Below are 69,388 nucleotides of genomic sequence, written 5' to 3' on the forward strand. Positions count from 1 at the left end.
ATTGAATCCATAGAATACATTAAAGCCAGGTATGTAGGTCTGTTTCCAATATGGAAATGCAATTCTGTAGTGGATATGGTAAATTGTGCACTGTCAGGCGTTATTACGTTATACATGCATTTCACACGTGAAATTGCTCTCACGTTTGTCATTGGGAGATTAGATTGCCATGTCAATATATAGATTTACCTAGGCTCTGCACTAAAGAGCTTGGTAGACAGCCTTCTAATTTTGAACTCCAGTTTTTAAGATGGCTGACACGTGTTTGCTTTACCACTTGAGGGCGCCACTGGAGCACTTAGATGGACCTGTCATTCATAAATTTCCATCCCAGAGGATTGTTGTCCCCCCACTCCCAACTGCGTGCCCGCGTGAACAGACCCGACGACCAATCGCCCGCTCCCCTCTTCCCACGCACCTACCTTCCCCATATTACCACACCGCTGCGCTCTCTGTGCTCAGTCCGAATGGTATAGTCACGCCAACGTGTGGAGCGCAGCCGCGCAGCTGGGTGGCCAACATTCCTGAGAAGCACAAATCCGCTCAACTCTGGGGTGAACCCACACTGGCAACTAGTAACTTCAAGGATGCCCAATGAATGGGTTTAGCTGAAAATATACATAGAAAAATCAAAATGATAATGTGGTTGGAGTATTTTTAGGATTTGAATGGGTGCAGTCAACATTTGATAGCAGCACATGCCCTCAGCGCAAGAATAGAATGCATACTTTCCTCCTATTTCTTTCACCATCAAGATGGATTTACAAACCCTGAACGAGACCTCTACGTTGTTGGAGTGTGTGGGACCGCAAGGCGTTGAACCTAATGGAACGGGGAACGCCAGTCTGGAATTCAGAAACATCACCACCTGTGGAAACGCGTCCATGGTCAAACCGCAACGTGTCAAAGAGAAAGGTGAGGCTTCGGGCCACGTATAATTCTAAAACCTAAATTACATGACTAAATATAACCAAAACTCCACAAATTCCAGCCAGTGTTCGACAAAATCACACAAACCTTGTTCACCACAGCCTAATTTACATAATAGGCACAGAATTTTCGTTCATTCAATAGCATATTCAGGTAGCCTATCGAAATTAGAGCTGGAGACAAAAAAACATTGTTGTACCCACAAATTAATCTCAAATGTTAAAAGTGAAAATGCAAAGAAATAAGCAGTTATTTGGTTTTATTCGTTAATTACGTAATAAATCTAATTATTTGCTAAATAGCTCATTCTTCTCAATATATTCGATTTTGACGGTCTGGAACGTCTTTTCATTGCCCTAATCGATGTCTCCTATTTGGTACAGTCGGACAACCGAGTAAACCTCAGAGTTGTATAGACGTTTCAGTAAATTCATTACAGTACCTCTAGTTTTTATTGAGTGTGTGTCTGTGTGTCTGTGTGTGTCTGTGTGTATGTCTGTGTGTATGTCTGTGTGTATGTGTGCGCGCGAGGGCGCGCGTGCGTCGGTGCGTGTGCACAGTTTTATAGCTAATTAATATGGTAATAAGCAGAGGAACCAAAAGTGCAATTGCCACTCACGTATCCAACCTTCAGTAGCCACAATCAAACCAATTCCTGAGACCAAAACAGCTCACACTCATTCAAACATTCTCAGGAATGGAAAAACCCTTGACTCAAAACCAAGACCACTACCACCCATCAATTATACAAATAGATTAGCTATCCAAAACTTGCTGTCATCTTTTCCAGAAATGAAGCCTTTCTCCAGAGATTCAAGAGTAAACAATTGAGACTCAGGGTCTCAGGGTCAGTGCAGCAATTTATCAATATACAATGACTCTGTGTTTCTGTTGTATTTGTTCACAAACAAGGTGTCTCCTTTCCTCTCTCATTTTAATTTATTTTCAGCTAGAGGTGTGTGTGTACCTGAGTGCTTGTGTGTGTGTGTGTGTGTGTGAGTGTCTATCTGTGACGTCTCTCAGATTATTTGTCTTTGGAGTGACATTAGAGTTCCATATACATTTGCCCAATAGAGCCGGTCCTCCACACTCCCCTCCATCGGTGATTGATGTTGACGTGTTCGTGTACTGTAATGAAATTAAACTCTGAATGTCACTGAGGCACCCCGGCGTTAGGTGTCAGAAACGTTAGTAAGAGAAATTATTTTAACGTGAACATGGTGAGGGTCGATTCAAACCCATTATCATTACAAGCTAATTATCATCGGAACGTGGTTGAGGTTTCTTGTCGACCAGGAGCGGGACCGGATTGAACGTAATGTCAACCTTTATGGAACACAACCGCAACCTGAGGGGACGTATATGAACATCAGCCAGGAATTAGTCCAGGGTAGCAGGAGGTTAATTGATTTTCCTTTGTCTCTCAGTAGGCTGTACCAGGCTTGAAACCAGCCTGTACGCTGCTGGCTCGTTCCACACTGCCAGTTTCTTTCCCCAGGAGCCTCGTGTTTGTGTGTTCTGCGTATTACCCACTCTGAAGGCAACAGCATTTGGGTTCAAATTGATGCAGCTTGGGGGAAAGTTGTGAGCCTGACGAGGTTCTTCACTGCCCTGAACGTAACACAACCTATATTTAGCGTACCCCATCTGAACTGGCTGCCGTACCTTCCAAGCTGGCCGCACACACACACACACACACACACACACAGACGAGAGACATTTAAGGCTGCAGCGTCCACCATCGTCTTTAATCGCTCAGTCACCCTGACACTTGTTCACTTTCTCACTCACACACACTTCCACTGCCCTACTGTTTGGCTCGCTCTCTCATCATCCCTGTGTGTTTTGGGCCATCCGTGTTGTATTTATAGAGCGGCAGACTGAAGCAGACAGACTTACAGTGCTGCTGGTTGAATCACAGTGTTGAGTGACTTCAGGCACGGCGCCAGGATTTGTTCTCTCCCAGGGGTAAGGGGGAGCGTGACCAATACATGGGGGTGCTAAGAAAATAGCTGGTTATTAACTTTGACATATATCTTTATTTAATAATTACAGTATTTTCTGATGGCTTAGGCACATTTTTTGTAACTATTGGCTATTTTTGCAAAACTCTACACATAAATAAGAAAACCTTTCTCCAAATCAGCAAAATATTGTAGTTCTCTTGCAAAAGCTAATAAACCTTGGTTAACTCTTCAAACCTTCATAAAAAGTGTTTTTTTCCAAGTCAAAACACCAAATAGTAATTTCACTGAGAGGTAAAATGATCAGTCCACATCGTGTCGTCTCTCTGGGTCCGGCCACAAAATGTCGTCTACATCACATGCAATGTCCTCTAGTTCAAGGCACCGGGGAACATATCTTCTGGAATGCCGTATCCAGCCCTGACATGATGCCTGGTCAATACCTCCACATGCCTCCTCCACTGCCTGTAAAAGGGCTATGCATTAATGGGGATGACGGTCATAGACCTTCCAGCGCCATGGCAGAGAAGAACTCTTCAATTGGATTCAAGAATGGAGAGTATGCGGGGAGGTTGAGTACAGTGAAGAGTGGGTGATCTGTAAACCAGTTGCGGACCAAAGCAGCCCTGTGGAAACTAACATTGTCCCATATGATGACGTATCTGGTCTGCTCTGGTCTCTGAACATTAGTGAGCCTGTCATGTCAGGTGTCCAGGAATGTAATGATGTGTGCAATGTTATATGGGCCTAGGGTTGCATGATGGTGAACAGCACCATTTTGACTTATAGCTGCACATATAGTTATGTTACCACCACATTGTCCTGGGACATTGATTATGGCACAGTGTCCAGTAATGTTCCTGCCACGTCTTGTTGTTTTAGTGAGGTTAAAACCTGCCTCATCCACAAAAAGCAGATTTGTTTCATTCGGATTCTGTTGCGGGCAAGTACACGACATAATACAGAAATGCTCACATTATGTGTGTTTTGGAAGGTGGTGTCATCCTCAATTATGAGCTGCTGTATTTCTCGTAGCCTTATGGAATTATTTGCAATCACCATATTGATTATATGGGTCTCTTGTTCTGCAGTGAACATTCTTCCTCTGCACCCAGCATCTGGATGTCTAGCATTTCTGTAAAGTAACAATTTCAGTATTTTTACATATTTTACATACGTATGGTATTGTTGTGTTTCTCATTAGAGTATGGCAGTGCTACAAAAACCTAGTGCAAAGTGACTGTACTAACTGATTCTCATTCTGAAATGTCCTTATGATGCTTGCTACAGTGCAGCGGCTCAAGTTAGGCTGAACACTTTGGCCTGCTTCCCTCAGGGTCATTCCATGGTTGATGACATGGTCCACTATTGTAGCTCTGATGTCATCTCCCTCTCGCTTCTTCACCTCCGCGTCCTCTTCCTCCTCCTCGTCCTCCTACTTCTTCACCTCAACGTACTCTTCCGCGACCTCCTCTAATTCTCACTCTTCTCACTCTTCCTGCTCCCTCCATTGTACTCCACACGGACAGCTCACCTGTGGCTTATTTATAGTGCTTAGGCTGATTGCAAAGTGAACTAATTATCTAAAACAGTTTTCACATGTGACAGTGTGCCAGACAGTTGGCTAAATAGTGTAAATAATAGCCATACATGTGTATAGTTTTGCTAGGAGTGTGTTGATCATTTGGAAAATGGGTGTAAAGCAGTGAGTTGTGTTTCCAGTTCCGCAGAAAGAGTGCTGTGCAGTGGATTGTACCTACAGTTTTGCAAAGTGTGTGTTAAAAATTGCAAACTGAGTGCAACGCAGTGTTTGTGCTTTTAGTTTTGCAAACTCAGTGAGTGGTTTTGCTGTAAGTATTAATAGTTTTAGAAATTGTGCTGTGACAATCACGGTTAGGGTTTAGGCATTCAGAGAAAACTGTAAAAAAATGACTGAAATGCTTGAGGGGGCTTAACTGGGTCTACGCAGATTTGTGACATGGCTATAACAGCCCCTAGCCCTGGTGTAGTGCTGTGACTTTGAGTTCAGCTCTAATAGACTCAGATTGCTCCCTCGCTCTTCGCTCTCAGCCCTCGGCTCATTGTAAAATCAAAGTTCATAAAACCGATTTAAACCATTTTTTACCGGGCTGAGATCGATTCCTTTTCAGGCTAGTCGCTTCGGGTGACAAATTGAAATTCTGTTCGATTGCAGAACCCCCTTGTTTATCAGATCAGACTTTAAATTAAATAAATGTAATGAATGTTAATTTTGTGAACGATGGAGTTTTAATGTAGTTGACCCGGGTTAGTGTTAATGTGAAGCCTGCCATTGTGAGTGACATGGTCCTTATCACACACACAGACTCTTGGGACTGCATCTGGGCCCCTCTCTACCAGCCGCAGTGCTGCAATACATATAACAGTGTAGTAGCTGGTCACACAGGCTATAATCACTCATGGATGTTGACACCTGTTATATAATGATGATGAACATTGAAAATTTGGCTGGAAGATTGACAATATCTGGGGTACATCTTCTTATTACATTCATAAAATGTCCCAGTGTGTAGTGTCTGATATGACCGGGCCCTCAAATGAATATTAAATATGAATATAGAAAATATGAATAAAATATCATAGACATTATAGCTATTATAGCTAAGTACACGTTTTCATAACCCTCCAAAAATGACCATGTTTTGTTAATTATCGTTATTCTTTTATTGTTATTTTAAATGTGCCCCCTTTAAGTCCCTTTCCCAGTTTTGTCTTATCCAGTTGTATCTACGTCTGTTTCACTTTGCAACAACTCTTAATGGATTTCTGGAGAGTTGAAGATTACAAGTCTTCCCTTTAACAATCTGCATCAAGCCATTCATCTTTTTTCCCCTTCTTGTCCAACCAGGAAGTCAGGTGGATCGATGTGTGTGATGTAGTGAATTGGGCAACATTTGGGACTCAATCTGATGGAGCAGTCTTTTCAACTGCTCCATCAGTGCTTGCTATTCATGACTAATAATAACAATTTTGGCACGACACATCTTGCTTTCTCTCTCAGTATTTTTCTCTTGCACCATCGTTCTTTGTCACATGTTCTTGCTATTATTCACCCTCTGTCCCGTTCTCACAGATTTTTCCTTCTCTATGCATAAGAAGTCTCTCTCTCTCTTGCTCTTTTTCTCACTCTTATTTACTCTCTTTCTCACACCATGCTCACGTTCTGTTGTATTTTCCTAATGGAGGTGCTCAATCACATTCCTGTGCGACACTACAAGCTACTGTCTCCCTCCCTAAAAGTGAGATGTTGTGTTTATAATCAGCAGTGGGAGGTGTGCAACACTCCATCTTCCTCACAGTCAGAAATATCCTTTAAGTAAAAGAAGAGAAAGATATGACATTTACTGTGGTAGATTAGCCAAATATAAACTGGGTGGTTTTGAATCCTCACTGCCGAATGGGTGAAAGCATTGATATATCAAACGATATACTGTTCTAATTGCATTGTGTAGGAGCTATATAAAGCTATAGGCCCCAATAGACCAAGCCAGGGGAGCTATATACAGCTGTGAGTAGAGGGATATATGTGTATATTTATAGCAGGCTGGGGAAGAGGCTGCCTAAACTACGACCGCACCCATTCCACCCAAACTTCCACCAGCAGTCCATCCCAGGGATTATGTGGCCCCCCCAGCAGAGCAGGGTCTTTTGTTTCTTATATACCTCGATGTCCCTCCTCTGTTTGCTTTCACAAAACACCCGCCAGTGCCCTGAACACTTGAAATATGTCCGTTCCCTGTCTCTTCCTTTTACATTTGGTGAACGGTTTAAAATGGCAATAAGCACATCAAACTGTGTAAGCATGCACGCACACAAACGCACGCACACACACGCACACACACAAACTATCTAATTCAGTGCGCAGATCCTTTGTTGGTCTTGCTTGCGTGCATGGTGTGATGAGTGTGAAGGGGGGTTTGTGGTATATTGTCAATGTACCACAGCTTTATGCTGTGTCCAGGCAATCCACGGTGTGTCGTGCCTAAGAACAGGTTTTTGGTCATATACCAACACACCCATGCCTTATTGCTTTATTAGCTTTGACATGAACTTCAACTTGCCTACTGAGGAAAAGGTGCGCTATATCAACTGTGATGTGGACACTGACAGACTGACAGAGTGTGTGTCCATGTGCATGAGCACTTATTTCTGGTGTTTGTATGCATGTGCACGCGTGTGTGTGTGCGTGTTCGTGCAATCTACACAGTGCAATGTGAGTTAAAATACCATGTTGGGAACTGGTCAAAGTAACTCATGGCCATATAGTAGTATTGCCAGGAGTTCATGCAAAATAGATGTTCAACACAGCTGACATCAAAACACGGACTGACATTAAACACAAATGTCTGACATAAAAATATTATTTACATTAAAACACAGACTGATATTAAAACAGCTATCTGATTATAAACAGCAGGCAACTGATATAAAACAGGTATCTAAAGGATATCCACACAGATTTAAAATGTAACACACCTATCTGATATTAAACACAGAATTCTCATAAATGCTCACTGGTTGTCACCTGTAGTGACTCAATTGAAAAGGAATTGATGTCAGCCCTGTGAAAAACAGTTTATATCTGGTATATACAACATAGTTTTTTCGATGAGTAGAGGGCTGACAGTGAAACATAGCCAGCTCACATGAATCCAAAAAGTTGCAGGAGGACCAGGATTTATGTTAGGAGAGAAACAGCGACTAAAATATTGATGATGTGCCGTTAATATTCACAATTTATTCCACCCCACATTTCACTATAATGCTAAAGATTACTTAAGCCATGCAGATGTTCCAGTATTTCATTTAGAAACTGCTTTATGCAACTCTTTCTTCTCAAGACACTCCAAAACAAGTACTAAGAGGACTTAATTGGCTGATGAAATATTAAGCAGCCTATGTGTGTATCTAAGTGTGTGTGTATGTATGTATGTATGTATGTATGTATCCCTGTATATGTTTGTTCTTTATGTATGTGTGTGTGTGTGTGTTAGTAGGTCCTTCCGTGTGCATGTGTGCTTGTGTGTCTGTGTGTTTGTGTGTGCGTGTGTGTGCGTGTGTGTGTGTGTGTGTGGAGGTTGGTGTGATTCTAAAGAAGAAAAAGCTCAAGGGGCATCATGTTTCCACCATCGTGAACCACAATTCAAAGGGATTCAGGGGTTTACTGAACAGTCTACATGACAAGCTCCGCATATTCAGACTCTGGTACACAACTCTCTGCTGAATACGTGAGCTAAGCACACTTTGATGGAGAGCATTACAATAGGGACACTCATTCCACTAAGGATTGTGTGTGTGTGTGTGTGGACTTGTGTGTGTGCTTAGGTATGTGTGTGTCTGTGTGCATGTCGATGAAAAGTGGTGGCAGGGTACCCTAGTGGTTAGAGCATCTGACCAGTAACTGAATAAATCCCTGAGCGAGGCAAAAATCGATTGTTCTGTCCCTGAGCGAGGCAGTTAACTCTAATCACTCAGGTGTTTCCTGAGAATGAGAATGTGTCGTCAGTCATACCTGGTAAAATGAACAGAAAAATAAAAAGGGGGGGGGGGGGGGGGTTGGAGCTTTGCTTAAGCCAAAGCTCGTTCAGGCTATACGAACTTTCCCCAAAAAGCCATTCCCAGTTCAGTGAAAACCATTTTGATGACAGCTGCAACCCGAAGGCTTCTGCACTGACCAATCAACATGCTGCTGAGTCAACAAAATCACAGGTCCTTCTATGCCAAGAAAACAGATCATTCCATCTACTGTCTGTCTTAGTAATGGAGGAATATGTTTTGTGCCCTGTTGAAGGCTGCACCTGGGTCTAGTTTCTGACCCAAGGGATGAAAATAAACTATTATTTATTCTGTAATGTTTTATACATTTTTCTTGCTCTCTCTCTCTTGCTCTCTGCTACCTTTTGCTTTACTTTAACCTCTCTCATCTCTCTCTTTCTCTAAGAAGGAATGATTTGTGTGTGTGTGTGTGTTTGTGTGTGGTGGTCCACATTGATTGGGACTAGCATGCTGTAGCAGGTTGTATCCCAGGGGTAATTCTCTGCTCTCTTGGCCCAAATCAGCCATATTAAACGGCGGCAGGGTGACTGTGGTAAGCATTGGCAGGATGAAAGGATGACAGTAGTAAACAATGGCAGGATGACAGTAGTAAACAATGGCAGGATGACAGTAGTAAAAAATGGCAGGATGACAGTAGTAAACAATGGCAGGATAACAGTAGTAAATGATGGCAGGATGATGGTATTTAACAATGGCAGGATGACGGTATTTAACAATGGCAGGATGACGGTATTTAACAATGGCAGGATGACAGTAGTAAACAATGGCAGGATGACAGTAGTAAACAATGGCAGGATGACAGTAGTAAACAATGGCAAGATGACAGTAGTAAAAAATGGCAGGATGACAGTAGTAAACAATGGCAGGATAACAGTAGTAAATGATGGCAGGATGACGGTATTTAACAATGGCAGGATGACGGTATTTAACAATGGCCGGATGACAGTATTTAACAATGGCAGGATGACAGTAGTAAACAATGGCAGGATGACAGTAGTAAACAATGGCAGGATGACAGTAGTAAACAATGGCAGGATGACAGTAGTAAAAAATGGCAGGATGACAGTAGTAAACAATGGCAGGATAACAGTAGTAAAAAATGGCAGGATGACAGTAGTTAACAATGGCAGGATGACTGTAGTAAACGCCAGTAGGATGATAGCAGAATGACAGGGGCTGGTGATAAAAAATAAGGGTGACAGTAAATGCGCTCAAGGAGTCATATCTGTTAACCTGTAGAGCCACTGAACATGCAAAGAAACTAATTGCTGTCAGGTAGTATGAAGATGGCAGGACATTTCATTAGGTTGAGAGAAAGAATGAGGTAAAGTGAGATTGGGAGGAGAGGAAGTGCAAGAAAGTGGAAGGATAGGCACATTTAAAAAGAGTGGAAGGATAGGCACATTTAAAAAGAGTGGAAGGATTGGCACATTTAAAAAGAGTGGGAGGAGAGGCACATTTAAAAAGATTGGGAGGAGAGGCACATTTAAAACGAGTGGAAGGATTGGCACATTTAAAAAGAGTGGGAGGAGAGGCACATTTAAAAAGAGTGGAAGGATAGGCACATTTAAAAAGAGTGGAAGGATAGGCACATTTAAAAAGAGTGGGAGGAGAGGCACATTTAAAAGGAGTGGGAGGATAGGCACATTTAAAAAGAGTGGGAGGATAGGCACATTTAAAAAGAGTGGGAGGATTGGCACATTTAAAAAGAGTGGGAGGAGAGGCACATTTTAAAAGAGTGGGAGGAGAGGCACATTTTAAAAGAGTGGGAGGAGAGGCACATTTAAAAAGAGTGGAAGGATAGGCACATTTAAAAAGAGTGGAAGGATAGGCACATTTAAAAAAATTGGAAGGAGAGGCACATTTAAAAAGAGTGGAAGGAGAAGCACATTTAAAAAGAGTGGGAGGAGAGGCAGTGTGTAATTTAGTTATTTCCAGACAGTTCCATAGTTCAACTTGCTAATGAGAATGTGTTTAATTGTGGGTGCCTTCAAATCACTGAGGTGGTTACAACTAAAGACAGCCAGGGAGAGGTGTGTGAGTGTAAGTGTGTGTGTGTTTGTGTGCCTGAATGACTGAGTGATAAATCAGCGCGTGCATCTTTTACCTGTGATTGAATGAAACATGTTCTAGAGAAGAGGGACTTTCGAAACACTGTGGGTGGATTCCAACCAGCTCCAGAACCCCATAAGATCACTGAAATTGCTTTCACTGTCACTTTCAGAGGGCACGATGGAGGAAGAATTCCCCTTAAAACCTCAAAGTGTGATATCAGGAGCACACTCCCCTTCAGGTGAAACCAAAAGATGACAAATCCTCCTCCGGAAGTACCAGTAAAAGATAGACGTTTTCAGCTTTAGAGCACTGAACTCAGAAATGTCTTGATATTAACTGATCAACGCAGCTCAGACTAACTGAACAAGACAGTTACGGGAAAAGGAGGTAGGGAGGGAGACCAAATCAAACATTTAGAAACTCCCATATTTGTTAGGGGAAATATCCTTTGTTGCCGTGTGGAAAGGAAAACCAGTGTAACACAAACTATAAGCCCACAACCAATATCCATGCCTTTATTTTTTCCTTGTCATTCTCACTTGTAACTATTTGCACACTTTTTAATTGCTGTTCGTAATGTATACAGCTCCAGAAAAAATTAAGAGACCACTGCACCTTTTTCTTCCCTTTCCAAAAAAAAGGAACATTTTGAGTGAGGAACAGAAGCGCTCAATTTGCAGTGGTCTCTTAATTTTAACCCTTCTGTTCCTCACTCTAAACCTTCCTTTTCAACTTTTTTGGAAAGGAAAGAAAAAGGTGCAGTGGTCTCTTAATTTTTTCTAGGAGCTCTATGTTATTTTATTCAAGATGTCTTTATCCTTTCAAACCCTTTATGTAATGTCTGCCTGAAACTGTATACTTGTTTGTTTTATTTTGACTTTAGTTACTTTTATTGGATTTTTATTTCTTTGTTAACAAAGGTTTCCCTTGCTAATAAAGCCGTTTGATTTAATTTCAAAGAGAGCAGAGAGCCAGAGAGAGAGAGAGAGAGAGAGAGAGAGGGACAGAGAGAGACAGAGAGACAGAGAGAGACAGAGGGGAGAGAGAGAGAGAGAGAGAGAGAGAGAGAGACAGACACGCACACACTCACACACCCACAGCTCCCCCTCAACCATACCAACAATCCAGCCCCTACGCACATCCACAAAAACCCATGCCCCCAGACACACACACACACGCCCGCACACACAGACCCACCACCACACAAACAATAAAACAAAAATAAAAAATACAAAAAAATTTACAAACTCTAGTGGTTTCTATTCCAGGCCAACATTATTTTGGGGGTAAATTGAGTTGTCTAATGTGCTGTAGTTGTAATAACGGATGCCGTGACTGTTGGTGAAGAGATTGAATTATTGTGTACTTTAATCATAATCATTTTGCAGGAAATGTCTCTCTTTTAAAAATCAGACAGTTTAATATACAGCAAATCAGTTTTTGTCACCATGAATGGTGAACTGAAGGCTTTCCAGCCTGGTTTGTCCTCTTCATGTGTCCAAGTTAATAAAGAAACCCCCTACACTGTAATTACATGCAGAGTTAAAGTTAATGAGATAGGTAGTGACAGATAGTGGTACGTTGAGGACAGGTGGAATGATGGAGTGGTATAATGATACAGTGATAAATAGGGTGGTGGAGAGGAGAGGAAGAATAACACTGGTAGAGGTGAAGTGATAGAATGATGGATAGAGGAGTGATTGAGAGATAGATAGAGGAGTGATAGAGGGATAGATAGAGGAGTGATAGAGGGATAGATAGAGGAGTGATAGAGGGATAGATGGAGGAGTGATTGAGGGATAGATAGAGGAGTGATAGAGGGATAGATAGAGGAGTGATAGAGGGATGGATAGAGGAGTGATTGAGGGATAGATGGAGGAGTGATAGAGGGATGGATAGAGGAGTGATAGAGGGATAGATGGAGGAGTGATTGAGGGATAGATGGAGGAGTGATTGAGGGATAGATGTAGGAGTGATAGAGGGATGGATAGAGGAGTGATAGAGGGATAGATAGAGGAGTGATAGAGGGATAGATAGAGGAGTGATAGAGGGATAGATAGAGGAGTGATAGAGGGATAGATAGAGGAGTGATAGAGGGATGGATAGAGGAGTGATTGAGGGATAGATGGAGGAGTGATAGAGGGATAGATAGAGGAGTGATAGAGGGATAGATAGAGGAGTGATAGAGGGATGGATAGAGGAGTGATTGAGGGATAGATGGAGGAGTGATAGAGGGATAGATAGAGGAGTGATAGAGGGATAGATGGAGGAGTGATAGAGGGATAGATGGAGGAGTGATAGAGGGATAGATAGAGGAGTGATAGAGGGATAGATAGAGAAGAGGAACAGAGAAGCAGAGACAGTTTCAGGGTACTGGTTCAGTCTGGGATGAGGACTCAATCTAAAGTCACAACCAACACATAAAAATACACACGTACTCAAGTGACCCACATACACAACTGACACACGTACACAACCGACACATGTACACAACCGACATACATACACAACCGACACATGTACACAACCGACACACAGACCCATCGCCACACAAACAATAAAACAAAATATCTGCTTTGGCACTACGATACTGACAGATGGGGGTATTCTAAACAAAAAATGCTCATACTATCTACCGGCTGATTTGTAAGTCTGCAGTGCAGGTGTGTGAATTCACATGCAAACCTCAGACCATGTATTTGTACAAACTCTAGTGGTTTCTATTGCAGGCCAACATTATTCTGGGGGTAAATTGAGTTGTCTGATGTGCTGTAGTTGTAATAACGGATGCCATGACTGTTGGTGAAGAGATTGAATTATTGTGTACTTCAATCATAATCATTTTGCAGGAAATGTTTCTCCCTAAAATTACTGGTTTATTCCCACTACATAACAACAAACATCACCATTAAAATCCATTGCTCATTCAGCCAACCATGATCAAATAAATATGTTTTATTGTTTTTTTTTGCTGTGAAACCTGCACTTGAGTTATATAAGCCAAATATCCACTTTAAGCTCTGTCTATTCCAAGGCAAGAGATTGAAATACTTTCATGAACCAATAAACCAAAGAATGAGGAGCAGTTCCACCTTTCCATAGAAGTGTGTGGGTTAATTTCTTTACAAACTTATTGAATTGAATGTCATTCTTACAAAATGGGTTTGACACATAAGAGCTGCGCGAATGTTTCACTTGAAAACTCAGAGAAAAGATTAAAACATTACACCCACACCGCTACAGAGAATTTGCCATTGGTCTCTCCTTTAGAAATCAGACAGTTTAATATACAGCAAATCAGTTTTTGTCACCATTGAATGGTGACCTGAAGGCTTTCCAGCCTGGTTTGTCCTCTTCATGTGTCCAAGTTAATAAAGAAACCCCCTACACTGTAATTACATGCAGAGTTAAAGTTAATGAGATAGGTAGTGACAGATAGTGGTACGTTGAGGACAGGTGGAATGATGGAGTGGTATAATGATACAGTGATAAATAGGGTGGTATTCAGAGGAGAGGAAGAATAACACTGGTAGAGGTGAAGTGATAGAATGATGGATAGAGGAGTGATTGAGGGATAGATAGAGGAGTGATAGAGGGATAGATAGAGGAGTGATAGAGGGATAGATAGAGGAGTGATAGAGGGATGGATAGAGGAGTGATAGAGGGATAGATAGAGGAGTGATAGAGGGATAGATAGAGGAGTGATAGATAGAGGAGTGATAGATAGAGGAGGGATAGATAGAGGAGTGATAGAGGTTTAGATAGAGGAGTGATTGAGGGATAGATAGAGGAGTGAGAGAGGGATGGATAGAGGAGTGATAGAGGGATAGATAGAGGAGATATAGAGGGATAGATAGAGGAGTGATAGATAGAGGAGGGATAGAGGTTTAGATAGAGAGAATAAACAAATGTGTGCATCTGCACTTGTCTACGTTGTGTGTCCTTTAGGTGTCTCTGTGAAGAGGCTCCTGGGCAGCTCTAATCCCCTAGGAATGGTCGCTACGGGCAACTTCCTTCGGGAACGTGCTCGGACGGTCTGGAACTGGTGGGCTGGCAGGCTGAGGCTTGGGTCACAGTCAGAGAGACAGGATTTCAACAGGATATGATCCACTGGAGCCCGAAATCCCCCAGGGCTACGATGAATCTCCCTGCCCCTTCTCTCTTAAGCCGAAGCTGCATTTCATTACGAGTAGTCGCCTCCTCCGTTCCAACCATTTGTTCAGGTGATTCGTCAACACCGGTCTGATAAGATTAAGGAGATGGAGGCGACGTGGTGGTGAGGTGTCGGGTACCGACAGGTAACAGGACCCCTGACAGGATACGATCTGCTGGGGCCATTAATCCTTCAGGCCTCAATCTCCTGAAACTTCACCACCCAAATTCAAATAGGGGCGCGCACGGACACATAGCCTGATTCAGTGCAGGACAGGGAGATGTCATTTTGAGAGGAATTACAGAAAGGTAGAGAAAGCATTCAGAGGATACAGAGGAGTATGCGTGAATAAGAATGGGATATTTGCTGGTTTGCCCGCATTGCTCCAATTAACATTATTTAACCCTTTAATCAATGGTATTGCAATACATTCTTCAATTATGTTTCTCATCACACAGTTGAAAATGTAATCGCTATGCTGTAATTCACAGTTTGTATTAGTCCTTGGTAAGTTAATTGTGTTACATGGAAAAAATAATGGAACGCTTTGAGAATTATCAATATGGTTTCCAATTGCTTTTCAGACCCATTAGAACCTTTTAGACAGTCAATAGGAACTATAATAATCTTTTTTTTTATTGACCATCCTTACTTTATTCTGCTTTCTATTATTCTTTATGAGCCACAAATACACACACAATACATTCTCTCTCACACGCTCACACATGCAAACACACAGCTTCCTATCCATCACGTCAACTTGGTACTCCCAGAGGCCAGTTGGCTTCAGGCAGCGCAGTTCGAGATCAATAGAAACACAGTGAGACAGGGAGATTGTATTGACCTGCTGTATGTTAAACAGTGCTGATTAGTCTGTTAAACGGAACTAGGGACAAATCCTCCTGTCCTCAAACATTACATATTAACCTCTTACTAAACATTCTTTCTCCATTATTATTATTTTCATTATATTGCATTATTTTCATTGGTCGTCTGTTGTGTTGGATGTTGCTGGGGTAAGTTGTGATGATTTTGGTTTGTTGTCCCGCTTTTGTATTAATTCGTCTGTGAAAATAATGCAAATCAGCTTGTTCCTGACAATGCTCCTTCACACAGTAATCCAGAAACATTTGAACCAGTGCATTTTCACGAGAACACCAGGCTAGACAGGGACAGTAGAACACGGTCACCATCCATCTTAGCTTAGTAACACAACAGGACCTGAGTACTTTCAACTGGCTCTAAATCTAATCTGTGATGTTGTCTCCATCTAACCCGTCCTCCACCTGTCTCTTTCTCAACCCCCACCCTCCCTGTCTCCAGAGGTGGATTCTCTACGTATCCTGCTGTACTCCGTCATCTTCCTTCTCAGCGTGTTTGGCAACCTACTAATCATCGTGGTCCTGACGGTCAACAAGCGCATGAGGACGGTCACCAACTCGTTCCTGCTGTCCCTGGCGGTCAGCGACCTGATGATGGCCATCTTCTGCATGCCCTTCACCCTCATTCCCAACCTCATGGAGGACTTCATCTTCGGAGCTGCCATGTGCAAGATACTGTCCTACCTCATGGGTGAGACAGTGGGGGGGAAGGGGAAATGTGTTGAGCTGTAAGGGAGGGCGGGTGTCGAGTTTTGAGGAAGGCAGAAGTTTTAGTTATGAGGGAGGTTGGAGGGTTGTGGCAGGTTGGAACGTTGAATTTTGAGGAAGGCAGAGGTTTTGGGAGCTTTAAGTTAGATAAAAAGATTAGTCCATCAGCAACTGCAACTAGTTACAAACACAATTTGTTTGTAACTAGTTGGGACTTCACTTCTAATGGAGTACCTCAGAAGTGAAGTCCCAACCTGTTGTCTTAGCATTCAGAAAAATAACCTCAGTGACACCTTCTGCCAAGACCTATTCTTCCTTTGAGAGAGTCATTATTTTTCCAGTCACTAACACATTAGAATTGGTTCAATGAACAACACATACAAATGATTTTGCTGAATCCAGAAGGAAAATAATTTAGCCAAATCCAATAAGCATTATTCACCAGCTTTCACACACACATCCATGTTTAATTTAAAAAAAATGTATACACTCAACTCTTTTTGCAAAGCACAATTGTCACCATGTCCTGGAAAATACTACCTTTCAACACACAGCTGTCAAGGTTTAAACACTAATAAGAATAATTAATCAAATAAACAAACAACAAACAAACAAGATCTTGTAATGAATAAAATGGGCCACAGGTAAGCTAATCTGTGTGTGTTTTGGAACAATGGATGACAACATCAAGAGAGGTAGAGAAAGAATAAGAATGAAAGATGGATGAGGGAGAATATAAAAAGATAAGATGAACAATGATTTATAATGAGATTAATGACACTGTATTTGACCATATGATCCTGCACATGGTATGACAGTGAAGGAAGCTGGGCTCAGAGTACAGCCAAACCTGAATTGTTTCACTTTTGAATCAATTGTTCAAATTTTCTGTTTGCATTAGCACACACTAAAATGCACTTTTTCTTGCCTGTCTATGCCTGATTTCTGAGGCCCCAAAACTAGCCATTATGAAAACAACCATATACCTTTAGAGACATTCAGTCACTAAGAATAATTCAAGCCAATGGCTTTTTTCAAGGTATACAAACTGTCAGAAAACAAACTGTGAGTAGTTGAAAACCTCAGGCCCAGGGTCGATACAGAACACTGAGGCTATTACAATACAAACCTTCATGACTAAAAATGTATACCTGTCAAGTATTGGTGAATTACATTGCAAAACTGCCCTCAAAATTAACAAATATGGTATTTATGTGGTGCCTGCACCTGTCAGCATCTTCTCCAGACATAATGTAAAATATCATCCTGAGTGCAAAACTGATAGGGGGAATTCTGGAGCACATTAAAGCTATCGATTCATTGTTAACTTTTTATGATAGTCTTTTCAATTCCACTCACCGACATGCGGTGGGTTTTCACTGGACCCTATGTGTAATAGTCAAAAGCTAAAATATTTAAGAAATTACTATTCTCAGCCAACTTGTGCTTCATTTTCATTGATTTATCAAAAGCATTTGATTTATTTTATAATTTTCTTGTATGTTATGAGGAAAATGTAAAAACAATGGTTTTCATAATACTTGTAAATGGATAGTAATTGATAGTAAAAAAACAAAAAAATAACCTGTAGGTGGTTGGAAAAGTATGCACTCTGATTTTTGCTGAGGGAGACAGATAGGTTTTATGCAGGAGAAATAACCTTAGTGATAATTTAATATCTATAATCTAAATCCATTTGTTTTTAATATTATGATGTCATATGGGACCATAACATGTCTGATTTGATCTAGTCCAGATAGCAACTCTGACATGATTTGTAAATTGTAATGATAAATGGTCTGGGCCTACAAGGAATAATGAATAGTAAAATTAACAGCTGATGCTAGCAATATCTAAGAGTTAAATTATTCTGTGATCACCAGATACAAGGATGCCAAGTTTAATCGTTTCAACATCAGCATATGTGCAATTATCTGTAAATATAAGATCAAGCCTTGCACATACTTTTGCTTTTAATTTAAATTTTATCTTATACTTTCATCCAAAAACCAACAGATTGTTCATAAGATCACTTCCCCTTGGCCCAAACAAAGAACTGTCTCTCACATATTTATGTGAGCGCAATTTATATATATATATATATATATATATATATATATATATATGTATATATATGGTCTTTTGTCTTTTTAAGTAGTCTTAGAAAATAATACATGGTACAAACAATATGTACAATTAAATGAAACATGAGAGAATTCATCACTTTATGTGGGACACAATAAAAGTCCAAAGAACAATCTAATTAACCCAATAACTTTAATTATATTATCAATCAATCAATTTAATTTTTAAAGCCCTTTTTACAACAGCAGTTGTCACAAAATGCTTTTACAGAGATACCCGGCCTTAAACCCCAAGGAGCAAACAACAGTAGTGTTGAATTTTATGTTTGTAGAAGATTTGGCTTCTCACTGTTATAGTCTGAGGTGTGCATTGTAAAACAATAAGGTTTTTTCCAGTTATTTTAATGTTATTTTTAGAATTTCAGAATGAAGATGCAACTGAAATTACAAAGATAAAGCTACATTTAATATTTGTCCTGTACAAATTAGAGGAAAAATCTGTAATGAGAAAACTAAATAATTGTCTGTTTTTTCACAGACTTCGACCCTTTTAGTTATAGGGTTAACCCAGTATGCTTTGCCACATTTAATTCTGTTATTGTCAGTGTTTGTTGCGACTGTTTAGAATTATACCAGTGAGTTGTACTTAAATCATTAAGACGCCATGGAGGAGAATAGCGAAGGTATTTTCAGTGATTTTTCTTACGTCGATTCCAATATTACAGACATAAACTGGAAACCTCTCAAAACCAGTCAGAGAAGATTTTACCTGGGAATGCCATTCTTTGCTGTAAGATTTTAAGAATAATATGCCTTATTTTTAGGAAAGTTAACATTAAAGATTAGTCATGTTGTTTTTTCTTGCAATACTTCTCTTTTGCTTGACAGTGTTTTTCTAGGCACTGGTGCTGTCGGACGTTTACAGTAAATATATAAGATTTTTTAAAAACAATTTAGCTACTTTGACCACTGACCTTGTATGTCAGCTCAGCCGAAGATATGGCAAATGATCGGATTGTGTTTGTGACTGTAATGCCCATTACTTCACCGGTTCGAGGTGCCAGACATCAGTTCAAACTCACAGTCTTCCTCACACTTTCATTCCACTGTACTATGCCCTTTGAGGAAGGACTCCCCCATTATCACGGATGAAGACATTTGGTGTATTTTTAATTCTCAACCCATATGGAAAAATATGACAAAGGCAGCTTTGATTTGATTGGCTGTTATGTCGAGTTTCAGTTTGATTCGTTTCAAGTATCAGCAAAGCTGCTTGAAATGATGTCACTTGCAGTTGCAGTTAAAATTCTCTGAGAATTTTGCAATGTAATTCCAGCCTCAGCCAGTGCTGCTCATCAATCAGAGTCTTCTCCAACCACATTAGCATAAACCATCCCAGTTAGCATAAAAACGAAATGTCAAAGAAAGAAACCAACAGTACGGTTTCCATGGTCTCTGGTTTTTATGAATTTTGGGTCTCATGAATGATTTTCAAGCTTCCCTGCACTTTCTAATGAAAGGGTACGCATAGCGAACAATAGAACATTCAAGGGGTCCGGACGAATACACATTTTCATAAGAGAGAGAGAAAGAACTCAAAAATAAAAAATTTAATAATATATTATAAGGCTGAAATGAAGTTGATGGGAGAAAGAGATGGAGAGCCAGGTGACCACGACATAGGGTGATAGAGCAGCAACCAAACTGTCATGTAGTTATGGAGGTGTTAGAGACTTGAGCACTGTGGCCTGGGGCACAGAGTGTCATGGAAGCAATTGTCAGAAAGATCAGTGGGATGCATTGAGAGAGGAAGATGGGAAAATCTGACTCTGGAAATCTGCTGTTTGCTTCCTCTGACCGTGCTCTCCAGGTGCCCCCAGGGGTCCCTGAAATGCAAAGCTCAGGGTCCCACACAGACTCACACACATTGCATATCGCACACAGACACACCAGCACATACACACGCCAGCACATACACACGGCAGCACATACACACGGCAGCACATACACACGCCAGCACATACACCCACCCACAGGCACGCAGGCTCCAGGCATGCAGACACTCACTCTCACACACACACACACACACACACACACACACACACAAACCCACACACACGCACACACCCACAATGAGTGACTTGAGCAGGAGCTCAGTGCCAGCAAGTCATCTGTTGCCTAATCTCTTTTTCCTTATATGGAATACTAGCTTAAAGTGTTGTGAATCTTAATGTTCATCCTAAAATGAACCTCAATATCCTACATTTTAAGCCTAACCCTAACCTAGCCCGTAAGCCTGGTCCAAATCCTAAAACAAATCACATTTTCCCTAGTCGGCATCGACACCCAAAAACCTGCGTGGACCCTTTTGGGGGTTTACCATCTTTCTGGGGACATTAGGTCCCCCCCAATGTACACATGGACGAGAGTCAAACACATACACACAAACGCCCATGCCATGTATATGTTATTGCTTGCAGGAGGACATGGATTACGAATGGAGCAAACAGTAATTTCCCTTCCAATGTATGGGAGCCAAAGGACCTGATCAGAGCAGGTGATAAGGCCACTGTGATTTCCTCAAACGCCAGATAGCAGTCTTTCTTCGGTCATCCCCTTCCAGACAACATCTCACTCTTATGGTTTACTGATAAGGGGGTGTACACTAAGATTTGACCATGATTTCCTTTCCCAGACACATTTCAATGATCTGGCTGAAATGCTAAGAACTTGAGTTAGGACTTGAGCTGGACTCACGTAGTGTGAGCGGATCAATGACACACTGTTACTGGCTATTCCATTCTCCTAACCCTTATCTGATGTGGAGATTATTTTGTGGCGCTGATGATTGATGATTGGTAGTCGCTCGTGTAGTTTTAAGTAATGCGTAGGGCGATTTGATAATTGTTGTCCATAGCCAACATGTAGTCACTATGACCTCCCAACAGTGATGTTGAAGAGGAAAGCAATAGCAATCTACAACTGACAAACACAGGGAACCATCCGCGTGGGTAACACTGTGTACTGTGAAAACCAACATCCTGTGGTTGGGATGGACATTATGAGAGATCTGGGACAGGGAAATTAGAGATTTGGGACAGGGAACTGAGATATTTGGGACAGGGACATTTGAGATTTGGGACAGGGAAATTTAAGATTTTGGATAGGGAAATGAGAGATTAGGGAACTGAGAGATTTGGGACAAGGAAATGAGAGATTAGGGAACTGAGAGATTTGGAACAAGGAAATGAGAGATTAGGGACAGGAAAATTTGAGATTAGGCAACTGAGAGATTTGGGACAGGGAACTGAGATATTTGGAACAAGGAAATAAGAGATTAGGGAACTGAGATATTTGGGACAAGGAAATGAGAGATTATGGATTTGAGAGATTTGGGATAGGGAAATTAGAGATTTGGGAGAGGGAATTTAGAGATTTGGGACAAGGAAATTAGACATTAGGGAACTGGGAGATTTGGGACAGGGAACTGAGAGATTTGGAACAAGGAAATTAGAGATTATGGAATTGAGAGATTTGGGACAGGGAAATTAGAGATTTGGGATCAGTACAAACAAGTTGTATACTGTATAACAAAATGTTACCAACATCATTAAAACAAGTCTTTAGATGTCCACATTTGGGCTCCCAATTGATGTCTGGATCAAGACCCTCATGATCTCTTACAGATGTTATGGATCTCATACAGATGTTATGTTTTGGGGTAAACATGCAGATGAAAATGTCTTAATTTTACTATATCGATTGACATTTCTTAATTTTTACCATATAGATAAAATGTCTTCACTTTTACTATATAGATTAAAATTTCTTAATTTTTACCATATAGATACAAATTTCTTTATTTTTACCATATAGATGAATATTTCATCATTTTAACCATGTAGATGAACATTTCTTAATTCTAACTATGCAGATGAAAATGTCTTCATTTTAACCATGCAGATTAAAATGTCTTCATGCTAACCGTGTAGATGGAAATGTCTTCATTTTAACCATGCAGATTAAAAGGTCTTCATGCTAACCGTGTAGATGGAAATGTCTTCATTTTAACCATGCAGATTAAAATGTCTTCATTTTGGAACAGGTGTATCCGTGAGCATCTCCACCTTCAGCCTTGTTGCCATAGCGATTGAGCGCTATAGCGCCATCTGTAACCCGCTGAAGTCGCGGGCGTGGCAGACCCGTTCCCATGCCTACCGGGTGATTGCGGCCACATGGCTGCTATCCTTCATGATCATGAGTCCATACCCCGTGTTCACCCACCTGGTCCACATCCCCCTGAAAGACAACACCACGATTGCACGCAAGTGTCGTCACATCTGGCCCCAGAGGGAAGTGGAGCAGACCTGGTGAGTGTGTGTGTGTGTATGTGTATGTGTGTGTGTAGTGAGAGGTGTTGCGGTCTGGTTGAAACAAGAGTACCTCTACATTTAACCGTTTCAGCAACTAACTGTGACTGGTTAAGTTTAGGGATATGCTGTGAGAAAGGCTGGGGGGGGGGGGCAGTTATAATTCTCTAGTTATCAATTTGATTGATGACACTTTTATGTTCTGTTTGCATGTTCGTAGAATATAAACACATCACTAAATGGGCTGCAACAGCAATACAAAGGTTAAACTTACCACAAAAAACAAGCTTCAAATTCGAGATAAACATGTTCCGAGGCAGACTTTTTTCCACCAAAGCGATGTCATGAATCTCTTTGCGTAATAGCAGTGATTCCCTGGCCACCAGGTGGATTGTGACTGGCTGTTTGGGCGTTTTTCTGATGCAGAGAGATCCTCCAGGGAAGGAATGAGAGTAGGAAAACACTTTGTAGATGCTGTGCTGTTCAATGTATTCTGCTGCTCTCATTATAATTTCATGTTGGTACAGACATGATCTTGTTCTTGGATTGCAGCCCTGTTGGAAAAACTCACAAACTAACTTGACTTTAGGATAATGTGCACACAGCACTTGTGAGCCTGACACAACCAACTCTCAACTGAGCTGGTCTTCATGGGATGGACTGTATCATTCTATGGGAGTGACCATACTGAGTAAAGCACAAGACATGGGGAAAGGTGTTCTGGGACATGTGGACTAAGCCAACTAAGCCTATCATGCTGGGAATTTCTCACAACGTTCTTATTGGCTGATGAAGAAAAGGTTTGGCAAGACCTTCCAAAAACAAAATTGTGGAGATGTTTGGGAATTTGTCAAATTTTTGTCTCCTGTCTGTCTTTCTGTCTCTCTGTCTCTCCTTCCCTCTTCCCTCTCCAGAACAATCTCTCTGAGGACATCAGGAATAAAACAACTCTACCTGTAAATGTCAGCTTGTTCAGTGTTTTCTCTGTTTCTGCATGTGTTAACATTCAATGCTGTCATTCAGAGAGCAAATATGGTGTTCCTCTCCAGTCCCTCTGTTCTCAGATGTCCTTCAAAATCACTTCTGAGATGATGATAATAAACCTCTTCAACCTCTCTTCTTCTTTCCAAAGACTTTCATTGGATGATACAAAGGCCGCGTAAAGACCCCCGAAACCAAAAAAGAAGAAAAATGGTAGCAATGGAAAATTCCTACGTACCAAATTATTCTGAATTGCTACTGGCTCTCTTATGATTGGAGGATATTGTTTTAACTGCCGTGGTTCATCTGCAGAGGAAAACCTACATTTATTTCAATGGGATATTAAGGCTATCATTCATGTGACTCTTTCCAGACTGGTAGATTAATTCCAACAATTGCCATCCCTAATTCATCAGCTCTAGGAATATCCAGCCGTGGCCTCGATATGGTTTCTTATCTTCTGAAATTATATTTAGTCACTCATATTTACTGTACTCCTCTACATGTTTTTTCTGAAGCCCATAATTATTCCTGAAAGGTACCCTTTTGAAGGAGCTTTAATTTTGTGTACTTGGCAACAGCTAATATAAGACCAAGTGCCTTACTTGTTTTATGCTATTTCACTGGAAGTGCCACAATTATTTCAGAGGAGAAATACGGTATAATATTCCCAATCAGCAAACACGGTCTCTATATGTCTCTATGTTACTCTGGATGTCCATTCTGCTAACTTTATGTTGACTTTTATGATGACTGAATGGATAGTGTCAGATACCGTGTTAAAATATCACGACGCCTCACTCTGGTTTGCTCCTTCCAACCCAATGCCTGATAGACTTACTCTGACTCATTTCAGGAAGTCTCCTGTGAGCAGTACTTCTTCTCCTCGCTGGCTCCAGGAACAGATCTGTGATAAGAGTACTTTACCAAATATCTTAACTGTCGGGCCCAGTGAACCTTGTGTCAGTGTCAAAGGTCAAGTTGTTAAGCTCACTTCCTGTGTGTGTCCTAGGAACCTGATGCTGCTCCTTACTCTGTTCGTGGTCCCGGGGGTGGTGATGATGGTGGCTTATGGCCTCATCTCCAGGGAGCTGTACCGCGGCATGCAGTTTGAGCTAGGCCAGAAGACAACTTCCCCTGGTATGACCTACGTTCCTTATTTAAAATGTTTCACTCATTTATTTACTTCATTCAGCAGGGAGGGTAGAAAGAAAAGATGATTATAGAGTATGTAATTACCTTGAACAACAAATGTTTGGAAATGGGCTTATCTAGTCTGACACGCTTTTGTCTTTTCTGACCAGTTCTAGTGTGATCCAGATCTTTGAGTTTTTATCCACATTCTAATTTCCCCTCCCCCACTCCCCCTCTCGTATTCTCTCTCTCCCTTGATATATCTCTCTACGTAATCAGAATTATCTTCTTATTTATAGGCACACAGAATTAGCATTTTACATGCAGTACAATCCCTCTAATGTCTTTTTGCTAAGAACAAGAGAAAAGGCGGAGATAGAAAGTAGTGGGTGGAGACAAGGTGGAGAGAGGGTGTGGGGGAGGGGTGGGGTGCAGAGAGGGTGGAGACAAGGTGGAGAGGGTAAAGTTAAGTTAGAAAAGTTTTTAGAGAGACAGTGAAGAGAGAGAGGGTAGTGAGAGAGGATGAAGAGAGAGAGGGTAGAGAGAAAGAGGATGGAGAGAGAGAGGGTTGAGAGAGGGTGGAGAGAGAGAGGATGAAGAGAGAGAGAGGGTGGAGAGAGAGAGGGTGGAGAGAGGGTGGAGAGAGAGAGGGTAGTGAGAGAGGGTGGAGAGAGAGAGTGTAGAGAGAGAGAGGGTGGAGAGAGAGAGGATGGAGAGAGAGAGGGTAGAGAGCGAGAGGGTGGACAGAGAGAGGGTGGAGAGAGGGTGGAGAGAGAGAGGATGGAGAGTGAGAGGGTAGTGAGAGAGATGATGAAGAGAGAGGGTGGAGAGAGAGAGGATGAAGAGAGAGGGTGGAGAGAGAGAGGGTGGAGAGAGAGAGGGTGGAGAGAGAGAGGATGGAGAGAGAGAGGGTGGAGAGAGAGAGGGTGGAGAGAGAGAGGGTGGAGAGAGAAAGGCAAAAAGGGTGGTGGAAAACAGGGTTAGAGAAAGTGAGGTTATAAATGCACTCAGGTGTGAGATGTTTGGCTTTTGGTGATAATAATGACTTGTCCTGGTTTATTAGTATTTTTATTAAAGGCACTCCACAGACCACAGCACATGGCATTTACCTGCATCCTTGGCTCTGTTCTGTGTTCTATAGCTGCTTATTGGCTGGGCTAGCTTCCTGTAGACACTGGGCCTGTACGGAAGTGGAAATATTACAGTTTAAAAAAATACAGTGCCTTCGTCTGCGTCATGATTTGCTGGGGCTTCAGCCTTAACCCACCATTTAGGGATTTCCTGCTTAATCTGTTAAGCCGAGAAGCAGATTTTACGAGGCATGATTCATAGAAATCATTTCCACAGTGATGTTTACGTGGAGGAAATCATCAAAAACCACGGAGAATGAACCTGGAACAGGTAGAAAGTACAGTTACACAGGTTACGTGTATGTGTTTTTGTGTATGTGTGTGTGTGTGTGTGTAAATGTGTGTGTGAACAGATTGCAAAGCCACTTCCTCTTTTGAAACAATTACTTGCAGAACCTAGTAGGTCCGAACACTCCCCACAGTTTTTGCGTCTCTAGTTCACCTGGGAGTGAATTGCCTGGTCTAAAGAGCAGCCTGGCCACCACAGTGTCCTGGAGGTTAATTGCCTGATGTGTTACACAGGTCTAAAGAGCAGCCTGACCACCACAGTGTCCTGGAGGTTAATTGCCTGATGTGTTACACAGGTCTAAAGAGCAGCCTGACCACCACAGTGTCCTGGAGGTTAATTGCCTGATGTGTTACACAGGTCTAAAGAGCAGCCTGACCACCACAGTGTCCTGTGGCAGCGACGATGGCGACGGTTGCTACGTCCAGGTGTCCAAGCGGCCGCACTCCATGGAGATGTCCACTTTGACGTCATCCGCAGCTAGCGTGTCCAAAGTGGAGCGTGCCCGTAGCAACACGTCAGAGGCCAAGCTGCTCGCCAAGAAGCGCGTGATCCGGATGCTGGTGGTGATCGTGGTCCTGTTCTTCCTGTGCTGGCTGCCCCTCTACTTCGCCAACACCTGGAAGGCTTTCCACACGGCCTCCGCCTACCGCGCTCTCTCCGGCGCCCCCATTTCCTTTATCCACCTGCTGTCCTACACCTCGGCCTGTGTCAACCCGCTCATCTACTGCTTCATGAACACGCGCTTCCGCAAGGCACTGCTCGCCACCTTCGCCTGCTGCCACCCACCCTGCCGACACCGACGCCGCGGCCTGCGAGACGGAGAGGAGGACGCCATGACAACAGGGGCGTCCATGTCCAAGTTTAGTTACACCACCGTCAGCTCCATGGCGACGTGTTGAGGGGGCTGGTGGCTGGTGGGGCGGCAGGGGAAGTTGTTGTGCTGTATGTTTAGTCATTTACCCTGCGGTCACTAGGTAACGGAAAACACCGAAACACTACCACGACTGTAATGTTGATTTGAATGCCAATGGGGGTCAGAAAGATAATTATTAACTGTATATGGGAAGGGAAGAACTAACCATGAGACATCCATAGGTAAATCAATGCGCTAGTTGCAAAACAAAAGGAATTTAAATATAATAGCACTGTTTCGCATTTGCACATGTCCATATGTGATGCAAACAGTATATAATTCAGTAGTATACGTATGTAGCCTATTATCTGTTTATAATGTTCAAGCTTTTATGAAGCGGTGTAACGTTTGCTGAACGAATCCAATAGGAAATGACATGAGGGTGGGATATTAATGTTATGGGTTGGTGTGGAGTTGTATTAGTGGTCCAAAAAGGATCACAGTACAGTATTTTTTGTCAATGTGTATTGGCAATGCTTGTATCGTCACGTTACATTGGGTGTTAACGCTGAATATGTGCTTGTTGTTGGTGTTGTTGTCAGTGAGCCGAAGCTAAGGGAAATCTGCTGTGGGCAATGAGGGCCTGCCTGTAGATGCACATTTATATTACATGTTATGTGTTATGTGTTTCCTGTGCTGTGGGTAGTGTCATTCATTATGAACATTGTGAATAACGTGTCGATACGTGTGGCGTCAGCATAACCAGAACAGATGTGGATCGAAGACCAGACTCAGTCGAAACCAAACCAAACCAACCTTGCCAGAAAAAGACGATTAGGGATGATTGGGGTATTGAGGAGGTACTATTACCAGATATTTAGGCTGTTACTCTTGTTCTAATGTGCCGTCTCTCTCCGAGGTAACTCCTTGTTTTTTTTTGGTTGTTCATAACTCTGGCAGCCGACAAATGTTGCATATCATGACTGTATGGGTAAATTCTCTGTGTACTGTGTGTGTCCTCTGTTCTCTAAAAGGCTGCATCGTCCATGCATCTACTGGATTTGTTGTGGTGTGTGCGTGTGTATTTATTGTGCTGCTCAATGCAGGTTTAGTGATTCATCTGCTGTGAGTCTCATCAGACATCACCCAACGGCTTCAGCATCATTTAGGTTTAAGTCGTCTAGGTTTAGCCCAAATCCCTGAAATTTACATAACGTTGTAGATTATAATATTTAAAGGCTGCCATTTTTCCAAATTCCAATTGGATGTTTTTGAACTTATTTCCTAGCATTGCCAAAACACACCTGAGGATGCAGCTGAAATAAATGACTAAATGTTGCACTGCCCAGGGAACAAACAAGTAGTGTGCTAGATAGGGGTTAGAATGCCATTTCTGACCCACCCTTAGTTTCTATGCCTTGTCCACTCCACTCGCACTAATTGTGTTACGACCTTGGCCGGTCAGAGTGAAGAGCATACTTCCCTCGGCTCTGCATCCGACACAATGATGTTAATTTCACAAAGATGTATGGTGAGCTACTGTTGGGTCCCTTCTGACAGGTAGAGGCCCATAATCTGGTTGATCTCTGCAGACAAGGGCCCATTCCGCGTAGCGGACCCAAAAGCATGTGTGGAGACCAAAAGCTTTCGTGATTTGTTACACTCTCCTTTGTTAGTATTGTGTTAGGAGTAGACCAGAGACAGCACGGCGCCATATCCTAGGGGACCTGGAGCAAGGAACTTAACCCAAACTACCCTTGTAAATCACTCCAGATGAGAGTGTCTGCTAAAAATGTAATTATAAATGATTAGATGGCATGGGATATTTACTTCATCTCCCTGACTCAGTGTGGGTTACAGGACAGGTTTAGTTTTCTTTTCATTGCTATTACTCTTCTGTCGGACTGCACAGCTTTTTCCTTTGCTCCCTTTGACTTTCTCTGCTGATGGTTGAGCTTCTGCCGCTCCCGTTGTTGTGTTCTTAGAGGTCCCCTCCAGGGAGAGAGGGGGGAGGAGTCGCACATACAAACTTCCCAGACTTTACCTCAGTTGACTGATGACCACGCACCCTTAGAGGGGCCTGAGGCACTTAGATCTGCCCACTGACCTTCTCTGTCTCATCATCTTCTCTGTCCACCTTTCATCTGCTAACTGTGGCAGAAGACCAGTCACAGGGAAGGTTTCAGCTTTGAGTGAGAATGCAGGGTCAGGCAGAGAGAGAGAGAGAGAGAGAGAGAGAGAGAGAGAGAGCAGAACAAAGAGCAGAGAGGGCTTTCCAGCAGACATACGGACCGGAGAGATGTATGTACTTTAAGCTGATGTCATCCAGATGTCAGTGCAGCGCTATGGCAGCATGGTGCGTGGGTGGGCAACTGGAATGTTCTCTGTGTGTCACATCTAAATGAGCAGCTTTCATCAGATTCAGCCAAAGGACAGAGGATGCGTGAATGTCAGCCGTAGGATCCAGTAGCGTTTGCACCACTGGACACACAGTGTCTCCTTGAAGTATCCGTAATCCCTTCGTTTGATCCACTCATTTTTGTTACAGGCTTGATTCAACAATGATTGCCTTTACTCAGCTATAGACTATACTGACAAGGTGAAAACACTAATTTACTGACCCTATATTCCGTACTTTGTAGAAGAACCTTTAGCAGCGATCACAGCTTCAGCTCCTCTTGGGTGTTCCTCTACTTGCTTTGCACACCTGGATTTCTCCCTTTCTTCCTTATAGATCCTTTCAATCTCTGTCAGATTAGATGGGGAGCATCAGTGAACTGCAGTCTTCAGGTTTCCCACAGATATTTAATTGGGTTCAAGTCTTGGCTTTGACTACAGTAGGCCTCAATGACATTCGCAGACTTCTCCTGAAATCACTCCAGTGTTTTCTTGGCTGCTTGCTTCAGGTCGTTTTCAAGCAGGAAGATCTTTGTCCCAGTCTGCAGTCCTGTGTGATCTGGATCTTGAAAGAGCTCTCTGCATTTTGCTCCATTTCTCCTTCCATTAATACTGACCAGTTTCCTTGTTCTTCCCTTTGAGAAGCATTCCCATAGCATGATGCTCCCACAATCATGCTTTACCATAGGCAATGTATTAGCCAGACGATTCCCTGTTTTGCCACACATAACGCTTGGCGTTATAGTTACCTTTTGGTCTCATCCAACTAGTGAATATTTTACCTAATTCTCTCTTCTTTCAGGTGTACAGGTCATATGTCTTTTAATCAGGAGTTGCTTCTTTCTAAGCACCATAATGGAAAGGCCAGATTGATAGAGAGATGCAGAGATAGTTGTCATTCTGGCTGCTTCTCCCATCTCTTCTGAGAACTTCTAAAGCTCTGTCGGAATTGCCATTGGGTTCTTGGTTAACTCCTGATCCCTTCTTCCTTGGTTACTTAGTTTGGCCAGACAACCAGCTCTTCGAAGAGTCTTGGTTGTTCTTTTTCTATTTCACTTAATTAAGAGCCAGATTTTTGCTCTGTGTGGGCAATTATATAGTTATATATTGTAGACTGTCCAACATGCACAGGCGCAGCCAGGGGCTGGAGGGTGTCAGGTTTGGGGACCACACAATTTCGTCTCTGCTCTTTGCAGATGATGTTGTCATGTTGGCCCCTTCTAACCAGGACCTTCAGCATGCACTGGGACGGTTTGCAGCCGAGTGTGAAGCGGTGGCGATGAAAATCAGTACCTCCAAATCCGAGGCCATGGTCCTCAGTCGGAAAAGGGTGGCTTGCCCACTTCAGGTTGGTGGAGAGTGCCTGCCTCAAGTGGAGGAGTTTAAGTATCTAGGGGTCTTGTTCACGAGTGAGGGAAGGATGGAACGGGAGATTGACAGACGGATCGGTGCAGCTTCTGCAGTAATGCAGTCGATGTATCGGTCTGTCGTGGTGAAGAAAGAGCTGAGCCGCAAGGCGAAGCTCTCGATTTACCAGTCAATCTACGTTCCTACTCTCACCTATGGTCATGAGCTTTGGGTCATGACCGAAAGGACAAGATCCCGGATACAGGCGGCCGAAATGAGCTTTCTCGGCAGGGTGGCCGGGCGATCCCTTAGAGATAGGGTGAGAAGCTCGGTCACCCGGGAGGAGCTCAGAGTAGAGTAGAGTCTGGGCATCCCTGCTTATACTGCTGCCCCCGCGACCCGCCCCGGATAAGCGGAAGAAGATGGATGGATGGATTGTAGACTGTGACATTATAAATTGCATTTGTTGGACTCCGATCAAGTTCTAGATACATCTAAAGGATAATAAAAAGACACAGGATGCACCTGAGCTCAATTTGGAGTGTCATGGAAAAGGGTCTGAATGCTTTTATAAATTAGATATTTAAGTTTTTCATTATCAATAAATTGGCACTAATTTCTCAAAACCTACATTTTCTTTGTCATCATGGTGTATTGATCGTATATTGATGGTAGTTTTGGTTCTAAATGAAGTCTATAACACAACAACATGTGTAGAAAGTCAGAAGGTCCTGCACTGTTCTGCTCTGATTTATGATCTTCAAGTTGGTATTACATTGTGTAGGAATATAACTCAATGTCCTGCTCTGACAATATTCCTGAAGATATCCTACAATATCCCACTGTGGTTAAATAAGTCCAATGAGAATAACAGAGATGTATATTTTCTCTCTATCCATTGGTGTTATCATGTCTGTGGTAAACCCTGAAACAGAGGTAAATGGATCTAGGAAAGCCCTCTTCAGCGTTAGATACCAGACAATGATTTCCCAATGGGGAAAGAGACTTGCATCCCACTCACCCAGTTTCTTTCTGTTCTTTCTTTCTTCTCTCGCTCAATTTGTTTCTCTTATATTTCCCCTGTTCAAAAACATATCTGAACATATCATGCACTGTAGCTCATTCGGATCATTATACATGCTGCCAATGTGCTGGAGGTCGAACAGCTCAAGGCAGTGAATCTAAAATTACATAGGACATATTCTAAAGGTCACTGGTCATGCAGGGCTCAATTTCATATAGCAATGGTATTAGAATATTGCAGTTTTTTCGAAAAGGTTAGTGAGTGATGATTGAGAAGAGCCAGTTCATGATTCTAGGAATCCTTTGGTCGTTCATTGAAGCATTTTACAAGTGCACAAAAACCGAGTTTGGCAGGTCAGACCGACTGTTGAGAGATTCTCCTGATTAACAAATAACTTTTCTTTGGTATTTTCAGAAGTGAATAGAGGGATTGGGGATGTCAGTGTCAAATAGAAATAGAATTTTCTGAACTTTCACTGCTTTACTAGTACAACATGTCATTGATTATCTAGAATGTTCTCAGAGGAGATCTGTCAGTTACAGATTTAAACGTATACAATCCTTATCTAAATGGTTCTTCCGTATGATTCGATGTGCTGATATCTTCTTCCACGGGAGATGTATATGTTGTATCTGCATGCATGTGCGTTTTATAAGTGTCCCTGTGTATTCAGTTAGTTAAAATTATTTAGAAAAACCTACCGTTACTGGTGAATATACAGTGCTCTTTTGGTATTTTAGATTAGCTTTTTGTCAAGGTTGTTTGGGGATATTTATGATGGAGGTGTCTGTCTGAACTCTTAGTGATGTTGCATAGAGTGCAGCATTCTGGGTATTTCTGCAAGTTTGAGCGGACCATTGCGCTGCAGGCAGAGGGGGACGGGTCGGAGGAGGAGGGCATTTAGGTCTACTTGAACGGTCGCAGTCTCACGGCCACCATTGTGTGTGTGTGTGTTTCTGTGTGTGTTTGTGTGTGTGTGTGTGTGTGTGTTTGCATGGGAAGGATGAAAGGATATGGGAAACCTACTGTAGAATGTTTGGGGCTGTGTGTGTATCTGTGTATGTGTGTTTGTAGTAATGAACACGATGTATGTATGTGTGTTTGTGTGTGTGTGGGGAGGGGGGGCGGGCTGAATAAATATCCTGCTCTTTATAAGTGTGCCTAATAACATTTAGACTCTGTGGCTCTTCGGGATGAGACATGTCAAGTTCTCTGGGCTAGTGGCTGTGCTTTTTTTTCCTGCTGCTCTACTGCAGTGATTGTGTGTGTGTGTGTGTGTGTGTGTGTGTATTTGGGTGTGTGCTGCTATACTGTGCTAAAATGGCCCCTGGTTTTCACATGCACCTTAGGGTGTGTCATACCAGTCGTTTTCCATTCTGGGTCAGGCCACTCGGTTCTGATCTGTTGGGTTCCTACCATGAAGAATGATAGAGGCTCCAAGTGGTCAGAATGAAGTTTTAGCATGGACAAGGGCTTCCACTACTTTAGTGTAGGGTAGTCTTTGACCTGATCAGCCATGGAATAACACTTGTGAAGAAGAAAATGTACTACTTCAAAATGGGGATTGCCATAATCTGCGCTCACAGACGCCATACAGGGAATATATGTTGTGCGTTCTCACCTCGGTGGGCTCGCCTTGCTCGTCCTCTCCCTCTTTTTTGACCCATGCAAGCAGTGATTTATCACTATTGTGATTGTTTTTACAGCTCCTGTCATGGTTCTACTTGGCAGAGACACTAGAAATGTGCTATTCCTCCCCTTGGGGGTCATCTGATCCACATGCAAACTTTCAAAGATATCAAATATATGTCTGTGCATGAGTGTGTGCGTGTGCAGTGTTTTGGAGGCTACTTTTAATAGTTGGTTTTCACTGAAAGAAGTCCAACTAAACCAAAGCTACCTTTAGAAAAACATTACTTTTCACTTTCATTGGTGAATCACCACCCAGAATTTCTTATTTGGTTATGGTTTTATTCCTGTGCTTCATGTGTGGCTGGTTAATTCCTCTGAATGAGGCGTCATTATTTTGGATGGACCCACCAAAAAACAACATCCTCATTGCTCTCCAAAACATCTCCAGAAGAATGACCACAACCATCGCATGTTTTTGTTGGCTATGCAATAATAAAACATTTGACTATTTCCACTATTATGAGTTTAAACCTGTAGAACTAAACCTTTAACTGGCACTATCCAAAACAAGGGGAAAGGGGTAAGTACACATAGCTAAGCGTTTTTAGATATTACAAATTGCAGGAAAATATAACTTTAGGATGATGCATTTGCAGAATGTGTCATTTACCCTATAAAACCCAAAACAATGTTTAAAATAAGCAGGTCCATTGATGACAAAGACAGGAGCATTGCCTTCTCCAATTAATATATTTTCTTTTTCCAGCAGTGAACTCCACCATTATACTGCAAAAAGTAATTTCCTACTGAGCACTAGATGTGAATTTAGCTTATCTAACACCAAGCTACTGCAAAATGTAATTATATCACTAGGTGAACTAAATGTGGTTCACTCTTCCCCAGCACTGTGAGTGTGTGGTGTCAGTGCAAGTGTGTGTGGGTGTGCGTGTGTGTGTTTGTGTGTTTATGTGTGTGTGGGCGCAAGTGTGTGTAACGCACAGTATGAGCCTTTGGCTAGGACTGACGCACCAAATCAATGATGCTCATGTGTGACATGTACATTTCTCTCGCTTTCTGTTCTCTCTCCTTTTTCTGTCTTCTCTCTCTCTCTCTCTCTCTCGCTCTCTCTCCCCATTTCCCTGTGTCTTTGTCTTGTCTGTTGGTGCAACCTGTGTTAGTGAGGGCAGAATGGGACTCTGCACCCACACTGTTTAAGTCTGCATGTGAAACTGATCACAGCCAGCTGGAACTGCTATTGCTTTGTAATTGTGTGTAATGTTATTCAAGGAAAAATAAAGCCTTCTTTTGTCAACTGTCTACTATTTTTCCACACAGTCTACACTCTAAGCACCTATCATTTTTATTTTGCCTGATGAGTGAGATGAAGATTCTCTGCAATACATAATATAGTTAAGTATGCTATTTTCTAACTTTCTAAAGGAAATAGAGAGGAGATCAATTGTATCAACTGTCAGATTAAATAGCTCACCTTTTGGAAGAGCATCTTGCCTAATCTATCTTCTCACACACACGCACTCATTTCTTTCAGTGTGAGGACCAACGATTACTTACCATTAATCATCGATTTTTAATCACTTCTTAGTCTAAAATTATGTTTTACTTTGAACCAAAACCTAAAAACAAATACTTTGTAAATGAGGGATTGTTTCACCTCAGAATTCTTAGTGAAATGGTTTGTTACAGGACCGGGCTGTTTGCCAAACAAATGCAATGGCAATATGAAAAGCACAATTATGCAGAGATCTGTTAACAATGTAAGTCAATTACTGTGATGTATTAATGTGTTACCAAGGCAAAAGAATAAACCATCACCAAGATCAAACTGAGAAGGAAAGTGCCCTTACAATGAATGCAGAACACAAAGCTGTGTTAATTTAATAGAGAACCACAAGCAGTAGAAACACTGGGTTCAACTGTCCCCACAGACACATGCAGTTTGGCCATAATGGATGGGAAATGAATTGGATGGACTGACAGAGAATAATGAAAGTGCCAGGCTTATGTTCCATCAAAATTAACTCTAACTGGTTGCTTTTTAATTTTAGAGTGGAAACTGATATTGTTCCTCTTTGAGAATTGCAGAAATGACAGAAGAAATCATCAAAACATTTCTTTCCATCCTTATATCAGAGCACTATCCAAGCGCAATGAGCACCAAATAATTACTGTCCTGCTTGAATAACCCTTTAACAAACAAGTAAATGTGTGCACATTTAACATTGAAGTCATTTAGCAGGCCACCCAGTGGGAATTACAGTTTTGTGAGCGCATTCATTTTCATACTTTTTCATACTGGCCCCTTATGAGAATCAAACCCACAACCCTGGCATTGCAAGTGCTACATTCTACCAATTTAAGCACTATTGAATTATTAGTATTATATACCTCATGTTGCAACATCTAACTTTACTTCTTTATAAGATTTTATTTTTAATATTTTCCTGATGTGAACCCACCACAAATATATCAGACTAGACCCATTTTATCGGTTTTGAGCCATTGTGTTTTCTAAGTACTTTGGAATAATGTCTCTATAATTTGTTACCAATTTGTCCTATAAAGACATTTGTTTACTTGCCTTAAGACTAAACTTGTCTCAAGGCAAGTGTCTGGTAATAAGAAACAGAGTGTTGCTTTGTGTTACAAGACATTAGACAGGATGGGGAAAAGATATGCACTTATCACAGACATTGTGTGCTGTCAAGCTCTTGTGTAGACAATGTTCACCACACAAAACACATTATGTCAGTTCCAGATTAGCTCTGTACTGTATTTCTACAGAAATGTATGGCACCGCTGTCCACCGAAACATTAATAACAGCTGCTGCTCTCTTGAAGGAGGTTGCGTTTATGTCACAGTTTAAGTAGCTGACCATTAGCAGAAAGTGATATTGATTAAAGCAGAGTAGGTGGTCTAAACAACAGTGGAGAACAGGATTAGCAATTGATGTCACATTTCTTAAATGGCCGGGCTATAAACAGCTGTATTTGGGAGAAATACAAAAGGTCACAGTCAGAAATAAATATCTGGCCCTCCCCCATTCTGTTTCCCACACATCACTCAGTCAAACTGTACCCATCCTAGAGGATGGACATTTGGGACTCAGGAGTCTGACCCTTATGGCCGAAGCCGCCTCACACACAATAACAACAGACATTTACTTTCCAGAGAACATCTAATGACCCGCTAACTACAACCCCTTTAGAATCGAGGGCAGAGAAGAACAATTCAATCACCAGCAGGGCAGTTTTCACAGCAGGAGGTATTGCAGCCTGACAGTAAGTATCTGTTGAGGTTTGTGAGGGCTCTGTGACATGCAGCATTTATTCAGCCACCTCAGGTACGGAACCTCTGAGTTCTTTTGGAGTGTCATTAACACACTGTTGGTGTGGTTGACCACTTCCAGGTCCTCAGTGATGTGTTTGTGTGTTTGATCCACTCCTCAGTTATGTGTTTGTGTGTGTGTGTGTGTGTGTGTGTGTCTATTCCTCAGGGATGTGTGTGTGTGTGTTCGGTCCACTCCTCAGTGATGTGTGTGTGTGTGATGTGCTCAGTGATGTTTGTGTGTATGTGTGTGCCAGGTCCTCAGTGAAGTGTGCTTGTGTGTGTGTCAGGTCCTCGGGGATGAGTGTGTGTGTTCTCAGTAATGTGTGTGTCTTCAGTGTTGTGTGTGTCCTCAGTGTTGCGTGTGCTCTCAGTGATGTGTGTGTTCTCTCAGTGATGTGTGTGTTCTCAGTTATGTGTGTGTTCTCAGTTATGTGTGTGTTCTTAGTGATGTCCATGCAGGGGAACTACTGGCTCTATCTACAGCTCTCTGTTGATGTTGTAAGGAGCTCTGATTTCCACCAGCAGTTGGTTTCCTCCTGAAGGTACAGACAGTTTACCAGGCACCAGACAACCAGACTTTACCAGGCACCAGAGAGCCAGACTGTTTACCAGGCACCAGACAGCCAGACTCACTCTCAGGCACCAGGCATCCAGACTTTACCAGGCACCAGATAGCCAGATTGTTTACCTGCCACCAGACAACCAGACTGTCTCCCAGGTACCAGACAACCAAACTGTCTCCCAGGAACCAGACAGCCAGACTGTTTACCTGGCATCAGAGAGCCAGACTGTTTACCAAGCACAAGACTGCCAGGACTCTACCCTCCTCTCTGCAGACTCTCACCCTAGTTGGAAATCAGATCTCAGAGGAGGAGGAAAAATAACTGGAAGACAGGTGGGAGATCTTTAGAGGATCCAAGTGTATCTCAGGAGCCATACTTTAGGACCGTGGTAAATGAATCAGAAGCCTGCACACTCAGAATCAATGTAACAGAACAAGCATTTGGTTGTTGGATGGGAGGAAAATAATAAGGAGCAGGAGGTGGAGGAGGAGGTGGAGGAAAAGGAGAATGAGTAGAATTAGTAGAAGATGGAGAGAGGAAGTAAACCATCAAAATCATAGTGAGGGAACTGTATGAAGACCACAGAAGGCAAAGATGTCTGAAAATAACAACAGAGAAAACATCACCTCTGGCCTCCTACTTTGTCATGAGGCAAAACCACACATTCTTCTCTCTGCCTGTGACACTCTGAGGTTGTCTTGCAAACACACACGCGCAGGCACAAGCACTCACACACACACATCCACATACGCGCACACACAAATGCAATGATGAAATTGCTGTCTGTCTGAATGGTATGACCTCATTTTCGGATTGACCCTGAGACAGAAAAAAAAGGGTGGCTATTATTCTGGATGATACAAAGAGCTGAATAAAAAGTCTTAGTTAATGTACACTACCATTCAAAAGTTTGGGGTCACTTAGAAATGTCCTTCTGTTCAAAATGAAAGCAACTTTTTGTCTGTTACAATAACAACAAATTGATCAGAAATACAATGTACACATTGTTAATGTTGTAAATGACTATTGTAGCTGGAAACGGCTGATATTTATTGGAAAATCTTCATAGGCGTACAGAGGCCCATTATCAGCAACCTGTCCTGTGTAAATTCAAGTTCATAATTTTAAAAGGCTAACTGATTGATTAGAAACCCTTTTACAATTATGTTAGAATAGCTGAAAACTGTTGTGCTGGTTAAAGAGGCAATAAAACTGGCCTTCTTTATACTAGTTAAGTAAAACTTTCCTCTGACACTTGTCAATCAATAATTTTTCTGAGAAAGAAAGGCTATTCCATTCAAGAAATTGCCCAAAAACTGAAGCTCTTTTACAATGCTGTGTACCACTCCCTTCACAGAACAGACCAAACTGGCTCTAACCAGAATGGAAAGAGGAGTGGGAGGCCCTGGTGGACAACTGAGCAAGAGAACACAAACATTAGAGTTTCTAGTTTGAGAAACAGATGACTCACAGATTCTCAACTGGCAGCTTCATTAAATAGTACCCACAAAACACCAGTGAAGAGGCGACTCCGGGATGCTGACCTTCTAGGCAGAGCTGCAAAGAAAAAGACGTATCTTAGACTGGCCAATCTAAATAACAGAAGAAAATGGGCAAAAGAACACAGATACTGGACAGAGGAAAAATTATTATGGACAGACAATTTTAAGTTTGAGGTGTTCGGGTCACAACAAAGAACATTAATGAGATGCAGACCAAATGAAAACATGCTGGAGGAGTGCTTAGAATCATCTATCAAGCATGGTGGCGGCAATGTGATGGTCTGGGGGTGCTTTGGTGGTGGGAAAGTGGGAGATTTGTACAGGGTTAAAGGGATCTTAAAGAAGGAAGGCTATCACACTCTTCTGCAACGCCATGCCATACCCAGTGGACGACAATTGATTGGAGCCAATATCCTCCTACAACAGGACAATTCCCTAAAGCACAGCTTCAAATTATGCAAAAATGATTTAGGGAAAAAGCAGTAAACTGGTATTCTCTCTATAATAGAGTGGCCAACACAGTCACTGGATCTCAAACCTATTGTGCTGTTGTGGAAGCAGCTTGACTGTATGGTACTTAAGGAGTGTCCCATCAAGCCAATCCAATTTATGGGAGGTGCTTCAGGAAGCATGGGGTAAAATCTCTTCAGATTACCTCAACAAACTGACAACCAGAGTCCCAAAGGTCTGCAAGGCTTTAATTGCTGCCAATGGAGGATCCTTTGACAAAAGCAAAGTTTAAAGGACGTAAATATAATTTTAATCAAAAAGTATTATTTCTAACCTATCAATTTAGCACTATTTCCTATTCAAACTTGTTTCATGTATATTTTCATGGAAAACAAAGGACATTTCTAAGTGACCCCAAACTTTTGAATGGTAGGGTAATAGAAAACAGCTTGATCTGTATATCTACCTATTCCACCATACTGATCTGCATACCTACATATATTACCATACTGACCTGTTTACCTACCTATTTCACCATAAAGAGTTGTATATCTACCTATTTTACCATACTGACCTGTTTACCTACCTATTTTACCATAATGAGTTGTATATCTACCTATTTTACCATACTGACCTGCATACCTTCTGAGTTCACCATACTGATCTGTATACCTTGCTATTTGAAGACAGAAAGCGAGAAAGATGTAGTGAGACAGACATACAGAGGGAGAGTGATAGAGACAGAAAGACAGACAAAAAGAGGGAGAGTGATAGAGACAGACAGGGAAAGAGAGAACCCGGCACATGTGAACAGAGCAAGAGAGTGATGGATGACATAGATAAATGTTGACAAAATGTCGCCCCTCCCTTCTCCCAACTGCCCTAACCAGATCATTACATCTAACAATATTCCTCTCCACAGCCCACTCCTCATTCTGTTTGCAGATTGCTTTCCTCTGGGCTGAACCCCACAGTAAGTACCAGACTGGAACAAACTGCGGCTGGGTAATACACAACCAAACGACCGTTTGACTCCAACCCTTTGGTGGGTGTTGTCAAGATTAAACAATGAGCTGCCAGTTTGCCCTGCTGCCGTCGCAATTTTACCGGCCTGTTGGTGACGTGTTTCAGGCAGACATAACCCCTCCTGGCTGCATGGTATTTACTGCACTACAATGTCTTTTAATGCATGTCATGTGGGGGAGATGTGGAGGTACGCTAGTACTGGGGTCTGATGGACTGTGTGAACTGGTGGGTCAAAAGCAGCCAGCGCAGAATGGACGTTGCCTGCCGCTGTTCATGGGCCACGTCCTGACAAACTGAACCTCTAGAAAACAACATGAGTCAGTAATTGCGCAACGCTAAGATGAGTTTTGTGTGTGTTATACCTGTGTGTGTGTGTGTGTGTTTTTATGAATGTGTAATCGTATGTTTGTGTGTGTGTGTGTTTGTGTGTGTGTGTGGGGTCATGTGTATGAGTGAAATAAGACAGGTAATGTTATTAGGACGGGGTCCTCTCAATCATAGTTTTCAATCAGCTCTGTCCTCTACAACAGGCTCACGCACTCAACACAGGCCAGCTCTATTTCTGGAGCTTTCCAAAACACTCCCCTAATTTTTCCATTAACTCGTTGATGCCCACATTGTAGAGAGAATTGGCAGCGGTAAGCGATCCCGCTTTCTCTTCTCTTGTTCCTTAACCTCTCTCTCACTCTTCCTCTCACCAAGAATGTTCCCCCGGTCCAGTCCGATAAAGACGTGTGCGTGAGCGGAGGGAGAACATTCCACTTAGTGGTCGACCTCTTAGCACCGCGGACCTTTCCTCATCTCCTGTCCGGTAATTGGTGTGTGTGTGTGTGTGTGTTCTCTAACTCCATCCAACCTGTCCTCAAAGAGCAGGAAGCTGTTATGATTCAGGGACCGGGAAGCAGTGAGAAAGCTTTTAGAGAGAGGCATTCTGGTGGGGTCGGTCCATTATCCACCATGATACACGCATACGGACGCATGCAGATAACACACACACAGACAGACACGCATGCATACACACACACACACACACACACGCATGCATTCAAGCACAGACAATTCAGCGGAAAAAAAAACAGATTAGGCAAACTTTGACGTCACTGATACACACTGTATATCTATCCCTCAATCTTGTCACTTGCATCAATCCTTTTTCAACAACAAATTGTCTGAGCTGCTATCTCACCAACGCACCTGCCAAGCCCTATCTGTTATATGAATTGCCTTATATTGTGCCATTTTCATGTGTTCCCTGCTTGAATGTGTGTAAGGAGATGTGACTGATTGGTGTCTCACAACTGCCATTGGGCCACATCGTCATTGTATAAAGATATACAGCTCTGGAAAAAATTAAGAGACCACTACACCTTTGTTTTTCCTTTCCAAAAAGTCGAAAAGGAAGGTTCAGATTTTTCTTAAATTAGCATCTCTACTTGTCTAGCAGCCATTCCATTCCAGTGTCTGTTACACCCCACGTGCATTAATGAGCCTTGGCTGCCCATGACCCTGTCACCGGTTCACCACTATTCCTTCGTTAGACCACTTTTGGTAGTTACTGACCACTGCAGACCAGGAAAGCCCCACAAGGCCTGCAGTTTTGTAGACCCAGTCGTCTAACCATCACAATTTGGCCCTTGTCAAAGTCGCTCAGATCCTTAACGCTTGCCCATTTTTCCTGCTTCTAACACATCAACTTGAGTACAGAATATTCACTTGCTGCCTAATACATCCCATCCACTGACAGGTGCCATGATAACAAGATTATCAGTGTTATTCACTTCAACTGTCTGTGTTCATGATGTTGTGGCTGATCGGTCTATATTTGTATTTACAGTACAGCTCCAGCAAAAAATGTATAGACCACTGCACCTTTTTCTTTCCTTTCCACAAAAGTCGAAAAGGAAGATTCTGAGTGAGGAACAGAAGGGTTACCATTAAGAGACCACTGCAAATTGAACGCTTCTGTTCCTCACTGGAAATGAAAAAAAAAGGTGCAGTGGTCTCTTAATTATTTCAGGAGCTGCATATATACAGTATATACACTCACCTAAAGGATTATTAGGAACACCATACTAATACTGTTTTTGACCCCCTTTCGCCTTAATTATACATGGCATTGATTCAACAAGGTGCTGAAAGCATTCTCTAGACATGTTGGCCCATATTGATTGGATAGCATCTTGCAGTTGATTGAGATTTGTGTGATGCACATCCAGGGCACGAAGCTCCCGTTCCACCACATCCCAAAGATGCTCTATTGAGTTGAGATCTGGTGACTGTGGGGGCCATTTCAGTACAGTGAACTAATTGTCATGTTCAAGAAATCAATTTGAAATGATTCAAGCTTTGTGACATGATGCATTATCCTGCTCGAAGTAGCCATCAGAGGATGGGTACATGGTGGTCATAAAGGGATGGACATGGTCAGAAACAATGCTCAGGTAGGCCGTGGCATTTAAACGATGCCCAATTGGCACTAAGGGGCATAAAGTGTGCCAAGAAAACATCCCCCACACCATTACACCACCACCACCAGCCTGCACAGTGGTAACAAGGTATGATGGATCCATGTTCCCATTCTGTTTACGCCAAATTCTGACTCTACCATCTGAATGTCTCAACAGACATCGAGACTCATCAGACCAGGCAACATTCTTCCAGTCTTCAACTGTCCAATTTTGGTGAGCTCGTGCAAATTGTAGCCTCTTTTTCCTATTTGTAGTGGAGATGAGTGGTACCCGGTGGGGTCTTCTGCTGTTGTAGCCCATCCGCTCTTCTATCAGCTTGAATCAGTCGGCCCATTCTCCTCTGACCTCTAGCATCAACAAGGCATTTTCGCCCACAGGACTGCCGCATATTGGATGTTTTTCCCTTTTCACACCATTTTTTGTAAACCCTAGAAATGGTTGTGCGTGAAAATCCCAGTAACTGAGCAGATTGTGAAATACTCAGACCGGCCTGTCTGGCACCAACAACCATGCCACGCTCAAAATTGCTTAAATCACCTTTCTTTCCCATTCTGACATTCAGTTTGGAGTTCAGGAGATTGTCTTGACCAGGACCACACCCCTAAATGCATTGAAGCAACTGCCATGTGATTGGTTGATTAGATAATTGCATTAATGAGAAATTGAACAGGTCTTCCTAATAATCCTTTAGGTGAGTATATATATATATATATACAGTTGTTCTCAAAAGTTTGCATACCCTTGGAGAATTGAAAATATGTACCATTTGTAAAGAAAACATGAGTGAGCAGACAAAACATGGCAACAAAGAAAAAAATGAACTAACCCCTTTTTAAAAGTCTGCATACCCTTAGTCCTTAATGCTGTGTATTGCCCCCTTGAGCATCAAATTCCCCATGCCTTTAGAACTCACACACCCCTAAAACATCAGAGAGCCACCACCATGCTTCAAAGTGAGGATGGTATTCTTTTCACTATAGGCCTTGTTGAACCCTCTCCAAACATAGCACTCATGGTTGTGACAATAAAGCAGTATTTCGGTCTCGTCACTCCAAATTACAGTGTACCAGAAGCTGTGAGGCGTGTCAAGGTGTTGTCGAGTATATTGTAACCAGGCTTTTTTGTAATATTGGCGCAGTAAATGCTTCTTTCTGGCAACTCAACCATGCAGCTCATGTATGTTCATGTATCGTCGTATTGTGCTGCTTGAAACAAACTTTTTTCCAAAGCAGCCTGTATTTCTCCTGAGGTTACCTGTGGGTTTTTCTTTGTATCCCGAACAATTCTTCTGGCAGTTTTTGGCTGAAATCTTTCTTGGCCTACCTGACCTTGGCTTGGTATCAAGAGATCCCCGAATTTTCCACTTCTTAATAAGTGATCAAACAGTACAGAACGTTATGCTGCCTGCAACATCATCCAGCATGACCCATCGTTAGACCTTATGCTGATGCAGTAGGCCCTGTGTTCTTCCTGGTGCAGGACAATGCCCGGCCTCACGTGGCCAGAGTGTGTAGGCAGTTCCTGGGTGACAAAGGCATTGATGCCCTTGACTGGCCCTCACGTTCCCCAGACCTGAATCCAATTGAGAACCTATGGGACATTATATAACGGTCCATCTGACGACGCTAAGTAGCGCCACAGACTGTCCAGGAGCTCACTGATGCCCTGATCCAGGTCTGGGAGGAGATTCCCCAGGACACCATCCCCTTTCGGTTGTTTACATTGATTTTCGGTGTGAGTTTGAATACCGCCCAATTTTGGTTTCCATTGCCCGTTGTTACATAATTTTTTTATCAACGACTTATACAATGTAATATATTCAGTTCATCAAGACCTGATGTGGGATTTACATTTTTCCTTAAATTTTTTAGAGCAGAATGTTATCCAAACAATATTATGGTACTACATTCAACTGGTCCATCCTCAGAACTCTAGCGGGCACTGATGAAACCAATCGATTCAGCTCACCATGACCAATCAATCATCAAACATTCCACAATCTAGTCTACTCCTTAGCCTACTCTAACAAAACAAACTGACTGACCTGTGCCTGTACTTATCAAACTTCTTAATAAGCTCTTTCAAATTGATAATTGCCTCAATAATTTCCCTGGTAAATGTAATGTTGAGGATCCGTTCAGTAATGAGCTCAGTGTTTGGTATGGTGTCCCAGCTCAGTACTCTGACCTGAGTCTTGTAGGCAGGTCAGTGGGCCTAATGGGAGCTGGTGGAGAGGTTCTGACATGTTGAACCATTCATCATTTTGGTCCTGGAGAAAACTGCCTGTCTGTCTGCCTGTCTGTCTCTCTACTTCGTCTGTCATTTTTTGTACGGATGTCATTTTCTGTGCGATGCAAATATTATTCTGTTTGGTCTACTGGACTGTCACTGATTATATAAATATACATGTGCCTGAGTGGGTATGTGTGTGTGTGTGTGTGCATGTTTTATGTGCATGTGTGAAGGGGAGTGGGTTTGTGTGTGTTGGTTTGTTCGTGTATGTGTGAAATTATGTGTGTGTGTGTGTGTGTCTGTGTATATGTGTATCAAAAACAAAAAATCGACTACTGAGAATAGATCATCAACTAACTATATTCTTGGTTGATCAATTCTGAATAATAACTTTTTATCAGATTGGGGAGTCACACAAACAATGGATGTAATTTCCCTCTATTTATATCGTTCCTTGTAGTTGCTTAGTAACAGAAAATAAGCTGTTCAGATGTACTTTTCTAATACAAATCTGAGCCAGAACAATCTTTTTACAATTGTGTCACACATTCCAGACCCTCAATAAGGTCTGGTGTGCCATATTTGTGTCTTAAAATAAACACAAGACGGAACGTCAGATTTGTTACCAACTGTCATTAAGCCGCTTTGTTTGTCTTCTCCTCCGTCCCATCCCTCCTCTCTGGCCATCCAGCATCGGGGTTTGAAAGCAACATTTAGTCCCAGTCAGTTAAATATTTCGTGAGATTACCAATCAAAGTGGTTTGATTCTTCCACCCACAGTGTTTGTTTACACAGCTGTTGTTAAAAGTCACCTTTAATTGTCATCTACATTTACAACATACTAAATCATTTTTTATTTCATTTTCCTTTATTTGGTGTTTTATAGTGCTGCTTGTGGTAAACTACATATGGAATGCAGGACAGAATACAGTATATGTAAAGTTGACACGGTTAGCATATAATCTATTTGCATATGTATGCTACTGTCAACTTCACATTGACTAACAGTAGATATACTTAATTCTGCATTATTACAGTATATCAAGGCGCAGGGTATGTTATGTTCATTGCAACAAGCTTGTGTGGCGTGCTGTTACAGACCCTCGCCGGGCGGTGGCGGAGGAGAGGATGGACAATACAATGGATCCGTTAAGCCGGATTAAAATTGATTCAGTTGGCAGAAGCGATGAATCTACCGGTGTGCCTTTTTAGTGATCGTAGTAGTGTTGTCCAGAGTTTGACTATCAAACGTGACACATATACAGTAAACTATATTGACCAGTCCCAGCAAGCCATTCAGAATCCAAAATATTTAGTGCAGTTGTGGTCTGGATTTTGCAGAAATATTAACCCGGGACCTTAACTGAAGTTTTTTTTGCTTATGGAATAGCCAACGTTCAGTCGTCTGTATTCATGGAACCCTTTCCCCCGCTGTTGCCAGAGAGGGATATTCATTTTTGATAATGTTGTTATTGAACAATACCTTTTTTATAAGTCAAACCGATAACAGTGGCAGTCAGGAAATGATGCTTCTTCTGCAAACCCTGTACAGGAAATGTGTTGAGGTGAAGATAAATGTGAGTGAACACACTAGTCTTCCCTATTCATCTAAATCTGTATGGTACACCGAAAACTGTGACGAACAAAAACATTAGAAGACACTTGATGGGAAATATGTTTTTACATGCCAGAACAATGAAGTAAAACAGTGTGTGGGACTTACCCATTTAGCAAGATGGCACCCAACATACCACAATGGAGCATGTGAACAATTAATGCCCATCTTTTCTCTGTTAACATTCATTGTTAACATCAAATGTTACTGTTAGTTTATATCATTCTACACATCCTCTACTTTATGTCAGGGAAAAAAACAACACAACTCTCAACTCTGCACAAGTCCTTGGTGTGCCTTTCCCACTTTTATCTCAAACACATGTAGACAAAGGGCAATTGTCTGATAGATAATAATAAATCACTCACACCACGTTTTATTTAGCATTTTTTTATGTTGTTTTTTTCTTATGTAATTTGTATATCATCTTGGTTTGTATAAAACATGAAGACAGTTGTTATGAAAATGTCAGTGCCTCCTCCCCTTCACAGATTTAAATTTGTAATTTGAATAAGATATACATGTACATTTGCTTGTTTTTCAAGCCCCCATCAAACGATAAAGGTCTTGCATTTTTCTATCCTGTAGGTATCGGACAAAGCTATAAATGAATAAACCTTTGGGCCTCTTATCCAAAGTTATTATCATGGTTAGTGTGAGTGAGGGAGGGATTTTCAGCAAATCGGAGCAGGAATGATATTGTTTGAAGGTCAAAATAATATAGAATCGTGTACAATGGGATTATGAATATAAAGTGATTTCACCAGATAGACGAGTAACACGATCATAGCTCCAACAGAAAAGGGTTGGCAGTTCTCACGTTCCATTATGAGCAAGCGGATCATGCAGCTGCAACAGAAGACCACATCCCTTTGAGGAGGTTGACTTAGATGGGCTGGTTAGTGGTTATTTGTGCATGTATGGGCTCCCATACTGAAGCTGGGTAATTTTTTTTAAACCATCCCCAATGTAAATTGTGTCTAGTATCACTTATATATATCACTTTTGCAGGTGGCTGATCAAAACAGTGCCCCCATTTTCATTAAGTTAAAATACATACTGGAGTAAAATTAAACAATTCAGTCTGCAGGTCAGAGAGACACACACTAACAGTGTGAATTCACTTATTTTTAGAACAATCCTTCTGAGTTGACAGGGGGCCACAGGCTTTGCCAGAAGTTGATTGAAACAGTGCACCCTTGTTTATTAATTGAAAATCTACTCCAGAATGAAATAAACCTATTGAATATGTTGGTGAGAGAGAGACAAAATAAATATAAGCGATCAGTTCTTTTTGGAACAATCCTTTTTGATTGAAAAGGGGCCACAGCATTTGTCTATGGCTGACCAAAATGGTGCCCCTTGTTTATTAAGTGGATAACCTACCCTAAAGTACATGAATTTGGTGGCATTTGCTAGAACATCACTTTCACAGCCAATACCTTGTGACAGGTGTCTCTCCCAAGGCTTATGCAAGACAGGTTCAGGTCATGTGTTCTCAGAAAGAAAAACATCCCTATTCTTAAGCCATGTTAAATCTGCTATTATCTGAGCACCAAGATGGAGGAGTAAGGTATGTTTTTAGATGAGACAAACTATCTATATTCCTCCAAAAGAATATGTGGATATACAAATGTAAATATGGGAAAATTGTCAGGAGATTGTTTTTGAGTTTGTGAATGTTTGTATTATTAACATTATTTTTCAATGACCCTGGAACACACAGAATAATTTTCTCATTTGATTTTGCCTACTCTGGATATTCTGTGTTTGCGCTGGAAATTTACTCGCTATTTGGATCTTATCAAATGTAATTTAATGGTATTCATTTCGATGACTGACAGTCTACTCAACAGATCAGATCAGTAGCTTGAGGTAGCTTTTTTCGGTTTGTAACTGAGGTTGCATGCAGCAGAGTCAATATATTCAAATTAGTTTGCATGTACACCACCTTCTATTAGATTTTTGTTTCTACAGCAACATGCACGTAATGAAAGCTCTTACAACGGTTTGCAATCCCTTGTTTATTACAGAATAACTATGCATTCTAATGTTAGTTCACCCCTAATCACGTCATTCATTCTAACACAGGCCTGCGTAGCAATAGCAAGCTCACACACAAGCCTATTTCATTTTGACAAACAGACATTGGTAAAATGCCTGGACATGTCTGTCACATTTCAGATCTGTCATCACATTGGATTGCTTCAACACGTCACATCAGTGGAACCACACATTATATGTCCCAATGCTCCTTGTAGAACAGCCAAGGGACACATCCATAAATATTATCATTATTCTACACCGTTTTCAGCGGAATGGATATGGAAGAATGACTAGGAATTGAAGCCAAGAACTTTGAGTGACGTATCACATAAAGCCTTTTTCCATTTGAAAGATGATTAATAGAAACATAAAAACCTGTGTAAACACATCCTCTATAAGCTTCCCTATGCTTCCCTTATCAAAATCCCAAGGAAGGCTTGAGTTATGTTTGCAGGTATCAAGCAAAACAGCTGTTTGTTTAAGGGGACCTTATTTCCAAGCTGTTGTCTCCCTAAGAAATTAGAATGGAATCTTTATAGATCTTCTGTGTCACCAAGGTGCCGTTATTTAAAGGAAGTAAAATGATTGGTGTGGAGAAGCGTGATGTGGCAGGTTGGTAAACAGAAGCAAACCACTCACCAGAGAAGCTGTGGTACCTCAGGCTGACAAAAACACACTTACTGTAACAGATTGGACCTGGTTGAGGTTCATTCTACATCATCATAGTGTAGAATCATAGCATATCATCCTTTGTAAAAGGCTGAGGTTCAGTCTACATCATCATAGTTCTATGGTGTAACAGGGTGATTACAGAGAGGGGAATTGTTAGTGTAACATGGTGTTTATAGAGGGAATTGTTAGTGTAACATGGTGATTACAGAGAGGGAATTGTTAGTGTAACATGGTGATTACAGAGAGGGAATTGTTAGTGTAACATGGTGATTATAGAGAGGGAATTGTTAGTGTAACATGGTGATTATAGAGAGTGAATTGTTAGTGTAACATGGTGATTATAGAGAGTGAATTGTTAGTGTAACATGGTGATTATAGAGAGGGAATTGTTAGTGTAACATGGTGATTATAGAGAGTGAATTGTTAGTGTAACATGGTGATTATAGAGAGGGGAATTGTTAGTGTAACAGGGTGCTTATAGAGAGGGAATTGTTAGTGTAACTTGAAGCAAACCACTCACCAGAGAAGCTGATGCCGTTTTACCTCACTCAACAGCTGATCCAATTAAAACTCTGCATGGTTGTTCTTGCTGGCTGACTGGTATTACCTGTTGACCCACCAGGCAGATATTACCTGTTATTACCTGTTATATTACCTGTTGATCCGCCAGGCAGATAATACCTGTTATCACCTGTTATGTTACCTACTATTACCTGTAATTACCTTTCATTACCTGTTATTACCAGATATTACCCGTTACCTGTTATATTACATGTTATTACCTGTTGACCCTCCAGACAGACCGCCCAGCCAGTGGTATGCCACTGACAACTAAACAAAGTGGTGTTGAAGAGCATACGGTTGATATCAGTGGACAATTAGTGTGTTCTGGCCACATTTACAAACAGTTTACGACCTTACAATTTCTCTGAAATTCGAAACATTTACAGTAAGATGACCTGTGAGCATTTTCCCCTGCAGACGGGAAACCTGTAAGCAATCAGAGGAGTAATTTATTCCTCATGTGCGTTACATTGCTTTGTCTTACTCTCTGGTTCCATTGTCACCTGTGTAAATCAGTGATTTATGTTAATGGGAACATTAATAATTAATCTAGTTTAATGCCAGACTAACTCCAGTGTGTGACTGTGATTGCAATGTGCCAATTTTCCATGTAAATTCAGAATCAGTCCCTGTCACCCGCTGTGACTCACTCACCGTGGCTGATCTGACAACACACCACGACTGCCACTTTTTGAACGCACCTGCTTCCAGCTTGGTGTTGGTGTGTATTTGTGCGCGACTGTGTATATGTGTGCGTGCATCTGTGTGTGTTGGATTGGGTGCAGATGCGACAGACAGGTGTCCATTTTGTCTGCCTGTGTGTCTCCTAGGTTGGGATGGGAGGGGGGATGCGGCCAGTGGCAGGGGGTCCCTGGGAAATCTGAGAACGTTGTTACACTAGTGATGTCACGTGATAGAAAAGTTGATGAGACAATCAATGACCTGTTCCGTCTAATCTGTTCATCCACTTTCCGCTTTCACCGAAAGATCCAACTACTGCACGCTTCTATAAATTTGTCAAAACAAATATCTGAGTTTTCATCCCACTATGTAATAGTGAAGCTCTGGGAGGGTCAAAACAAGGAACCGATATGCTGTTGTCATGCTGATTTGGGAAATACTCCCTGTTGTTACATACTATTTGCATTACTTTACTGTTCGATCTTAAGGCTGAATGGGTGCATGAGGGGGGAAGCTAAATCACACTATTACCTTAAGGTTAAGGGTCAAGAGAAGTACGATCCCTTTAGGCACATGTGGATGAATGACCAATTACAAAGCAGGTTCTGTCTCTTCAACCAGCACAGCCAGACTGGGAAACCATTTGTACACTACTACACTATTGTAAACCACCATCAATCAAATGTAGTTTATTTTTACAGAAGCACTTGGTGCATCAGAGGATGCCTTACAAATAGGCTACTGTGTGATTAGAATATTGATGAATGCATAATTGTAGTCTGTAGTAAAAATGCTGGATGGGAAAGGAACAAGCAACTTTTATATTTGCATGATTTAGTAGATAAAGACAACATGCATACAGTAGACTGAAAATACATTATCTGCAACAATCTGTTCTTTTCATAGCAGCTAAGCACTGTGTATCACTTCTTGTTATAAATAGATATACGCGGGTCAAGATAGTAAGACAGTAATGGACATTTTGTATTTTTTGACTGATTCGGCTATCAAAACTGAAGTAATTTGCATATATAGAGATTTTAATAATATTGTTAATGTTATAACCAACATTATTACTACACTAGACCTTATAGACAGAGTAAACACCTCTGTCTTACCCCTCTGTGGAATTAAATGCTCTGTGGAATTAAATGCTCTGTGGAATTAAATGCTCTGTGGAATTAAATGCCCTGTGGAATTAAATGCTCTGTGGAATTAAATGCTCTGTGGAATTAAATGAGTGGCAGGGGTGCATTGGGGAATATTCTCTGGCATAAGAACCTGTGTAGAAGTACAATCTATTTTTTGAAACCATACCCACAGTTACATTTCCACAGAAACGCAAACATACACGGCCACTCTGCAGATCCTTTTTTCACATCAAAGTATATAACACCAAATTCCACATCAGGTTACCGTGGAGAGTGAATTACATTAGAGAATGAGGCATTTAAGATAAAATGAAAAATGAGTTAATGTGGGTTATGAAGCACATCTGGTCCGTGTGGACTAATTAGCCCACCAATAGGTCAGGAAGCCAGAGTCTTTGCTAAAATCTTGTGGTCTGTGGGAGAAATCAACCTGGATGACCCCAGATCTCTCCCCAGTTCCTATGGAATACTGTGATAACTGCCTCATCCGGAGTCAGTGGATGTCATTAGAATGTGTGGACCTTGAGTATAATTAGGGTGAAAGGTCAGCGGATCTCTTTAAACATTCATCAGCAAACTCGTGTGGCCCCAGGGTCTCGCCACTCTTTAATGTTTGGATTGTTTCTTATAGTTCTACCAGGACGATCTCTACATTTAGGAAATCAGAATGCTTTGGGCGGCTACAGGTTAAATCAAATAGCTAAACGACACATATTATGTTTAATATTAAACACTATTCAATGAGTCGTCATAAAAAGTTATCGGAAACACCTATGAGGATTAAATCAGGTCATTAGAGCTCTTATAGGTCAGATTGTATCACAAAGAGCTCCTGGGCATTACATTAGGCAGTAGAGTATTAGATAGAGCCAACTTCTCAAATTAAGGTGACAATTATGTTTGTTTTCAAAAAATCCATTCTTTCTATTTCCAGCTAAATTCTAGTTCAAACTGGCTCACCATTGTCACATTGAACCCGGGTGACTCTGTCTGATAGGTCTTTCTCCTGCAAGATCATGGTGGTTGTTGGCCGGGACTGTGTCCTCCTCCAAGCAGCGAGGTGCCGGCAAGTGCTTCCTGGTTGATCTAATAAGAAACAGAGCGGCTTGAATAGATGCTTGAGAGGACACATGACTCATTCTTTTATTCTCCCGATCCTGCGGGAGATGTGTAAAAAAGAATGCAGTTCTTAACACTAGCCTAAAACCCTGAATAAATAGTGGCTGTGACTACCTAAAAAGGCTAGTCGTCTTCTGAGTAACTGCATTGCTTCTCGGGAAAAGACTAAATTTGAGTAACTGCATTTGTTTGTGTGTATGGGAGAGAGTAGGGTTTTATGTGCTTCTCAGCTCCACTCTGCCGATGCAGGTATAAACATAAGACCGACCGGCTGTTACTTTCTGTAATTAGTTGTGGCAGAAAAAGAAGTCTAAGTCTTTCTGTTATCTTTCTCTCTCTCTCTCTCACCATGTCTCTCTCACACTCTCTCTTTAACCGTCTCACCATCTCTCTCTCTCACCCCATCTCATCTCTCTCACCCTCTCTCTGTCACCCGCTGTCTTTCGCTTTTTCCCTTCTCACTAACACACCTTGGTCACACAGGTCTTCGGTGGGGGGTTGATCTAGTCACTGATGTGACACGTTGGACATCCAGAAGGACCAGGATCACCTGTGTCTCCCGCTATGACGTGAGGCATAATGTTGGAAGTAGGGACGAGGAGAGGCAGGGAGGGCTGGAGTGATAGAGGGAGAATGGGACTGACAGGAGGGTTATAGCAGCCGCTTCGCATAAGTTCTGCCTCTCTGAAGAGCCTGCTGTGGGATACTGATAAGTGGTGTACAGACAGCTGAATGCTAACATGCTCATCAAGCAGTGAGACTTTGCCACACCATGCTTAGGGAAATCATTGGGTAATGTAAAATCAGACACACATACCCATGTGCACACACACACTAACACACACACACACACACAAACACACACACACAGACAAGAGCTCCTATTGGATTACACGGTTCATCCTCCAACCCAATCGAGAACAACGGTCAAACGCAAACATGCTCCAATGGGCTGAAGCCATTTCTCACCATGGTAACGTCACCAGAGTGTGACAGCTGTATCTTACTGAGGGGGAAGGGGGTCCCTGGTGATTGGAGTTATTAAATATTAATAATGTTCTTCCTGTTTTTGCGTATGATATTTCTGATGTACTTCATCAACCCTCAATTAACCTAGCTGCCTGCTCTTCATCTCGTTCGGCTACCCACCCCGTGTCCCTCCTCTCATCTTCCTCATCCTCCTTACCTCCTCCTGATCCTCCTCTCCTCCTCCTCATCCTCCTGTCCTCCTCCAGAACCTGTTAGGCATGAAAGGCGATGGGCTGCCACAGTCACAGAGCAGACTTGGATCGCTTGTAATTAAATCAATCAGCACTCATTACAGGCTTCCCCTGAAGAAGTGGATGGAGATACAGAACCAAATAAAGGTTTGTTGGAGTGCGAAGGATGGAACTGAGGTCCCACCTGGGAAAGCCTCTCTTGAGTAGGCAGGCATTATTCATTACCGGTATCTCCCTCTCTGCCTCATCACGGATCTTTCTATCTACCATCTGTTCTCCGATCTGCTACGCTGTCTTCATTCTGTCATTTGTCCCTTTAGTTGTTTGGTACACTTCTGAATTATTCCCCCCAAAAGGGTTCTTAGAAGAACCTTTTATGAAAACCTAAAGATTGTTGTTAGAAGTTTAGTGTGAAATACAATGAAACACCATTCCAAATTGTGTCTTCATTCTACCATAAGCATAACCATAACCCTGGCTCCTAACGCAAAGCCTTGATTAAATATCAAACTTAAAATCTCTATACACGAGGAGCAATAATGAGTGAATTCCATTTAAATTCACTGGTTTGTGTGGAGACTGTGAATAGTAAGTTTGGTTTGTACAGATGGTTTTTTGGTGGGTCACTGTCCTTGTCTCAGTAGGTTGACCGTTCCATAGCCTGTATTCGAAGCAAGAGCAAATGTTTTTTTTATGTTCAGAATTTATATTAATTATCATCAGAGGTGGGAAAGATACAAAGGAGATGATGGGGTCCAAAGCACAGGATAACTTCCATTTGCATTGTATTAAAATGCAGTTGCAACAATATATCTATTATTCTTTTTGTTATCGCTTGAACTTTGAAAACATATTCCTCAGCTAATGCTGCATTTTGCTTTTCATGGTTGATGGATGAAGTCATTGCCTCAGGACAAACCCTTGACTGTCTTGACCCCATGGTTACAGAATAAGTATTTCTGGTTTCAGTTACGAACCCTTGGCACCGTCTGGCATGGGGAATGGAGTGCAGGACGGACCAACAGGGATGGCAGTTGGCATGAAGTGTTGACAGACTTGTGGCTTGGCTGGAAGAGAGAAGGAGACACCGGGAGACTGCTCTACTCCAGGGATATACAGCTGCTGGGTCTTTGTAGACCTGGAAGACCCATGGATCTACATCAGGCAACAGGGAATATCAAAAAGCTAATGAATTAATAATGAATGAAGTGAATGGAATATATTAATAGGAAGAAGGGGGGGGGGGAGAGAGAGAGAGAGAGAGAGAGAGATAGAGTTAATGTGCAGAGCTGCTTAGCTACAGTACCTAAATGTGGTTTGAACGCAATATCTCAGGACATGGACACTTACGCAACATAGCCTGCGTCTCACCACAGATAAAGATGGATAAGAACCTTGATATCCGAGAGGCCCACTCCAATCACAATCAGCAACACAGTGCATTTCAGACAGCAAAGCTTTATTCATAACGGCACACAGGAATGGTGTTTAGAAACATGGGGAAAGTCAGAGCTTATTCAGTATCAGCTACTGTAGCCTGCTTGTAATGCAGAGTATCACTAAGAAGAAAAAAAAAAGACTGTGGTTATTCTAATGTATTTTCCACAAACAAACATCGCCGGTGATGGTTAATAGTCCTGACGCTTAGCTGTCTCAGTTCTCATTCCATTTCTACACATTATTTGCATTATATGAAGAAAAACAACAGTAAGGCAACCTGAATGTGAATGCAAACTACCAACTGAGAACAGCAGATTAGCTATAGATATTGCGGCGTGGTCATTCCAGAGTTGTTGGGAGAATGTGTGGCGGAGTCACACTCCTGTCCTTCAGAGGGCTGTGAAAAGAGGCAGGTGGTCTGAGAGAACAACACATCTGCCATGGCGATAGTACTCACTGTTTACATTCGCAGAGCTCTGCTGCATCATATAGCACCACGGGAACACAATGTAATGGCCTTGGGCCTCCTCCTGTCCTCTGGCTAACTGAGAAAAATGCTCACATAACACTGTCACAGCATACAGATAACATTTAGGATTTTGCTCAGGATAATTGAACAAAGGATTATGTTAGGATAATGTTTCAATAACAGTTAATTCTCCTAAGGGTGAGGGCTTTGCATCTGCCACGCGTAGCCTTGATGGGGTACAGTTCACCCTTAACAGCTTAACGGAATCTCTGTGATATTCCCAGCATACCCCAGACACATCCATTCTAACCACACCCCGGACACATCACTATTAACCACACCCCAGACACATCACTAATAACTACACCCCAGATACATCCCTTCTAACCGCACCCCAGACACATCCCTTCTAACCACACCTGAGACACATCCCTATTAACCTATTAACCACACCCCAGACACATCCCTTCTAACCACACCCCAGATACATCCCTTCTAACCACACCCCAGATACATCCCTTTTAACCACACCCCAGATACATCCCTTTTAACCACACCCCAGACACATCCCCATTAACCACACCCCAGATACATCCCTTCTAACCACACCCCAGATACATCCCTTTTAACCACACCCCAGATACATCCCTTTTAACCACACCCCAGACACATCCCCATTAACCACACCCCAGACACATCCCCATTAACAACACCCCAGATGCATCCCTTTTAACCACACCCCAGACACATCCCCATTAACCACACCCCAGATGCATCCCTTTTAACCACATCCCAGACACATCCCTACTAACCACACCCTAGACACATCCCTACTAACCATACCCCAGACACATCCCTACCAACCACACCCCAAACACATCCCTACTAACCACACCCCAAACACATCCCTACTAACCACACCCCAGACACATCCCTACTAACCACACCCCAAACACATCCCTACTAACCACACCCCAAACACATCCCTACTAACCACACCCCAAACACATCCCTACTAACTACACCCCAGAAGTGACAATACGTTGCCTATGTAGTCAACTGTAGACACACAGACATTTCGATTTTTACATGCCTGTTGCTTCGAAAATAATATTATCATTACCTATCATTGCTTTTTCTCCATACACCAACCTTCCATAATTATTCAAAATAGTTACAAAATTCTCTTAAATATGTGTTTCTTTGGGGTTCTTGTTAAATAGATCTCTGGTTGTTGCTTGTGTAGTTCCTGTGGTGCAAACCAATTTGTTGATGTCTCAGAATATGAGTTATTCCAGATGGGAAAAGGAGAAGGACAGATGGAAAGCCTGGACAGCGAGGCTGATCTGTGGTCTCTAACATTCCCCAATATTCTGATATGCACTCTATTCTAATTTGAGCCATGATTAAAAACATTTAACACATGATGTTTTACTGCACTTGCAGTCAAATTATGCTTTCTCAATATCTAAGCCTATTTGCTATGCCTCCTTTTTCTCGTTTGAGATATTCATTTATGTCGGTAGCTATACATAATAAATGTGGGTGCAGAATAACCATCGTTATTATGCATTAGTGAACAATGTCAGTGAGATTAAGATATTCTTCCAAGTCAGTAAATATTTAATAGGTTTTGGTTCGTATGAGGGCCTCAGCACGATTTTGATGATGTGACTGAAATCAAAATGTTCATTGCTGGAAGTATGTTATATTGCTCTCACTCCATCCGCAAACTCACTAAAAGCCCAACCACTCTTCAGAAAATATGGTTAGAGTTTCGTCACCTTTTTCTCTGTGTTTCAGAGATTTTAACACATCCCAGGACTGTATAATATCTCTGCTCCAACTGTAGGCGACACTGTCGGGTTGTAGCGCAACACTTTACAGGCCTGGAGAACTCCTGGGACCATCTGTTATCTTCTACTGGGTCTGGCTTTTCTTATGGCCCATGGCCTAAGGGGCGATGGATACAGACTGTTCTGTCCCCTCACTGCTGTCCCCTGCAACCGTAACCTCTCTCCAAATAGCCTAGGCTAGACTCAGGCCAAAGTAACATTCAGGCCCAGAAAATGTTTGTCAAGACTTAAATAAGCCCCAGAGAGCACAGTGCATTCTGGCTTTTCCACATGCTTTAGTCTGGCCTGGTGTGAGAAGTGCTGCTGAGCTGGCAGCAATGGTAGTCCAAATTCCAACAATTACAATTGCCCAATGACAGCCCAAAGCCTGCCAACAAAATGTGTCCTTTTTCGATACGAAACCTGATTCACTAAATGAAGTACAAAACTTCAGATTTCGGGCCAAAATACACAGCCAATATAATCTATTTATATTGCTGTGTGATTTCAGGTTTCTATTAGGAAACACCTACTCTGCAGGTGTGAGTATGCTTCAATTAAATTAGTATACTATTTTTGGGGAACAGAAATTTGTACTAAGATCTGATTTCTAATCAATAACAGAACAGGGATAGTTTTGTCTCAGTTCAATCTCAGTCCACAGGATTCATTGGGTTTTAGTGGAAATGAAAACATAATTCTTTGGCTTCATCTGAGTCCATGTCTACTTGTGTGTCAATATCCTAAGACTAGTCCCACAATCCCCTTGATTGAAGTGATTGCATCCCTCTTTGACTAAAACACTGATGAACAGAGATATTTTATATTGGTGTAGTTTGCATAGGGAGGGCCTGTTTAGATTTCCTGGCCAATCAGTAGTAAGAACGTAATTTGCTCTGGACCTTACTGCTGGGGATACAAATGAAGCCTGAGAGCCTAGCACTACAAGAGCCACTTATAGCAAGGGGACATTGATACAAGTCATAGTTGAATCATAAGTAGGTAGGGAGCCAGATAGCCAACTGGATCCATGGTAATTTCCACTCCTTGAGGGTAGGGGAGACCCAGTGGCTGGACAGTGGAAGAACATCCTCTCGGCGTTAAAATGTTTATAGCTCCTGGGCCTATCTGGCCTCTTATATCCATACTTCCTTTTTTACAGGAGGCTGTTGTCTGGGTTGGGAAGGAAAAGCACCAGAGTAGTCTGCCGTGGCTGAAGTTCAGATAGGACTGAATGGTCACAGGCAAATATGACTTTGGCTTTGACTGAATTGCGGCAAGCCTTATTGAGAATGTATTTTGATTGACAGTCCTTGGCCTCTCACAGAACGAAACAGCTTTCAAAAGCCAAACACACTGCCTCAGGCAAGAGAAAATACGTTTCTTGACTTGCTGATATTGCTGGAAAGATTGCTGGAAAGATCTCGCATGCACGCCAATGTGTTCATTTGTATGTTTTGTATGTTTGGGCCAGTGCATTCATTTATTTGTTCATTGCGGTTGTGTGAACGTGCTAGTGTCTACATTAGGCATTTAGGATATGCACACCCTCCGGAAAGTTTGCCTGCAATCTTACTGACTTGCTGAAGACTATTCTGCCATGAGGATGAGTAGTGTTTTTGTCTGTATGTCTTCCCTTTACACTCGTGTTGGGCTGGAGTCTGGATACAGACAGAAGGCCACACACACGCACGCACACTCTGCTTTCAGACGGGTGTATTCATGTTGGTAGAGCAGTACCATGGAGTGGGATAAAGGGGCCCAAATAAACACAAATATGAAATGGTTTGGGGAATTCCATATTTTTCTTCTTCTTTACATCCAGCTATATTCTTTTTGGTGTCTCATAAGGACACATTTTTTTTATTTTTTATTTTGCATCCCTTGCAAATCAATCCTCCTCTGTGCATATGTGTGTGTGAGCGTGTGTCCGTGTGTTCAGAGTTGAATAACACACCCACTCTGTACTAATTCGGATTCTCTCAGTTTCCATCTCTGTGACAGCCTGATGCAATCCATTAAATCCATACAAGGTCGGGTCTGCAGGACGTCAGTTTGTGTGTGTGTGTGTGTGTGTGTGTGTGTGTGCATTAGACAACACACGCTTACGGTGCGATTAGCCTTGCTGTCTGCCCACTACCAAGCGATCTGACTTCTTATTACAGTACATATCAGTCATTTCTCTAAATGATGTCTAGGTCCGATCGTTTTCCCACATGAAGTTCCTTATGACCGGACCGGGAGAAACTGAGCCCTGGGGCACCATCAGCCTCGTGGTGAAAACCCCTGGAGTCCGGTGTACCACGCGGGCCGCCTGGCTGTCACATCACAACCACCCACTGAGAGGATAAGCCTGTCCAGGGCCAACAGAACAAATGAAATACTGTGGACAACTACTCCTTACATGCCTTACTGGCTACGGGTGTAATTGGCTTTTTAATTTGGCGGAAAACAAAAGCATTAGCGATAACCAAATAATTCCCATCCGCTCTCATGCGGTGATACATGGGATGAAACGAAAACATGTCCATTATGATAAACCTCCCAACTCGTTCACCGTCATCCCAGTCGTTACATCATCCCGAAACCCCTGCGTTTCTCCGTTTTCTGAATTGGATTTACCTTGCATTCCATTTTCTAGAAGGGGAAAGGGAACATTGATGTATCACTCCATTTTAATAGATTGCTGGAAGGAGATGAGGAGGGCAGCATCTGTGTTCCTCTTCCTGTGTGATGTCCTGCTATTCAATTAAGACGGGTTAATAGCATTGCAACATTTCAGTGTTTTCATTGTGCTCTGTTTCATGTTTCAGATGGGGTACAGGAAGTTTGTCATTTCTACATCATTTACAGGGTAAGCCAGGTAAAGCACTGCATATTGCTTCAACTAAATGCCAAATAGTAGACAGATACTGTGCCTTAGATGGCAACGTGATCTCAAAGTGACCACAAGAATTCTACTTTTGTCCAAATGTCTCATAAGTGAAGTTAACCAGGTATACGTCAATCACTGAAATGAACACCAAAAGACTACAATGGCCCCTGCAAAAATAGAGGGTTAAGTTTAGCATTAGAGATAAACATTAATGTTAGGGATAAGGTTAACATAAGGGATAAGTATTAAGGTTAGGGTTAAGGTAAGCACTAGGGATAAGTATTAATGTTAGGGATAAGGTTAGCATTAGGGATAAGTATTAAGGTTAGGGTTAAGGTTAGCACTAGGGATGAATATTAATGTTAGGGATAAGGTTAGCATTAGGGATAGCTATTAAGTTTAGGGTTAAGATTCGCATTAGGGATACGTTTTAACTTTAGGGATAAGGGTTGGCTGAAATCCAGTCATTATTTCAACCTGGGATTTCATGTACTACAATTAGAAATAAAAAAAAGCATTTAATAAAAGGCATATTTACCAAAAATAAGTACTAGAATTTTGCAATAGACACTGTTTGTTAATAATGATATCAAATGCAAATGATGTGAAAACAAAATAGCCTTTTTGGTTATTTTGAACATCTACAAGCAACAGTCAATGAAATGCATTGAGCAAACGGGCATGAGGGGACGAACAGCGCGTGCTGTAGCTGAATGTATGAGCCTGAGTCAGCAGAATGCTGAGGCCCAGTTGGGCTGAACAGAGGGGAGCGCTGTACAGAGACCTTATCCGGAGCTCTTTATGGTCTTCTGAAACAGCCCAGGGCTCTTCACTATGATGTCCTGTCAGCTTATTGATTCAGTCACTTGATTGGTTAACTAACGAGTTAAAACCAAGTGACTCAGCATCAGCACCCAATTGTTCCCCCCTGTGGTTTACTCCCATGACTGATATGACCACGCTCGGCTCTCCTGGGTCACTGTATAGACTCCAAAAGCGATCTGCTTTATTGTTAATTCCACAAGCTGACTGCAGTTATAAGGTCCACTATAAGGGTGCTGAAATGCCATTCAATATAGAGTATATGTTGTAATGCTTGGAAGGGTCTATTTCCAGGTGGACATGGGCATTTTACCCATCTCTATGAACACCTGACATTGAAAGCACTTTAGCCTAATTAAGAAATCACCACAAAGAGAATTGTCTTAATTGATTTGGTGTGAGGCATATAAAAATAATCAAGCCAATAGGACGTTTGTTTTGATCTGTACGGATAGGAAGTTCGTGTTGATTGGTATGCATTTTAAAGTTGGATCAATTTACCTTATAATAATTTCACTGAATGACCTCCATGTGCCATTATCGCAGTAGGAGCACTTGTCATTTAGACGCTTCTGTGTGTTGTGGAGAAAGGCCATGGCAAAGCAATGAGGTCCTACATATTTCAGAGGTCTTGCAGAGGTCTTTTAAGTCCAAATTTGCTGCTAATAAGTGTAGCCCTAGGTATTTGGTATTCAAAGTCAGTTTTGAAAGAAGACAACTTTGGAAAAAAGGTAATTTCAATCTTGTGCAGCCGTTGAAATATACAGGCAAAAACCATCAATACCACCACAGTCTTTATCCTTTGGTGATATGTGTTTGTTTCTAGTCTCAAAGGTTTGATGTTCTACTGATTATTTTGTATTTTTTCCATGTCCTCTTACTCTGATAAAACACAACATTTCCCAAGTCCTATGCAATTTAATACATTAATGCCTTACACAATGACAGAGGATGGAGACTATAGAAAAAAAAAGTCTCTGCATTAAACACACAAAAAAAATATTCAGACCCAAACCTAATGACGTCACGCTGTGTCAGGGGTCTTGTGGGTCCAGTCATGCTCAGAAGCAGATGTCCACAGTTCTTCACGGCGACCGTACCAGTGTTGCCAAACACTTCAAGGGTCATATACAGAATATACTAACAAAAAACAGGCGAAGGATGGCTAACAATAGGCCTAATATGTGTTTGCGTACTGTATAATTTCCCGACCAGCATTTATCCTACACTGTTGGAATAGGTTACACAATGTGTTTGGGGTGAATGCCAGTATGGTGTGCATAATTGTGATGACCAGGATGGCTAATATGTCTGTGGCAGATGTTTGTGTGCATCCATAACAGATAGTGTCAGTCAGAGTTCAATCCTAATTGCTGATACAGGACAGACTGTGTGTGTGTGTGTGCGTATGTGTGTTTGGGCATGCATAAGCTGGGCTCAGCCTGTCCCAAAGCCTCGCATGGCAACAGTTCTCTGCGAAGTACATTTTGGTGTCCCCAATTTTGACCTTTGGTGTCCCCAATATTAAGGGTCCAGCCATGTCTGTGTAAGTGTGTGAGGCAACGTGTCCAGCCAAATCAGGGATATCCCTTTAAATACAATTTCTGCTTTTCCCGTCCCATCCCCGCAAGACAGTGAAATGTCAAGATCCAAAGCAGTGGTTTGATGCGTCGGATTCATCTGCCGGACCCATCAGAATCAGTATCCCCTAAACCACCACCAGATGTGTTTTTAAAACAAGAAACCAGGCAAGCCTAGTTCAGCCAGACTGCAATAGAAAGTATTGCCCTCTTGAGATTCGAACCGGGGGTCGCCCACATGAAAGGCTGTGTCGCTAACCACTACACCAAAAAGCTCTATGTTTGGTTAGCGTCAGTATAGCCTCTATCCTGAACAAATCCTCTTTTGCCACTGGCCGTTTTAACAGCAAATTGGCCATTCGTGAATGATATTTATACTGACTAACATGTCTTATTAAGTTCACCTCCACCACAAATAGCGTCTGTGAACTGTTAGCTTTTGCCACTGGCCGTTTGAACAGCTTATTAGCCAGTAATAGGCTTTACCAGTATCAACTAACTTACTGGAATAGTCATTGCTAGCTAGTCTGCCAAAGCTATTTCATTTCATGGCCTACGAATGTATTTTTTCTTTCATGGCATAACAATGCACTTTTTTCTTTCATTGGTGAATGACATTGATACAATAACTATCAATAAAGGCGAAGATAACTAACTTTTCATCAAGTGAAATGACGAGAGAAGTGTTGTTGTTGTTGTTCACAATAGATTTCAAACTTGAGCCTTCCACGTGAGAGGCGCTGTCTTTAACAATAATGCCACGGCATTACGTATTTCACCAGTCGCTAAACACTATTGAGCATTGTGTTAAACTGACTAACGTCTTATTAAGTTTACCTCTACCACAAACAGCGTCTATGAACTGTTAGCTTTTGCCACTAGCCATTTGAACAGCTTATTAGCCAAATAAACTTACTGGGATCTACTAACTTCTTAGGAATAATCATAAGAATTGAGCAATTGCTAGTGAGACTGAAGATGAACTTTTCCATGCCAGAAACAGTCGCAATATAACCATATACAGTTTTAGTTAAGGTTCACTGTAATGTAACTGCTGTAGCCTATGTTGTAGCCAGCAAATGTATGGTCTATCCTGACCTAAAACGCATGCACGGATGCGTACTTCGAAAATCCTCCAGAAACAGTCGCACTATAACCGTAAACTGTTTCATTTCAGGCTTACTATAATGTAGTCACTGGAGGTTTTAGCCAACAATGTTTTCGTCTATACGGAATAATTCATAATGCATACTTGGCTTCGCCTGCGAGGATATATATAGTTCACATTTCTGTTTCTCTAACCACTACGCTATTTAACAAGGGTTAGGCAGTCAATCACTCACTCACTCAGTAAAAGACATTCGCTCTTTTTGGCCAGCTCTGCTTACGCGGTCTGGCAAAAATGTTCTACCAGACCACGTAAACCCATGTTTGTGCATGTGTTTGGTCAAGCAAAGATCCTCATCCTGTAGAAGGAAAAGGAGGACCGTCGTAAAAGAAATGGGCCAATATATCATGACCCATTGAAAGTTCTGTTCTTCAGGAATCAATATTATGTAGTGACTGCAGCTCTCCCCTTAAAGACAGTGGCAATAGCAATGTCAAACCATGTTGACACTGGATTTGTCACTCTTGGGCCCCATGGAGGTGTGTACCTGTAGCTACTCTCTAGGAACAATCACCCAGGTGTCTTCAGGGAAGATCTTCCCGCCAACAGCTTTGTCATGTTCATCTTCCCGTCCTCTGAACCAGGTCGTCTGAAAACGGAAGAAAGCTAGACGCTAGAAAAGCCAGAGGCCTGTGTGTGTGTGTTTATTTCTGTGTCTGTCTGTATGTCTGTGTGTGTGTGTGTGTGTGTGTGAGGTTATATTTCTCTGTGTTGTGCGTGCAGTAGCCATTGGCTGTTCTTCACCTGACATCCTTTGTTGCAATCGATTCCTTTGTATGCTCTCCTCTCAGTCCTGCTTTGAATTTATCTACACACACACAAACACACACACACACACACACATTTGCCTCTGGCTGTTTACATCACAGCTGAATTAAAGAGTGAGACCCACAGATAAATAGAAAAACATGCACACACACATGCAAACCCACACACAACACACACACTTGAAAAGCTGCAAGCACACACCCATACACACAAAAACAACACAACAAGAAATAACGGAAGCCGTGTGGTGAGTCTGAGCTCGTTACCCTGTTTCACCGACCACCAGACACGCTGCCACCAACCGAAGCCCAGGTCATCACTGTCTAACCACTCTGAACTAGCTGCGCATTGCAGACCAGGGACAACATATTCCCAAGTGGCTGTGTATTGTTAATGGCAGTACAATGACATCCCGACACCGAGACCTGTTACTGACACCACAACGACGTTACAGCGAACGTTGCCATAAGTGAAGACGCCTCCTTCGATGAGTCACCCCACTCAGCGGAATATCTGATAACTGCACTAACAGGGTCTATCAATCAAAGACCCAATAAACTCTCCTTGATAGGTGTAATCAGTTGCGACCAGCCTACACAAGCCGTATCTTAGCCTGATCACCCAGTTGTCGCCGGAACTGTCCGGCACAGCAAGCGTGTTCGTTGGTTTGAAGTGGCTTCCCGAAATTGGCAAATTTTCATTTAAAATGTTGGACTTCACGTGTCCTGTTGCTTGCCAGGTGCTTGGCCTTTCAGACACTGAGGCAGACTGCCAGAGAGACAGACGGACGGATGGACGGACAGACACGGAAATTGACGGATAGACAGATAAACAGACTGAGACAGTGATTCAGAAAGGATAAAACATTGGGATGAACATTTAATTCCCTGGTGCATTTTGAGCTTTAAATGTATTCCTGTTTCCGGCCTTTCCCTCCTCTCACTCCGACCTGTCAGTTTTCTTTATCTCTTACCAAACACAAACAAGTCAAATCAATCCAGATCCATGTCTACGTTAGTTGTTCGTCCAGGTGGGGGAAATATCTTTATGACTAGAAAACTGTCCACTAGGGGGCAACAGAAAGTGCTAGTAGAGAAAATGCACTTTCTTTTAAAATACTGACTGCATTTATTTCTGTAAACAAATCCTTCAACTTGCATTCATTCAATAAAACATTTTCATCAGCCCAAAAATATAAAATACTTGGGGCACCACTTGATTCACATAAAGTTGTTTAATACAATGGAATGACCTTTCATAGGTAAATAAGGTCCTGTTTTCGACCCCTGATTGATGTACATTTCCAATACACTTCTCAGGCATTAAGGAGCGTAGCTGAACATCCTCCAATGCTTCTACGATCTGAGCTATAGAAAACAGTTTAGATATTGTCTGTCTGACATCAGGGTTACCAGTATAACCGGCTTTAAGGAATGGAAGCACATGGGCTTTCCACAGTGTAGGAATATCTCATGAGGCCAATATTACATTTCTATGCAGAGCCGCGGCCTAAGCCCGAGTCACTCCTGGCTCCAAGGACGTTATGCAACTTCCTGTCGGACGCTTGGGTTCACAACGTTTCCTCTTTATTTATATGACTGCCTGTCAATGAAAACAATAACATAAGTAAGGAGAGTAAGAGTCTTTTCCATTTCTAAAATAGACTATGGGCAATAGCCTGTCATGAACTGTGACGCACACTTAAGCCGGTTGGCCTCTTTGTATGTCTTTGTGTCTAAATCTAGCAAGGCACCAATGACTTATTTATTGCCGAAAAGAAAACCTGTCACTGTATTTTCTACGTCATGTTTCCATGTAGGAAGATAAGGAGATATGCTACATAGAAAGTCATAGAAGGTCCCAGGTCACAGTGTCTATAACACTATCAAACTCAAATGTTTAGCTGAATGTTCTTTTATTGTTTTTAAAAATTGTTTTGCCTTGTTACACATATAAGTCTTTGACTAGTTCGTAGGGAGATGACGATGGCTTCTCTGCAGATAATTCTGTGTGTGTGTGTGTGTGTGTATGTTTGCATGCTTGCATGCATGTTTATGTGTGTGTGTGTGTGTGTGTCTGTGGATGAGAATGTCCGCGGAGAACATTTTCCTGTGGGACCCGAAGCATATATTTCATCTTAAAAATGAAAAACACACCATGCATATTTGATAAAGCAGAAGGTCACAACCACGCGGACATCAGAAGACCAACCAGACACCAACAACCTCAAAGGGACTCCGAGCTGAGGAACACGTGCCTCTTGACAACACAGGCAGCCGGAGAAAAGTATGAGGCAAACCTGGTCGTCCACCCCGTGGGACCCTTACTCTACAGTGGCATTCAGGGGTGCCTCCTCAGGTCCCATTCAACCGAGGTACAAAGGGCTCCAGAGAAATCAGCCGTGTGGGTCCCAGCGGTTCAGCTTAAGAGCTACAGTGATTTTAAATGCAGGCCGGCAAACAAAGCAGAATCTGAACGTAACGAGGTAGGATGCCTTCTGAAAGTCGTCAGTAGACAAGTGTTGCCTTCATTAAAAGGGGCTACATTTTGCACCCTACATATTAATTAACATATCATTTCCACACCCAAAAATGATGTGGACGTGTACCAAAAGTGCATCCAAAGCCTTCTGAATTCATTGTGGCTCTCTTAAGAATTCCCCCCTCTTCGTCTTTTCCACATTGTGAAATTTTGGTAATGAAATGACAAAATTAATTTTTTTGGAGTGTTTTTGCAACTGATCAACACAAAACAGTCTGGTTAAAAAGTGTCAAAGCAAAAAGTTAAATACACCAATAATTCTAGATTAATTTAAAATACACAACAGAAAATAATTAACTACAGAAGTATTCACCTTCTTTAGTCAGTGTTTGTTAGAGACACATTTGGTAAGCAATTACAGCTACCAAAGGGACCTTTACCAAGTCTTTACCAGATCTTGACAGAGCAGTTTTTGCCCATTCTTCTTTGCAAAATTGCGTAAGCTCCATCAAATTGGATATGGACCATTGGTGAAAACCAATTGTCCGCTATTTCCAGGTATTCTCAAAAGGATTGATGTCTTGGCTTTAACACTCCTGGACATTACACTTTTTGTTTTCAAGCCTGTCCAGTGTGGCTTTGGCTGAATTCTTGGTGTCATTGTCCTGCTGGCAGATTAATCTTCTCCCAAGTCCCAAGTATCTTGCAGATTTCAACAGGTTTTCTTCCAAGAATTCTCTGAACTTCACTGAATCCATTTTGCTGTCTACCAATCACAAGCTTTCCAGGCCCTGATGCAGAGAAGCAACTCTATGGCATTCCCATGCTTCGCGTACAGATGGTATTTTCAGTATGATATGCAGTGTTAGGCTTGCATCAAAGGCTCTGTTTTGGTCTCATGAGACCATAGAATAGCAAACTCTTGTCAAGATTTTCTATTTTACTTTTTGCCACTCACCATTTTTGTGAGGGACCTGGGCTGTTGTTGCAGTATGTTAAGTGTGTCCCAGCTCGATCGTGAAAGGCTGTAACTTCTTTAGAGTTGCCATAGGCCTCCCGGGTACTCTATTCTAGACAGACTCGCAGTTGAGCCATATTCTACACATTTCTTAAGAATTGACTTTACTGTGATCTGGGGGATATTCAAGGCCTGGGAAATGTTCTTATATTGTACCCTTGTTCGATGCTAATGAAGAACCTTATTCCGGATTTCCTTTGAAGGTCTTCATGATGGAAATTTTTTGTAAGGAATAGTACTAACCAACTGAGGGAGGTCCCAGAGACAGGTGTATTTAACCTGAAATCCCCCCACCCCAATTCTTTTTTACAGATTTTGAAAACTATTTAGTACAAATGTGGGCAGAATGTTGTGGTTTGGAAGACCCAGTTAGCTTGCTTATTTCATGATTGCTAAAATGCAACACAGTTCACTCAATTCCTCAAGTATTTTTGAAATATCAATTTTTAGAGCTATGGTAAGCAGTACGGTTGCCTATAAAACCAGGCCTGGCTTGTTGCTAGTCCTGGAGAATACCTATAGGATTTCTGTTGCTAAGGGGTGGGATTATTTTTTTTCAGTAACGTCTCAACAAATATTAACCAAATCAAATTGATTGCTTGGGAGGGCCTTATACTGGTTCTCACAAGAATAATGCCTTCAGTGCACTTGGTGAAGATGGATAAATACACCATCGACATCTGTGGATGTACGTCGTGTTTGTGGTGAACCATATCAGTCTTTGACAAACAAACATAACCTTATCCT

The 69,388-nt window shown here is 42.0% G+C and overlaps 1 protein-coding gene across 1 annotated transcript; it reads left to right on the top strand.

Moving 5' to 3' along the window:
• Window positions 1-483: 483 nt before the first annotated feature.
• LOC105016506 (cholecystokinin receptor) lies at window positions 484-29,377 on the top strand. The gene is made up of 5 exons (XM_010880402.3): window positions 484-915; window positions 16,021-16,269; window positions 22,476-22,740; window positions 24,734-24,861; window positions 26,632-29,377. The coding sequence occupies exons 1-5, from the start codon at window positions 756-758 to the stop codon at window positions 27,171-27,173; spliced, it is 1,344 nt and encodes a 447-aa protein (XP_010878704.1). The 5' UTR covers window positions 484-755; the 3' UTR covers window positions 27,174-29,377.
• The last annotated feature ends 40,011 nt before the right edge of the window (window positions 29,378-69,388 follow it).

This window comes from Esox lucius, chromosome 16, assembly GCF_011004845.1.
Source record: "Esox lucius isolate fEsoLuc1 chromosome 16, fEsoLuc1.pri, whole genome shotgun sequence".
NCBI classification, from domain to species: Eukaryota; Metazoa; Chordata; class Actinopteri; order Esociformes; family Esocidae; genus Esox; species Esox lucius.

Excerpts from the sequence above, each read along its gene's own strand:
- LOC105016506 (XM_010880402.3), top strand. The coding sequence starts at position 756 with ATGGATTTACAAACCCTGAACGAGACCTCTACGTTGTTGGAGTGTGTG. Across the intron at positions 22,741-24,733 it reads AGGGAAGTGGAGCAGACCTG|GAACCTGATGCTGCTCCTTA; the intron begins GTGAGTGTGTGT and ends TGTGTGTCCTAG. Across the intron at positions 24,862-26,631 it reads CCAGAAGACAACTTCCCCTG|GTCTAAAGAGCAGCCTGACC; the intron begins GTATGACCTACG and ends TGTGTTACACAG.